At 34.7% G+C, this 72,089-nt stretch overlaps 1 protein-coding gene and 1 long non-coding RNA gene across 2 annotated transcripts; both read right to left on the bottom strand.

The window, feature by feature from the left end:
• Window positions 1-6,150: 6,150 nt before the first annotated feature.
• LOC142870601 (doublecortin domain-containing protein 1-like) lies at window positions 6,151-29,610 on the bottom strand. The gene is made up of 4 exons (XM_076002074.1): window positions 29,256-29,610; window positions 16,387-16,447; window positions 7,168-7,302; window positions 6,151-6,790 (listed from the first exon to the last, which is right to left on the bottom strand). The coding sequence occupies exons 1-4, from the start codon at window positions 29,366-29,368 to the stop codon at window positions 6,629-6,631; spliced, it is 471 nt and encodes a 156-aa protein (XP_075858189.1). The 5' UTR covers window positions 29,369-29,610; the 3' UTR covers window positions 6,151-6,628.
• An 11,534-nt stretch (window positions 29,611-41,144) lies between these two features.
• Window positions 41,145-48,163, bottom strand: LOC142870602 (uncharacterized). The gene is made up of 3 exons (XR_012918950.1): window positions 48,069-48,163; window positions 44,708-44,871; window positions 41,145-41,572 (listed from the first exon to the last, which is right to left on the bottom strand). It is a non-coding gene; the product is annotated as an uncharacterized LOC142870602 (long non-coding RNA).
• Between the last annotated feature and the right edge of the window lie 23,926 nt (window positions 48,164-72,089).

The following is a 72,089-nucleotide window of genomic DNA, read 5'->3' as shown; positions in this document are numbered from 1 at the left end:
CTTTATTCTAATGGCTTTTTAAATATCTCTCTCCCCTGTTAGATTCTGTGGGGACAGCTTTGTGAGAACAGAAAGTATACCTGTCTTGTCAATACTGTATCTCCAGTGTCTAGGATACCATAGGATGGTCTTTAGAACATAGGAAATGCTCAAAAATATTTGTGCATTATTAAAGGATGAAAGAAATAGGAGCTGTAGAAATTAGTTAGCAAGTCATTGGAATTGGAATAGTTGGGCTCAGTTCTGGATTGACATATAAGTAGGTCATAGGGTTATAGTTGTCCAGCAGAAAGGAGGGTCTTGAAATGTACATATGAATGCTCAAGCTAGCTGTCCTCTTCATTTTCTTATTTCCATTAATCATACTGCTTAATTAATTAGTTTGTTCATTCATTCGACAACTTTGTATTGAGTATCTAACATATACAAGGCATATTCTGGCCCTGGGTGTATAGATGTGAATAAAACAAAGTTCCTGCTGAAATGGAGCTTACATGCTAATTGGGCAATTCAGACAGTAAATAAATACATGTATGACAAGTAGCAATAAGTGCCTTGAAGGAAAATAAAATAGGAAAATAGAGTGACAGGGTATGAGCATATATGCCATGTTTGAGAAACTGCCATGAAGCCAAGATGACTGGAACAGAGGAAGGTAGGGGAAAATGGTGGTTAGAGATTCCATAGGCCTGATAAAGTAGAACCATGTAGTATAAACACTTCGGTTTCACTCCAGAGAAAATAAAAAGGCATTGGAGCATTTGGCTGAGGACTCCCATGATCTGACTTATGAATATTAAAGGATCACTCCTAGGCAAGGTGGAGTGGCTTACACCTGTAATTCCAGTGCTTTGGGAGGCCAAGGCAGGAGGATCAACTGAGGTCAGAAGTTCAAGACCAGCCTGGGCAACATAGTGAAACTCCATCTCTACAAAAAATAAGAAAAATTAACCAGGCATGGTGGTGTCCACCTGCTTTCCCAGCTACTCAGGAGGCTGAGGTAGGAGGATTGCTTGAGCCCAGGACTTGAAGGCTGCAATGAGCTATGATCATACCACTGCACCACGTCAGTCTGGGTGACAGAGTGAGACCCTGTCTCTAAAAAAAAGGATCACTCTGATCATCAAGTGGAGAATAAATTGTAAAAAGACAAGGGTAGAAAGAGACAGACAACTTAGGAATCTAACATATACGTCATTTTGACTGCTCGCACTCTGCTCTTATCCAAGTCCATGGACTGTAACTTAATAATATCTCTACCACCTGTCTTCTTTTCTAGCCACATTACCTAATCTAGAACCTCATTACCTACTGCTTTTACTATTATAATACTAGATACTCTAGTTTGAGGGCTACAAGTTTGAAGAAGGTAGGAGAAAAGATTCCCATTCACCCCTTAAATAGTTACATTACCAATATTGAATAGAATAAAAAGATAAATAGTACATTGTAAAAAATGGAAATTAAGTGGCATAGTTGAATGGGTACGTCATGGCACCAAATAAGAACCAAAATTAATCATAAAATGCTTACTTGAAAGTCTTTGATAATTTCTGAATTAATGCACATTTATAGGCATAAACCTAATCATTTGGAATGCTTAATTTTGACTTTGTTTGAAAGAAGCAGGTACAATTATATATATTATACTATTTGTTCACTTTTTGTCAATTCACAGACAACATAGCAGAATTAATTTTTTGAATATACCAAAACCCAAACAGACAATATCAGCCAATATCAGAATATCTGACTTTATATTAATAAATATATCTTTACATCTCTGGAATACACATTAACTTCCTATTCTTATATATAATGTTATATTCTCATATATAGGATAAAAGAGCCAAGGACAAATGCTTAAAGCTGAGCATCTTCAATAGCTAAGAAAAGTAATATAATCTAACATGTGATTTTATTCCTAGAAAGTATGATTAGATTTAGTGAATATCATAAGCAATTATATTAACATTTACCATTATTGGTAAGAATTCTAGAAATAAGAATTGGAGCTGTGGCAATTTAAACAATTTACTTTCTTTAAAAAGACAAAGTATGACTATTCCCAAAACTGACCTGTGCATTCACTTCTCTACGAAAATTGTGTTGATAATTACTGAACAAAATGAGGGGAAAGTTCAAAGCAAATAAGATGGTTACAGATTATCATCAATTAAATGCAAAACTATATAAATGATTTAGAATAATAAATAATATGCAACTGAATACTCAAATTCAGAATATTGCTCTCAATATTTAATTTTTTTTACAGTTTATCATTTTTTTTTTTTTTTTTGAGACAGAGTCTCACTTTTGTTGTCCAGGCTAGAGTCAGTGCCGTGGCGTCAGCCTAGCTCACAGCAACCTCAAACTCCTGGGCTCCAGTGATCCTTCTGCCTCAGCCTCCCGAGTAGCTGGGACTACAGGCATGCGCCACTATGCCCGGCTAATTTTTTTTTTTTTATATATATATCAGTTGGCCAATTAATTTCTTTCTGTTTATAGTAGAGACGGGGTCTCGCTCTTGCTCAGGCTGGTTTTGAACTCCTGACCTTGAGCAATCCGCCCGCCTCGGCCTCCCAAGAGCTAGGATTACAGGCGTGAGCCACAGCGCCCGGCCTACAGTTTATCATTATATAGACATTATCATCATTTATCTGCTTAAAGATTTTCTCATTACCATTAATTTACCTTTCTTTGCAAACCAGGAGACTATAGTTTCTTTAGCTAGCTAGTGCATCACAAATCTGTTCCTAAGAGAGAAAAACCTTGAATACAGAAAAATAAAGTCAGTTATTTCAAGCTTCATTTCTTCCATTTTATCAGGAGGCCTTATAAAAATTGACCAATGCAGTATAGTTTCAATTTATATTCTCTAAAAATGGCAAATATAATAAAGTGAAAACCAAATGCTCAGTGTTTATTCCATGCCAATTGTAGCCAGACATAATTAGAGTAGAAGAACTGATTTTACAGCAATTATAAAAATGTAAATAAGGCTTTAAAACTGACTCAGGGATTAAATTTTATAAATGAAGCTTTGATTTTAATTTAAACAATTCTCTTAGGGTATGATATGTATTATTCAAAATGTTCTGCTTTCATTACAACTGAAATAGTAGTTATACTTCAGGAAACCAGGGAACAGAAACACCTGTTTCTGATCAAATTACATCTCCTAATAATTATAAAATTTGTATTACTAGATTAACTTTAAATGTAAATACTGTAATATTTTTAAATTTAAATTATTTGAGGTTTATTTAAAAATTATCAGTGAAAAGTATGAAATAAAATGTAACATAGTCTTACCTATTTAAGTCCAAATATTCTTACTAGCAAAGTATGTATCAAGTGTCTACATTAAAAATGCTTTTTATAACATATTGATTTTTTCCTATTGCAAATATAATGTTTAATTATTAAAATTTAGAAAATAAGTTAGTTTTCCACCCCCTATTCAATTTAAGTAAGGGTAAAGGACTCCTTTGGATAAACTAACTTAAATACACACATTCTAGACACTTTGAAGGGATACTTAAAAGATCAGTAACAACTGTCACTATTTTGATATATTTCCTTCAAATCACCTGCCCATCTGGTTGGCTACCTATTTGTCTTTACCTTGATCTGTATAAAACTAGGGTAATACTAAATACTCAATATTTTATAACTTGCTTTTTTATTAGTGTTAAAACTCATGAGCCACTTTAATTGAAAAAAAAAATCAAAGGACTTTTAAATATATGTTCTCTTTGAAAAGAGTGAAGTACATGCCAAGTTGAGTCCTGAGGAGAAATGTCAGTGCGATCTGTGGCAGCTGCTCGCTTCCCTGGGAAGGAAGGGCTGGTTCGGAGTACAGTAGCTAGCAAACCCCTCAGCGCTCCACAAAGTCACTAGTGGGAAAAGAACAAAGGCCTTTCCAATGCAGCTAACACAGATGTGCCCAAAGGCAAACTGTCAGAAACAGTTAAGATGACAGCTACTCACAGTTCATTATTTCCTTCTCACAGGTCACTGGGTGACAAGCTGGGTCAGCATGCTTTGTTGGCTGTCCCAGTCCTTCCCCACCCCCTATTCAATTTAAATAAGGGTAAAGGACTCCTTTGGATAAACTAACTTAAACACGCACATTCTAGACACTTTAAAATACCAGAATATGGTATTTGTTTTACTTTGGACTAAACTTAGAATTCAATGTATACACAACTTACTTTATCCAAGCAGGGAGAGAAACACATTTCAATAAGTCATTGATAAAGGGAGCAAAAATATTTTGTTAAGTTGTGGCTAAAGAAACAAGAAAATATAACCTACCATGAACCAAAAATCTTATATTTAAGACCATATATAGTAAGAGAAATTTTTTATTCAATAAAAACAGGACATTTTTCCATGTCACAAAAAAGAAAGTATCAACAATCAGATTGCTTTGCACAGTGTTTGAAAAGCAAATTAAGTGAAATGATTCTGTAGGTGGAAGAGCCTTGTTTTGGCTGATTATTTTAGAGTGCGCGTGTGTGTGTGCATGTGTGCTCGCCCGTGTTTGTGTGCGTGCGCTCACACGCCTATGTTTTAAGACAGAAACTGAATCGCATCTACTGTGATAAATTGTAGGGGTGGAGAGGGGAGAATGTAGATAAATCCCTGTGACTCTAAGAGAAGAAAAGAAAAAAAAAAAGGCAGAAAGAATTGCTGGAACCTAAAACATAAACCCAGAGGAATGCTCACTGAGAAAAAGCCTATAGGCACTTTCTTATGAAATAAAATCCCAAATATATTTACCAGTCAATTCCTATTGACTAAAAAACACAAATCTAAATACAACCCCATTAAAAGTTATTTTCCATTTCTACTTGTTTTCAGAACATCTTCACGACTACCACTTATTGAGTGGTTACTATGGTCCTGGAAATTTAAAGATATCTCATTTAATTCTAATAATTCAAATAGATATTGTGGTATGTGGGCTGATATTAACCCATTAATCACCTTTTTTTTGGCGTCACTTTTCCTATACTATATACCCTTCTTCCAACATTCAGTCATCAGATTATATTGACTCAGTAAAGAAAAAAGAATGTCAAATCCGTAAATTATCCAATGCTCTCTCAACCCTCAGGAAAAAATATGTCTCAGCTGGGAAAGGAGGAAATCCCAGGGAAGTAGGTGAATCATCACTGGGGCCTAGGCAAACATAAAGATTTCATATAGGTTTAAGGAAGCTGACAGTCAAAGCAACTGGCACCTCTTTCTTGAGTAGAGCCCAGGATAAGAGCCCAGGATAATGACAAGCCCCAGAATTCTCTCAAAAAGGGTAGAATAGAAATGGAATGACTCTAGCGAGGCTGACAATAGCCCCATAGAGCTGTACTATGCGTTCCCAAGTACCTCAGTGTTCTTTGAGTTCCTACTTTAGAAGAAAACATCAGATAAAGACTGTTGCCAAGGGACTTCTGTTCTAGTGGAGTGATAATGGCATAGAGTGTATGTAGGTGCCTGGCTATATGGTTGTGTAGCCCTGTGGTCTTGCTATGGAGCATCAGATGGTTGAGAACCTTGTGTGTGATTACAATATAAGTAGCAGGGTAAAGAAGACTTGGAACCTAAGTTTTCATGCCACTCAGGACACCGCCATACTATGATACAGTAAGGTACTAAATTTGTTTCTTTGTCTGTGTTCTATCTTCAAAACAACAAATACAAAGGATTTCAGGTTTAAATAATAAGTTAAAGAGATAATAATAAAGAGTAATTTTTGCTATCATTTAAAAAAGTCATAATCCCAGGCAGGAATATATAATTTATGAATATAAAGTAGCTTTTCATCAAAATAATAAGTTGTCAATTTTTTTCTTTTTTATGCAAGTGATATTTCTATCGGCAGTTAGAATATTTAAATTGAGGAATTCCCTTAAACTTTAGTGAGTATGATAAGAATTTATTTACTCCTTTAAAAGCATTTCAGTCAACAATAATTTCAAACAGTTATAGATTAAAATTGCAGTTTATAAAGGTAATTTACAGATTTACAATGTCAAATGAAACAAAATAATAATAATAATAATAATAACAAACTTTAGTTTCCAACTAAATAAAGAAGATCAAAGAAATAGTTTATATTCTTCAACCCAGGATTATCTCCAGTTGGTTAGTAAAATCACTGATGTTGCTTATATTTCAGTAATAGAAAAGGTGTTTTGTTGTTAAGCTATCATTGCTTAAGATCATCTACTTTGGATTTACCTTTGGGTCCAAATATAATGTTCTCCTCATGGAAAATAAAAGGGATAGCTCATGGAGATGGCCTTCTTAAAGACCTCTTGGTATTTTCACAATAGGATATATGGTCAGTACTGCCTTAGCTTAATTGTGTTATTTCAGAGGATTTTAGTGAGATCCCTGGACAGCAGCCCATCATAAGTATACTTATAAACAACGTACATCTTTCATGAAATACACATAAATGTCACCTCTCTTCATCAAATGTGACCCGAAAACTACTATGCTTGAAAGCCAAAGGGCTTTTGAGATATTTCAATAATCTTCAAGAAATCAATCTTACATGAAACTGAAGGAAAACATCGAATGTCATTGAGCAATAAAGCTCAGTTTTGTCAGTACCTTACCTCTGAGCAGAAGCCTTAGGATGTTTCTCTTCCAGTTTCCTCACTAGTGCCACTGTCAGCTGTCCTGTCTCCTCAAAAGAACCTTCTGGCATTAAATGGGTGTCTGAGGGTTCTGGCAGTTGCTTCAGAACAGAGTTGCTGGCACTTTTTTGCAGAACCTAATAAATGAAATATGGGAATATTGTAGCTAATTTTCATCAAGTGGAAATATTTAAACTGTATATGCCAAAAATATAACATTACACTTTTCATGGTTGCCTCAGTCTTCATACAACACATAAATCATTTGTATGTAGCCAGAACAAAAGAAGGCAGTCCTAAGAAAAGCGAGTGCATCACCATCTATTTAATAAAATAATGTTTCTATAAATATAAATGTGCATATAGATATTATATTATGTGTATGATTTTAAATAATCAGTAACATTAAGGTGAATTCGTGCTTGCCTCCTGAAAGCAACTTGAACATTTTTTCTCTTTTCAAAATATGTTTTAGAGATCTATTTCTGTCTCGCCTCTGGCTCACTACACTGACCTCTTCTGCTAAGTTTCTGCCGCATTCCTGATGAGCTGTGGTCCAGGCACCATGGTGAATGTGATACTCTGTCTGGGTCACATCCACTTGTGCATTTAGCTCCTCTAAGTAGGTCAGAACAAACTGAGGATAAGCCTGCAGAAAAAGAAAAAATAAAAAGTAGTACCAGCTTTATAAACAATAGTAAAAAATCTATCCAACTGGAAAGAAGGAAGGATAAATTAGATTAATAGGAAAAAGGTCTGGCTAAGTGTCACACTTTTTATTATCAATTTGCAGTAAAAATTAAGGCAAATTACTTTAATATTAAAATTTCCAATTTGTTGTTTAATCTGATCAAGTTTAGCTAGTTAATCTTTATCCTTTAATAAGATTAAAATAGTAAAGTTATTCTATATATTAATAATGATAGCTAACATTTATTGAGTTATTTCTATGTACATAGAAATAGTATTGTAAACACAATACATGTATGTAATGCGTAGTTGCTGTATTGTTTGGGAGTATTCGATTCTGTTCTAGAGGATAAGAAAACAAATAGAATGGATGAAACAGCTGCATTAAGTATAGATAAGTTAGTATAGAAGTGTCAGACACAGAGTAGAGCATATGTCTATGAACATAGAAAGGGCTGGAAGGACAAAATAGACATTTAATATTTATGATTTACTAAATAACACAAAGGAACAAATATTTATGATACACCAAATATAAACAAAGCATGTGAGGCATACAATGATCATGAGGTCTTTAGTTAGCCACCAATTGCTGACTCTCATTTGGAATCTTCTGTTAGATAAAGTCGTTGGGATAAGCTGCTATAAGTGGAATTTCTGAGTAGGAATATGCATTTTTTGAGGATTTTGATAATGCCAAACTTACCTTCATTATTGTATCAGTTTCTTAGATGGCCCCCAATGTTCCCTGCCTCCTTGTATTCATACCCTTTGGTAGTCTCCTCACACATCATAGCAGGTTGGTATATGTGTGACCCAAAGAATTTGGCAGAAGTAGAATTTCGGAGATTAGGTTATAAGAGACACTTCCACTTCCATTTTGCTCTCTTGCTCCCTCTCACTCGTTTGGTTCACTAGCTTATGCTGAGAACAGCACAATGGAGACACCCACATGGTGAGGAACGAATCCTCTGGGTAACAACCTAAGTGTACTTAGAAGCAGATCTTCTAGTGGTAGTTAAGACTCAGATGTTTGCAACTCTGGTTTACACCTTGGCTACATTCTGAGTTAGAACTACCCAGGTAAGCCACTCCAGATTCCTGGTCCATAGAAACTGTGAGATAATAAATGTCTGCTGTTTTAAATTACTATGCTTTGAGATAATTTGTTACACAGCAATAGATAACTAATACTAACACTAATACTAAAATGAGTATGTTTATTTTCTCACATCATCATGAACATTGGATATTCCTAGTTTTATACCTTCCTATTTTTAATAGGGAAAAAATAGTATCTCATTGTTTTACAGTTATTCAATCTCTAGTGAGGCTAAATTTTTCATTTGATTTGGTTCTTTCAATTTTTCTTTTGTCATATATTTCCTTTTCATGCCCTTTGCCCATTTTTCTATTGAAATGTATATCTTTTTCTATTGCTATATCAGGCTTATTATATATTAAGATTATTATCCCACCCTCTAATGTTTATATTGCAAAGATTTCCCTATTTGTCATATTTCCCTGTTTATTTTTGCTTAAGCTATTTTAGACTTAGGAGTTCTTAAATTTTTATATATTCAAAATCATTAGTGTTTTCCTTAATGAATTTCATCTTTGTTTGCACACTTATAAAGATGTCCACTCACTACCACACTGGGTTAGATGCTTAAATCCATGCTTCTATTTTACGGTTCCATCTTTAAGTTTAAAATTTTAATTTAGCTAAAACAAGTGAATTGTATAAAGGAAGTGATGTAATGTTATTGTCTTTTTGCAAATGAGTAGAGGAATAATTAACTTTAAAAACAACAAAACAAAAGAAAAATTAATCCAAGTAAAAACAATAAATAAAATGCAATAAATGTATTTAAATTTGTTCATTATTATTATCATTATTAGCAACAAATTGGTCAGCTGTGATAGGCCAGGATCTGTGCCAAATACCCAAAATGCTAGTCTTAATATCTTCATTTTGCAGAGGAAGAATGTGAAGCTTATAAAAGGTAAAAGGACTTACTTAAGGCTACATAGCTAATAAGTGCTGGAGCCAAGATTAGTATTAATATCCTAAAGCAGTAATTCTGCCTTTTTAAAGTAAATAAATAAATAAATGACATGAGCTTCATTTTGATCTAGCTGGAAAAAAATTATTAAATTATCTTCCATTTATCCTTAACTAGATGGAAATAGTTTGGATATGACTAAATTTAGAGCTAATCAAAATTTCTAAACCTCTAGAATGAAATGCCTCATTAATAAACAGTTTTTCTCTGTGAATTTAGAATAACTGTTATAAAAATATCAATGATTTTGTTTGGGAATGAAGTTTTAGAATCAAAACCTTCTCTAAAATAACTTATGTTTGAAACATAAAAGCATGTATCATTTGAGAAGCAGCTATAGTATTGTTGGGAATAATCAGAAAATTATAAATTAAGAGAAAAGAAGTAAAAAGAACAACTGAGCAGAAGTAGATCTTCAAGCATCTAAATGTGGAGAGGAAAAAGAAGACAGTAGACTTAAACTTTGATTCTGCTCTTCCAACTGTTGGTAGAAGGAATGAGACTTGTATATGATGGAATTATGTTCTTGGGTAATAGGAATTGACTGAGTTTAGTATTTCTCAGAATTAAGTCATCATGTGAAGATATAGGCCAAACAGCTAGAGGGATATTTTGGTACAGTCTCAAAATTCTACTTTATATTTTTACCAAGATATACATGCTTCATTCTTTCTGTGACTACCTCTTCACCCACCTAGAGCCTTACTCTGGCTCAGGAATATGGTAAAGATCAAAAATGGAATGAGGGATGAATAAGGGGAAAATTGGGGTGAATCTTGAGTTAAGTTAGATAAAGGCAATTTTTTAAATGTTTTGACATTTCATGGCTGTGTCAAATTCCCTGCTTATGAGCAGAGCTAAGGATATATCATCTTGGTTGAATTAGTATGAACTAAAATAAAATCCTAAGCACCCTGACACCTGCATGGATCCCACCTTGGCCACAGGGACCCCCAAAAAACCTTAAACTGAGTTCCTGGCCCTGAAGGAAAGGGAAGTCAGACATTCCTTTTACCCTCTCCTGTTGGAGTTTAGATACAATTGACCAGCATTAATGTTAACAGAGATCATAAAATTGATAAATCATACTCTTGTGACAATAAGATACTAAATTATTAACAGAACCTAAGGCCATGCTGAGCAAAGATTAAATCACCTGCAGGCCATCAATTTGCTTAACAGATCACTTGAGTCAGTATATTGTGGCTTATCTCTTTGTTTCTAGTCAACACACTTCTTTATCTTAACTTAAAACATTCCAACCCTTTAGACAAAGCTTCATTATTGTTACTTCTCTTTTCCTTTTCTTTTTTTCTTCCTTTTTTTTTTTTTTTTTTTTTGAGACAGGGTCTTACTCTGTTGGCCAAGCTAGAGTACAGTAGCATCATCATAGCTCACTGTAACCTCAAATTTCCTGCCTCAGCCTCCTGAGTAGCTAGGGCTACAGGTGCAAGTCACCATGCCCAGCTAAATTTTTTTATTTTTTTTGTAGAGACAGGGTCTCACTATATTACCATGGCTGGTCTTGAACTCCTGGCCTCTAGCAATCCTCCTATCCTGGCTTCCCAAAGTACTAGGATTACAGGTATGAGCCACTGTGCCCGGCCTAGGCAAAGCTTCATTTCTTTAATGAATTACAAATCAGGGAATCTTTGAACTCATCTATAACCTGTAAGCTCCTACATGGAGATAGCCTGTCTTTTGGGGCTGGACTAACATACACCTTCCATGTATTGATTTATGATTTCACCTGTAATTCCTGTCTCTCTAAAATGTATAAAACCAAACTGTAACCCAACTAGCTTGGGATCACTTGCTCAACACTTGTTGGGCATAGCTCCCCAGGCCATGGTCATACACATTGTCTCAGCTTCCAGAAGTATGAAAAATAAGTTTCCATTGTTTATAAACGACCCAGTCTGTGGTATTTTGTTATAGCAGCACAAATGAAACTAAAGTGGGAATTGGTACCAAGAAGTGGGATGTTGCTATAACAAATATGTGAAAATGTGGAAGCAGCTTTGAAACTGGGTAACAGGCAGGTGGGCAGGGGGTGTGAGGCTTTGGGGGAGTAGGCTAGAAAAAGCCTATAGTGCCATGAGCAGACCATAAAGGGTGATGCTGGTGAGAACTCAGAAGAAAAGGGAAGCTGTAGACAGAGCCCAAGTCTTCTAAGATATTACTTAAGTGGTCATGATAAGAATGTTCATAGAAATATGGAAAGTAAAGGCTATTCTGATGAGGTCTTAGAGAAAAATAAGTAATATATTATTAAAACTGAAGGAAAGGGCATCCTTTTTATAAATGGGCAAATAACTTGTCTGCATGCTCACGGTCTAAGATTTTGAGGAAGGCAAAATTTAAGAGCAATGAACTATGATATTTGGAAGAAAAATTATCTAGCAAAGTGTTGAGGGTGCTACATGGCTTCTCTTGACACCTTATAGTAAAACTTGAGAAGAGATAAACAAATTGAAGATAGAATTTATAATTACAAGGAAAGCAAAACTTAAAGATTTGGGGAATTCTCAGCCTGGCCAGGTTGTAAAGGATAAAAAGTGTGTTCCGGAGAAAATACCAAAGATGTGGCCAAGTAAACATTTTTAAGGATGTTAGTATGGATAGAAGGAAGCCAAATATTATTCATCAGGACAATGGAAGAATAACCCTGAAGGCATTTCTGAGATCTTTGTGGCTACCCACCCGTCATAGGCCTAGAATCCCAAGGCCTCGAGGGCAGAACAGTTCCAAAGAAGTTGCCCAGGGTGCCCATGGGACTTCTGGACAAGCTACCCAGGGCTGCTTTAAGGTTCTGCTTCTTGCATTTGGGCACAGCAGTCCTTAGCCACCCCAGCTGTGGTTTCAGTGGGCCCAGGAGCAGTGTGAACTGCAATGGCTACCACTCTGGAAGGCACAGGTGGTAAATCCTGGGGTTATACACATTGTGCTTATTCTACAGGTACACAAGAGTGTATGAGCTGTATAGGCCTGGCTACCCTCACCTTGATTTCAAAGGATGTCTTGGAGAGCCTTGGGCCCAGGCAGAAAAATGTCATGGGGTGGGGCTGGTACAAATAGTCTCCACTAAGACAATAACTAGTGGAGCTGTGAGAGAAGAGCCACCCCCAAGACCCCAGAACTGTAGAGCCACCAGTGTGCAACTCCAGCCTGGGAAAAGTACAGACATGAGGCTCCGACCCATGAGATCTGCAGTATAGACTATACCCAGCAAATCCATGCAGATGCGGCCGCCTGGAACCTTGGAGATCCAACCTCTACCCCAGTGTGTCTAGAAGGTGGGACACAGAATCAAAGAAGATGGTTTTCAAGCCTCAAGATTTAATGTCATTTGCCTGGTTGGGTTTTGGACTTACTTGGAATCTGTTACCCCTTTCTTCTTTCCTATTTCCCCATTGTGGATTGAAAATGTCTATCCTATGCCTATCCCACTATTGTATTTTTGAAGCATATAACTTGTTTGATTTCATAGGTACAAAGCTGGACTGCAATTTGCCTCAGAATGAATCATACCTTTGAGTCATATCCATATCTCATTTAGATGATATTTGGATGAGACTTTGTACTTTAGACTTTTGAGTTAGTGTGGGGACAAGTTAAGACTTTTAGAGTTATTGGGAAGGAAAAAATGTATTTTGAATGTGAGAAGGACATAAATTTGGGGTGCCAGAGGTGAATGTTATTGTCTGAATATACACCCAAAATCACATGCTGAAACTTAACTGCCAATGTGGTAGTATAAAGAGGTGGGGCTTCTAAGTGTTGAGCCCTCATGAGTGGGATTAGGGTCCTTATTGAAGGCTTGAGAGGGCGTGTTCATTCCCTTCTTTCCCTTCTGCCATGTGAGGACACAGCATTTGTCTCCTCCAGGGGATGCAGAAATAAGACGCCATCTTGGAAGTAGAGAGCAGCCCTCACCAGACACCAAACCTGCTGGTGTCCTGATCTTAGACTTCCTAGCCTCCAGAACTATGAGAAATAAATGTCTATTATTTATAAATTAGCAAGTCTGTGGCATTTTTTTTTATAATAGCACAAGCAAAACTAAGATACAACCAAAAGGGATATGCTTGAGGAAAGCATTTACAAGGATGTGCCCCATTGGCAGCACTTTGCTTCAAAGCTGCCTGAGGCAGATGCCAGGCAATGAAGGAGATATTTGGAACTAAGTAGCAATAAATTGACAACTGGCACATTATATATTACAGGTTGAATTGTTGTAACAGAGTAGTCACCCCTCCTCCCATAGATAGGGGGGAATATGTAACAGAAGAAATAGCTTGAAAAAATGGCAAAAATGTTTTATATCTCTTCAAAACAAACCTCTCCCACTCCTTTTGGAGAGCTAGGACCTTTATCCCTGTCTCAGGCCAGTGGTCAGGGGAATGTCTTTTGTTCTTTGTGCCATAGGAGATGGCTCAAGGCAATTGTCTGGGCAGAGGACATGAAATCGTCTTAGCCCCAAGATGAGAATAATCCAGAGGAGGTCACAGTTTTGTCTTAGCTGAATGAAGATGGGATTGATCAGAACCTTTAAAAGCTCTACTTTTGCTCAGAAGCAGGATGTGGATACTCTGAGACAGGAGTTTGCCAGCCTCCCCATTTGCTGGCAAATGAATAAACTCCTCTTTCCTTCTCCTCAAACCACTTGTCCTTGTTCTTCTGATGCAGCCTCGGGGACAAGTGCTGAGTTTTCAGTAACATTGTGTCTCAAAAAATGGTATGTTGAAGTCCTAACTCCTGGTACCTGTGAATGCGACCATATTGGGAAATTAGGTCTTTGCAGATAATCAAGTTAATATTGGGTCATTAAGGTATGCCCTAATTCAATATGACTGATGTCCTTACAAAAAGAGGGAAATTTGGACACAGACATATACAGAGAAGAGAAAGCCATGTGAAGACACAGACATGATGGAAAAACAGACATGTGAAGATGATGGCAGAGATTAGATTTATGCTGCCACAAAACAAGGCATGTATAGGACCATGAGAAGGTGAGAGAAAAAAGAAAGAGTCCTTCCTCAGAGGATATGGAGAGAACACAGCATTACCCAAACCTCAATATCAAACTTCTAACTTCCAGAACTGTGACAGAATAAATTTATGTTGTTTTAAGCCACCTACTTCATGGTACTTTCTTTTGGCAGCCCTAGGAAACTAACATACCATGTATCTCCAGTCTCAATCATCTAAGTAACCTACCATATCTGAGGCCATGAGGGTGGGATTCTGAAGGCAAACACGAACAAATAATATGTGATTAATCTAATATTTTCCTTTTTTAAATATCAATGATTAATTAACATCATTTAGAATTGGAATCATAGAACAGGAAGGAAACCTTGAGGACCAAAGGCCAATGTCCTCATTTTATTAAAGTAAATTTTTTATATAAATATGATGTACATACAGAAGAGTATGAAAATCATAAGTGTATGATTTAATCCATTTTCACATAGTGAATTCCTGTTCAGTTGCCTACCCCATGTCAAGAAACAGAATATCAAGACACATCAAAAGTCCCTGCTGTGCCTCCATTTAGTTAGCAACCTACCTCAGGCCTAACTACTTTCCAACTTCTAACACAATAGATTTCTTTCTTTGCTTGGTATCAAACTGTTAAATAATTGAAATCATACAGTGTATATTCTTTGCATCTGGTTTCTTTTGTTTACCATTACGTTTATGAGATTAATATACATTGTTATGAATAGTTGTGGTTCATTCATTGGCACTGCTATACCACAGGATTTGGAAACTATGGCCCAGGAATCAAATCTGCCCGACCTGTTTCTGTTAATAAAGTTTTACTGAAACACAGACACACCCATTTGATTACATATTGTCTATGGTGGTTTTCATACTACAAAAGTAGGCTTGAGAAGCTGAGATAAAGATTGTATGGCCTTCAAAGCCCAAAATATTTAGTATCTGGCTCTTTACAAAAAGAAGTTTGCCAATCCTACCATATAATATTCCAGTGAATATACAGTATATATCACAATTTATTTATCCCTTCTAATGTAACAGAAGAAATGGCTTGGAAAAATGGCAAAAATGTTTTAAGTCTCTCTAACAACATCCTCTACTCCTTTTGGAGAACTAGGACCTGTATCCCTGCCTAAGGCCAGCATAAGTAGAGGCAAGGGGAGTGTCCTTTGTTCTTGGTGCCACAAGAGATGGGATTATTCCTGGTGGTAGTCAGGAGACTCTTTTAGCCAAAGATGAGATTAATCTGGGCAGGGTTCACAAGATTGTCTTACCCAAAGATGGGATTGATCAGAACCTTGAAAAACTCTGTATGTTGGTAATTTAAGATGGGAGTCTGCCAACCTTCTCATTTGCTGGCAAATTAATAAACTTCTCTTTCTTTCTCCTCAACCAATTGTTCACATCCTTCTGATGTGGCCTTGGGGACAAGTGCCAAACTTTCAGTAACACTAATGCTGACAAGTATTTGAGTAATCCCTACTCTGAGGCTACTACAATTAGTGCTGCTATTAACATTTTAGTAAATATCCTTTCTTTAAGATATGTAAGCATTTCTGTTAGTATATATAACTAGTAGGGGAATTGCTGGGCTGTATAGACAGCCCAGCTTTGGTAGTTCAGCTTTGGTAGATATTGCCAGTTTTCCAAATTGCAATCATCTCCTCATTTTAATGAATAAGGAAAGTGATGTCCTGAAATGCTGGGTCATATCAAAGTAATGAATCAGAAAAAAATTATTTTTGGCTTTGGAAAATTTGTATTTTAAAATCAAACACAACCTCAGAGGAAAGTATTGAGTTAAGTTAAATCCTAAACATCTAGGCACAGAGTGAAATGATTTGTTCACAAAAAGCATTTCTTGCTGTCAACAAAAGACAGTATATTTTTTAAAAGAATCTGAGAATTGAAAAACTTAGGATAGGTTTTTCTTAGAATAGAAAAGCTGTGGCTTATAAAGTCCTTACCTTAGAACAAATACAGCCATCAGTTCCAAACACCCACTTCTGAAATTCATCGCCTTTGTGTCTGTAATGAAAATGTCATTTAGAGATTGACACCTTTTCTCAACACAGAAACACTTGTAGAGTTTCAAACAAAATGATCATTTTCCATATTGCCTGGCAGGAGGACTGCCCACACTCTACCAAGAATTCATTCTGCCATGATCACTGCTATCTCAGCAGCTAATGCTTTACCTAAGATAACCAATTTCTCTGCTATGATGCCCTGGTACCCAAAGTGATGTGTGTGTGGGTGTGGGTGTGTGTATTATCAATAAAAACAGTAATTAAGAGTTGTATGGAATAAATACAATCAATAAAAATATTATAAAAATTTCTGCCCCCTGGAAAAGATCCTCTATGAAATAGAGAGAAATCTTTACATTTAATTAAACATAAGGAGTAAGAGAATAGTATAAAAAAAGATATCATGGAAAATTAGGAACCTCAAGTAGCTACTTCTAAAACAACTAACTAATTTTATTAGGGAATATATTTTCTGAGCTAAATCTGTGTAAGAACGAAAACTAAAATGTGATGAAGTTAATCATGCCTAAATTAACTAATCATGTATTCATTAATATTTAGAAATCTTAAAAAGGTAGGACAAATGAATTAAATTAAGTGTAACTGGATGTTAAGCAAGTCTTCTCCTACTGTCTCTGAATTTTGACAGAAACATCAAAGGTTAAGAATAAGAGATGTCAGATAATGCTTTATTCTAAAGCAAGCTGCTATATGATCTGAGCATAACATGTAAAGGCAGCAGTCCAAACTGGTTCAGTACACATTAGTCTTTTGTCCACATTCAGTCTATATAAGAGAGAATATGAAGAATTCTTGGGCATGTTGAAATGAGTGCTTGATAACAATGTAGGTTTCCAGATCCCTATCGTCAGAGATTTTGATTCTGAAGGTACAGACCCTCAGAAATCTACATTAATAGGTGTTGCAAATGATTCCAATTATAGGAATGTTGGGGAATTTGTATATATATGGTCTATGGACCAGACTTTAAAAACACTAAACTAGAATGATGAGAGCAGTAAGGAAAGGAAAGATGTTTAAAATTGTGAAATAATAAGAAACATATTGTCTCTGTGCTGGGTTCCTGACACAGAGCTTCTAACCCTCTTGAAATTTCTTGAGTGATGGAGCATCTTTTGTTCTAATGAAGTGACTCTTGGTGGGCTCCTGCATGGGAGCTGGTCACCAGAAAGACCAAGCCATGATTAGAAGCTTAGAACTTTCAGGCCCATCCCCATACTCTTGGGAAGGCAGAAGAGCCAGAGAAATGAGTTGATAATCAATCATAGTTCCATAAAAATCCCTAAAATACAGAATTTGGAGAGCTTCCAATTTTCTAAACACATCCATCTGCCAAGAGAGGGTGTACCCAACTCCACAGGGACAGAAGCTCCTGTGCTTGGGACCCTTCCAGACCTTGTCTTATGTACCTCTTCATTTGACTGTTCATCTGTATCCTTTATTATATCCTTTATAATAAACTGGTAAAAGTAAGTAAATGTTTTCCTAAGCTCTGTGAGCCTTTCTAGCAAGTTATCAAACCCAAAGAGGGGTCATAGAAAACCTGATTTATACCTGGTTGGTCAGAAGTACAGGTGACAACCTGGGACTTGTGATTGGAGTCTGAAGGGGAGGCAATCTTGTATTAATAGGACTGAGCCCTTAACTTGTGGGATCTAATGCTAACTCCAGGTAGGTAGTGTTCAATTCAGAACTGAATTGAATTATAGGACACACCATTGGTGTCCACAGAGAATTAAAGAATTGCTTGGTGTGAAAAAACACCCACACATATAGTGTCAGAAGTGAAGTATATAGAGCAGTTTGTTTTTCCTATACAAATAATATTCCTGTTCAAATAATATAATACAAAATAATGTTCCTATATAAATAATATAATATAAAATAATATTATAAAAGGAGAAATAATTTAGTGATTGAATAAATGAGGTGGAGTTAGAGAGAGTAGTCAAGGGTAAGTATCAGATATCAAATTTGGGTAAAGAAGAGGAAATTATTTAATAATTATTATTGAAAAAAATGAAATCAGAATGGAGGAGAGGAGAGCAGAGATGTGAGAAAATACAAAGAATTCTAATACTTATGTAAAAATTTTAAATGAAATGTCTTGTAAGGTATAAATGATCCCTAAGCTAAGAATCCCTTTCTCTGGCTTTGACAATATAATTGTTGCTCAAACAATTTCAGCATTAAGTGGGGTGATAGAGGTATTAGGGGAGGTAGTCTTTCTAAGGATCTTTTTATTTTGTAATTAATAAAGGAAAAGAGAAGCTTTTTTTATTTTGACTTGGGGTCCAGAACTAAAATTATGATTGTGACAATAGTTATTACCCCAAGAAACAACACATAGACTGTGAGGATTTCAGTGTAACTGAAGGCCTATTCTAATCCAGTCCCCATTTTATAAATGAATAAAGTGAGAAACAGAGAAGTGAGATGAGCTGGTCAAAATCACAGCACTCCATAGTATCCAATAGGAACTAGAATCTGGAATGTCTGACTTTCAGCTCAGCACCTTCTCAATTAGATTGGAAAAGTATAACACAAGTTATTTTGTGTGACTTGAAGATTGTAAATTAAGTCAATATTTTAGTCTCGCTGATTACAACCTGACATAATCACAGCGACTTAATATACTTTGATATAATCATAAATGTTTTTTATACAACTAATTGTATTAAAATAATCACTGTGTAGTTTCATACTATAACCAAACTTTTCCTAAGGTACTAAGACAGTTAATATTTCAAGCACTATTCATGCATCGCAGCATGATGGAAAAAAAAATGTTTTAAGCACTGAAAGAAGAAATAACAAAAATAATATTGCTGATCATTAAGGCTGTCAATCTCAAGCTTAGAATCACATTTCTTTTTAAAAAAAATTAAAAAGAGTGATTGCTATAATGCCTTGATGGAAATGTGTTTGGTTGTGATAAAATTTAGATCATTTTAATGTGTATGGGTTCTAACTCAGTGCAACTTTATTGCTCATAAGCAATCACTCTTGCTGTGAGCATATTTCTTCATGATAAATAAAATGGAAATGATGATTTTTCAAAGTATAAGACATCTGCAATTGGTAATTAATAGACTGATGCTAACCATTAAAATCCATAAAATTTAGAATTTTGCCTTTAATTGGATTATAGTATTGGCTTGAGGATGAATTGTTGATTTCAGTTTTGACTTTCTGAATTTATATCCTCTTTTCTCAGGAATAACTTGACAGAAAAGTTGCCCACTGGACTGACAACTATATGAGGTCAGGGACCATGCATGTCCTCAGAGCTAATCATAGTACCTGGCAAATAATAGGAGACTAAAGATATCTTTGAATAAATAAATATGTGAATAAAATGTCAGAATGTTAGTACTCTAAAAATTAATAATAAGGCCATCATGAAAAATGTTTTAAATTTAATTTATGGCTGCATAGAGGATTTAAAAGATCTCCTTGGCAGGTGGCTAAATAACATAAATTATACCTTTGCTAAGAAAATAAGAAATAATTCTGAAAGAAATACAAATTTACTAGCATTTATCAAGTTTTATCACAGCTTCAATTCTGTCCAAGTATATATTTGCCTAGGAAATTTTACTAAAAACGTAGTTTTATATCATCTGTAAGCCCTGGGAGTTTGCTGGTAGTATTCCTATTTGGAGTCTATTTATATCTACAAATGTTACCTTTACATTTTACAAAAGTTATATTAAAAAAAAATCTCTTATAGTACTATGTTAGGCTGCATAAGAAGGTATCATTCTAATTTATAATAACTTTTTCAAGAAATAAAATTTCTACACACAAAAGTGCATCTGTTTATTTTTCAAGACATTTTATGTGTAAAATCAAATTTAGATCTAATATGCAATGTTCATATGAGACCAATTTAGAGAATTATGTCATACTTTCCTCTTCTTGATCAACAAGCACCAAGATAAAATATTTTTAAAAAGTTTAAAAATAACTATAGTAACATCAGCAACGAGAAAAGGAGGGGATAAATAAAGGAACTGTATTTCCTCCAAGAATCAAGCATAAATTTCATGACATATGCTGAATTAAGGCTGAGAGATCTGAGTTCTAGTCCTGGATATTATATTAATTAGATAACCTTTAGTAGATCAGTCAGTCTCTGGTAGCCTTGGGATTTCTTATAATAATAATAATGGCATTAGTATTATCCAAACCACTGCTACCACCAGCACCACTACCACTATTAAAGAGGGGTTTGAAGTAGATGCTCTTTAGAATCCTTACTTCTCTGCAACTAAGTTGCACTGAGTTATAACTCATATACAATAAAATGATCTAAATTTTATCACAACCAAACATATTTCCAACAAGGCATTATAGCAATCACTCTTTTCAATTTTGCTTAAAAAAGGAATACAGTTCTAAGTTTGGGATTGACAGCCTTAAAGATCAGCAATATTGTTTTTGTTATTTCTTCATTCAGTGCTTGAAATATTAACTTAGTACCTCAGGAGAATTTGTTATAGTATGAAACTATATAGTGATTATTTTAATACAATTAATTATATAAAAACATTTATGATTATATCAAAGTATATTAAGTCACTGTGATTATGTCAGGTTGTAATCAGTGAGACTAAAATATTGACTTCATTTACAATCTTCAAGTCACACAAAATAACTTGTGTTATACTTTTCCAATCTAATTGAGAAGGTGCTGAGCTGAAAGTCACACATTCCAGGTTCTAGTTCCTATTTGGATAGTATGTAGTGTTGTGATTTGGAAAGCATATGACTTTTAAGACTATTCAGTTTTATGCTCATTTTACAAGTGAGGGAACTATCTATCTGTCCTGGGAAGCTTGCTAATTGTAACCCCATTGAGCCATTGAGCCTGCATACATATGCATGTCTCTACAGATGATATAAATATAGACATCAATAGGATAGATATAGATCCTGGTACATATATATCAGTGTATATGTATATGTGTGTATATATGTGTGCATGTCTATACATTGATACATATATATGTATGTATTCTCTTAAATATTCCATTTGTCAGACAGTAGAGGCAAGAAGGCAGCCCATGTTCACAGTTCTTTTGGGGGGAAATTTCATCATTTCCTAGTAGACTAAGGAGGATGACCATCATGCTTCATGATCACAAATTTATTTTCCCAGGCAGCCTCAAATGACTCTGGCTTCTACCAAAACTACCTGGGCCAAAAGTAGAATCTACATAGAGGATGGAGGGAAAAGGGATTTCCCCTCCACAATTCTTAACCTAGTAAGAACAGCAACAAATTTCACTTAGCAATCCACATACTGTAAATTACACATGGACAATTTTCTTTTTGATGCTGACATTTCTAATGGTATTATCTATATGTGTGAATATTACATCTGTCTGCTCCTGTTATCTCGTATTACAGAGCTACACTTGGCTGTATTTAAAAGTGTCCTTAAAGCAGTGTGTGTTTTTAACCTAGTCTGGTAAAAGTTGACCAGCTGTCACCCGATTTCCAGCAAGACAATCGGCAAAAAAACAAAAAAGTGGATGCAAAAAACCATAACTGAAAGATTAAGATTAAAATAAAGAAGATAGTAAAGATTATTTAAAACTGGAAAAGTTTCCCTGAAAGTCTGAAACCTCTTTTATGGATCATGATTAAGAGAGAAAATTCAGCCCATATTTAGGAAGTCTACAGACCTTTGGTGGGTCCATTAGTCCACTGATTCTAAATGTAGGAGTTGCAAATTGAAAAGTCTTCATAGGCCAGACAGGTAATAAAACTGCACAAAGCAGCTAGAGCCAGCGTGAGGGCTGCCATAGTGAACGGTAGAGATATGGCAAACTAGAGAATATATGTTCTATCTAAAGGTGACACTCATCACTCAGTTCTTGCCTAATTGGTGTTATGAGAGAATGCAGGTCCCATGCTGCCCATTTTTGTGATTTTTTTCAAGAAAAGTCAGCAGTCTACAACTTTTTGTGTTAAATATCCCTATTTCTATAGGCTCATAACTAATTAAAAAAATTGTAATAATATTCAGGCCAAACAAAATCTATGGGTCACTAGTTTTTAGCCTTTATAACTTCTATGTGTGTATGCTACTTTAATAATTTTTTTAGTTTAACACAATGTCAGATCCTACATATCCACATTCCTTTAAAATAAAGTAATATCAAGATTAAATGGTGGCCTGCAGAATAACTTTGATTTGACTGGTTTATCTATAAGATGTCCAAAATATCTTTTGGAAAGAAACATTTTTTTAATGATTTGCAATAGCTAAGGCCACTTTATAATGACATTGTTGGTTTGCCTTTCATCCACTGATGGTCAGATACACACAACAGAAAAAAATATTAAAAGGAAAAATATGTGCAAGCACTTGCTCTTTTGAATAAGAATAAGATGATTAACACCAAATGAGACATAACTGAGCTAATGAGGCATGATATGTTTACAATATTCTTTGTGAGTTGTCAGGTTGCCACTTTAAGTGCTAGTTGTATTATTTTTAGCATATAAAAGGCTATGTCTTGATTTATAGCTTTTGTTAAAATCATATTATACTACTTAGGAGAAGAAAAATTTTGTCTCTAGAAGTTGCCGTCACATGAGGATATTTATTGTTTTTATAATGAAATATGGTTATCCTGAAAAAATAAGTCACACAGTTTCTTTAAATGCTCTGGAAAAGATGTATTTAAAAATGCATACCTAGATGTGAGGTAAGCTCTAACAGTTTTGGTCCTTACTGCTTTCTAAAAATGAAGTATAGCTTCACAGTTAGCAAGAACCTCTAGTTTTCCAAATTTTCTGCTATTTTGCCTCCATCTTAGATTTTGTTTCTCAGATAAAGGCAAGTTGCATTAATACAAATGCAAATAATCCTCATTTGCATAGAGTTCCTCCCTTCCTCCCACCTATCCTACTCCTTTCCCACATTCTATTCCTCATTTCTTCCTTCTTTTGTAGATTAAACAAAATCCTTTCTTGTAAATAGAGATTTTTAAAGTTAAACTTACTACAGTTCTTCTTTTTTTTTATTATCATCTCTTTCTTGCCCATACTCCCTCTTCTATAGTCAATAAGAACATTGAGTCTTGAGCTTCAGCCCCACTCAATTCCATGACAATCCTGGCCAAAGTAGGAAGTACACCTCAATGGACTAAGACCAGATCAGCTGATGAGATGCATCACTACTTTCAGTATCCAGTGTCCTGGGCATGATGAGTATGCCCATAACTGACATAAAATATTGTACAATATGGTAAAATTGATAGGCACATATTTAAAGTGTAAAATTTGATAAGTTTTGAAATACCTACATAGCTGTACAAGCATCACAATGTCAGGTCCAGCCTGGCGGACTGTTGTCTTGGTTCTTTGACTCCTTGCTTGGAAAATTCACAAGCAGGCCTGTGTGAGGGAGTGACCACAGACAGGAAGCAATTCCACACAAACAGCTTTTACTGCAGAAAAGGAATGGTGTTAGGCAGGGACCAAATCTGCAAGTGGCAGATACAGGCCAGGAGGGTGGTTCCTAAAGGTGTAAAAGCTGGTGGGGATAAGGGGAAGACTGCAGGAAAATGCAGGAAACAACTTCAAAGAGCAAGAACTTGAGGTTTTGAGTCATACACACCTGTGAAGCTGCAACTTTGTTGTAGGTACACCTGTCAGTCATGTATATCAATCATCTGGCAACATCCTACACCTCCCATATGTCCTCCCCTGGACTAGGCCAATAAAAGGGAACCACCTGGGAGTCTGCAATGTCTTTCTCCACTTGTGGAGACTAACTCATTCCTCTCTGGAACACACTCTCACTTTGTATAGCTTCTTTTCTGCAATAAAACTACGTGAAATTGCTTCCTGTCTGTGGTCATTTTGTCACACAGGACCTGCTTGTAAATTTTCCAAGCAAGGAGCCAAAGAACCAGGACAACAGTCCACCAAGAGGCTGGACCTGACAACAACAATCAGGATAATGAACATATCGACATCCATCACCCAAAATAAATCACTCCCAAATCTCCTTGTGTCCCTTTGTAATCCCTCTTTCCTGTCTCTCCCCATCTTCCTATCTTCAGGCAACTACTGATCTGCTTTCTATTACTCTAGATTAGTTAGCACTTTCTAAAATTATATATAAATAGAATCAAACAATACATACTTTTTGTTTCTTTCTCTTTTCCTTCAGCATAATCACTTTGAGCTTCATCCATATTGTTGCATGTATCAAGAGTTTATTCCCATTTATTTTTGGGTAATATTCTATTACATAGATTGTTTATTCATCTATGGATGGACATTGGGTTGTTTCTAGTTTTTTCTTTTGGCTTTTAGAAATAAAACTGCTATGAACATTTATATACAAGTCTTTGTATAAACATACACTTTAATTTTCTTTGTATAAATTTCTAGGAGTAGAATGGCTGAGTCTTAAGGTAGATAAAAGTTTAATAATTTAGGAAAGTACCAATTGTTTTCCAAAGTAACTAAATCATTTTATATTTCCACCAATATAGATGAGTGTTCTAGTTGTTCTGTATGCTCACCAATACTTGGTATGGTCAGTCTTTTAATATCAGACATTCAAACAGATATGTAGTGATACTTCATTATAGGCTTATTTTGCATTTCCCTGATTAATGATATAAGCGTCTTTTCATATGCCAACTGTATATCTGCTTTGTTAAAGTACCTATTCAAACCATTTATCTGCCCACGTTTTCTTAAGCTGTGTGTGTGTGTGTGTGTGTGTGTGTGTGTGTATTTTGCAAATACACATGATTTGGAAATATTTTCACCTTGTCTGTGGCTTGTCTTTTCATTCTCTTAACACTGTCTTTCAAAGAACAGAAATTCTTAATTTTAATGAAGTCTAACTTATCAATTTATATTTTTGCAGATCATGCTCTAGGTGTCAGACATAAGAAAGTTTTGCCTAATACAAGGTCATGAACATTTTGTCTTATGTTTTCATGTAAAATTTACAGAGTTACGGTTATTTACAGAGTTACAGTTTTAGGTTTTACATTAAGGTCTATGATCCATTTTGAGTTAATTATTGTTAAATCAATCTTGCATTCCTGGGATAAACCCCACTTGGTCATGATATATCTTTTTATATGTTGTTGTATTCAATTTGCTAAAATTTTGTAAAGAAATTTTGTACTTACATTCATGAGAAATAATGGTCTATAATTTTCTTGTCCTATAATGTCTTTGTCTAGTTTTCATTATCAGAGTAATGCTAACTTCTAGAATCAATTAGAAAGTACTCCCTCTTTTTCTATTTTCCAGATGAGATTGTATAGAATTGGTAATATTTTTCCTCAAATGTTTAGTAGAATTTCCAAGTGAAGCTAGTGAAGTCATCTGGGCCTGAAGTTTTCTTTATGGGAAGGATTTGAATTCTTTAAGAGATGTTGGGCTATTCAGGTTACCTATTTTTTTTTTTTTATTCAAGTAGGCATTGGTCGTTTGTAGCCTTTAAAGGAATTGGTCCTTATTATCTAAGTTGACAAATACAATGATAAAACTAATCCCCCAAAAGTTTTTATATTTAAAGTGGGCTTCTCATAGGTAGCATATTGAGGGATCTTGCTTTTTATCTATCTATTATCAATGACTGACTTTTAAATGGGTTGTTTATTTATATTTAATGTGATCATTGATACAGGTGACTTTAAATATACCATCTTATTATTTGTTTTCTATTTCTGTTCTGTGTTCTCCTTTCCCTTGTCACCTGTCTTCTTTTGGATTAATTACTATTATTATCTCACTTTATCTACTTTTTTGGCTTGCTAGCCATAACTTTTTGTCATATTATTTTAGTGGTTGCTGCAGTTGTTATATATCTTTAGCTTATCTACTTTCAGTTGATATTATAACATTGAAAAACAGTATAAAAATCTTTTTTCTTCTCTTCTTTTGGCATTTGTGCTATTTCCAGCACATATTTACTTCTACATATTATCTCCATAATATAGTATTAATATTGCTTTAGGCCGGGCGTGGTGGCTCACGCCTGTAATCCTAGCTCTTGGGAGGCCGAGGCGGGCGGATTGCTCAAGGTCAGGAGTTCAAAACCAGCCTGAGCAAGAGCGAGACCCTGTCTCTACTATAAATAGAAAGAAATTAATTGGCCAACTGATATATATATATAAAAAATTAGCCGGGCATGGTGGCGCATGCCTGTAGTCCCAGCTACTCAGGAGGCTGAGGCAGAAGGATCGCTCGAGCCCAGGAGTTTGAGGTTGCTGTGAGCTAGGCTAACGCCACGGCACTCACTCTAGCCTGGACAACAAACCGAGACTCTGTCTCAAAAAAAAAAAAACAAAAAACAAAAATATTGCTTTAAACAATCATCTGATAGAGAGATTTAAATAATAATTAATAACATTTTTATATTACCTATGTAGTTACCATTTCTAGTGCTTTGTACTTCTGACTGGTATCATTTTTCTTTTGCTGGAAGGACTTATTTAAACATTGCTTATTGTAAAGATCTGTTGGTGATGAATTCTTTCAGCTTCTGAATATCTAAAGCCTTTGTTTTTCCTTAATATTTTAAAGATATTTTCATTGGAAAAAGATTTCTATATTGATAGGGTTCACCCCCTTTTAGTATTTTAAAGATGTTCTTCCACTGTCTTTTCACTTTCATTGTTGCAAACAAGAAATCTGCTGTCAGCCTTATTTTTGTTCATCATGTATATAATATCTTTTCTCTGTGTGTTTTTAAGATTTTCTCTTTATCACAAATTTTAAGCAATTTTATTATCATGTGCATTGATTTTGTTTATTCATGTTTCTTGTGCTTGGAATTTGTTAAGCATCTTGGTTCTGTGGGTTATGGTTCTTATAAAATTTGGAAATTGTTCAGATACTATTTGTTCCAATATTCAGGTCTGTTCCCTGCTTCAGACCTTCAGAGACTCTAAATGCTCATAAATTAGACCAAATGAAGTTTGCTCACATCTCACTGACACTCTGATCTTCTCCCCTACTCCCAGTATCTTTTTTCTTTGGTTATTATTGTGAATAGTTTTATTATCTTTTGAAATTTACTAAATTTTTCTTCTATAATTTCAAATCTGCCATTAGCCATGTTCAGTATATTTTTCATCTCATACATTGTAGTTTTCATATAGAGAAATTTGATTTGTGTCTTTTTATATTTTTCATGTTTTACTTAACATATTCAAACTTTCCTCTAGCTTCTTGAATATACAGAACACAGTTAACTGTTTTAATGTCCTATCTAGTAATTCTATCATTTATGTCATTTCTGGGTCACTTACAATTGATTTATTTTTTTGTTTATTATTATATCTGTAGAATAAATGAGCTGAAGCATCTCTAGTTCCATGTTACACAGTTTGGCATCAACATTGGCATTGTAAGTTCTTGCTTGATATGACTCTAGTTTACAGCATTGATTCTGATCCAGAAATCCTGTTACCCATGCCACATACAGCCCCACATCAAACTGTAACTTGCTTTAGGGTTGTCTGTCCCTCCTTAGTAACTATGTATTTAGGACCCTACTAGCCCTGGCCAATTTTCATGATGCCAAGCTACTGTCTTTCTTTCCTGTCTGCCTTGGTTTCTCAATTGATTCTACTCCACTCATCCACTGAAGTATCTGCTATCACACTTGACAGTCTCAGGTTTGACTCAACTTCAACTTATAGGCAGTGTAGTATTATGGCTAAGAGTCTAATTTCAGGTTATAGAGTCTGACTGCTTGGATTTGCATTCCTTCCCAAACACTTAGTAGTATGGCCTAAAGCAAGTGATTCATTTCTCTGTACCTCAATTTCCTCACCTGTAAAGATAATAATGACACCTACCTTATCATGTTGTTGTGAGGATTAAATTTGACAATGCAATATAAAGAAATTAGAATAGTGTCTGGGTCACAAGTTTTTTGTTGTTGTTAGAGAAAGAGGGAATCTGAATCTGTAAATCATACTCTAAATAATTATGCAATAGTCTTATATCTGTTTGACAGTGTGCTTTGCATGTTAGGGAAAATTTTCCTTCTGTATTTATGGCTGGATTAGCTTCTCTGATGCTTAAGTACCCTAGTTCTGGTTTCATCCCTAAGCACATCTTAATTTTCTATCCAGCCAGAATTAGTTGGGCATTGGCTTTCTAAATCCTAAAGTACAATAGAAGTTGTTTTTGTCAACACTAGGTGAAAACAAAAGATCAATAATGAAAAAGAAGAAAGTATCTACGAAACAATATTTCCAAACCATTGGAGATATATTAACTTTCTTCCTCATTGTTAATTTTTTAAATCTATTTTCTATTTTTAACTGTATTTTCCCATGTTAGAAAAAACTAACATGGAGGACACTTATGGACATTTACAAGCCATTAATTTTTTTGTCTTTGTGATTTTTCTTTCATAATTCAATATTACATATTCAGAAGATAGAAGATTTTAATACTTTAAATTAGCAATCAAAATGGATATAAAGAAAAGAATTCTCATAATTATAGAATAAAGCAGCACCTTGTCTACAACATAGGTACTCACAGAAGTCCAACATTTCACTTTTTAAAACATTTTAAAGATACTACCAAACTAAGAAGCATATATTCTCAAGCTTATTTAAGATTTAAAAATTAATATTGATATTATGAACACAAATTTAAACATCTAATGAATATCCCATCCAAACAGTGAGCCATCATAATTTGATTATTTAGAATTCTTGAAATTAATATTTATTAGCTTCAGTTAAATATTAATAGCCCACAAGATTTACCTTTTCTGTAGTATTAATTTATATCCTTCTAGTGATGTTCCCTCAGCAGTCTTGACTCTGATTGGATGACCAATGGCTAGGCAGCCCTGAGTTATTGCTCTGCTCAGGATCATTCCAGTCTTCCAATGAATAGAGAAGGGGGAGAAAGGTCTAAATAAGTTAAAAGAACCAGAAAATTCAACAATGTGTCACAAATAGTGAGGTCATTATGCCTGGATAACCCTGGATATTAACAGTTGCCGAAAGTGAAACACTACCCACAACTTAGCAGTCAGCGAGCCCTGCTCAGAATCAGTAATCTTCTGTCCAACAAGGGTGGCATTTTACAGTTCAGCGCAAAATAAAACAGACCTTGATATCTTCATTTGTCCTTTTTTTTCTGTGCATATTTCACAGTGCAGCGATTTGGGGTCCATCACGTGTCACTTGCTATAGTTATAACTACAGAGCTTACTTGAAATATGTATGCACAGAAAAAAAAAGTGCAGTGAACTGAAAAGATTGAAACAAATCCTTAACCTTTGTACCAATTTAAAGTTTTACTCTGGGTCTAAATACCATGGGTTAAACATTTTAAGGTGGTTTGTGAACTTCTTTTGTTGTAAATGTTAGGATTCTCTGCCAAGGAAATTAATTGGACATATTGCTTGATGGTCATTTAACCATTTTCTAACTTAGTGAATCAATACAAAATTTTAAATAAGTAACAACCACTGAGAAATTTATCTATATATGGCATGCAAAATTCTCTATCTTAGCAGGTAGAATTTATTTTTAAAAGAGGAAGAGGGAGTTCAATCTTAAAGGATTTTCACAATTGTTTCCTTTTTTAATTTTTTTATTTTCTTTCACAGAAGAATATCAAGCAAAAAATTACTTCCTTTTTAGCATGTAACTTTTATTTCTCATGGGCTTGCTGTATAGAAAAGAAACTTACAAAGACTTAGGAAAAATCTTTCTAAAAAATTTTGGTTTCAACAAGCACTGAATGAAACTTTTATTTGAACATGCTTGTCTATATAGAAAAAAGAACTGCTTGGGATAAGGAAGGACAGCCACCATTTAATAAGCACTTTCTGTATACCAGATACTCTGCTTGAAATTCACACATGTTTTCTCATTTCATCTTCACAGAAATTTTGTAAGGCAGGGATCTTCATTTTATAGATAAGAAAACAGTGGTTCAGTGCAGCCAAGGAACTTTCACAAGGTCACATGAGAGATTCTGATTAACTCTAAAACTGTACTCTTTTGGTATGCGTTTCAATTATTTTGGAAGAAATTTTAGACAAGCACCAGTTTTCTGATACCATGAAATTGCAGAATATGAGATCTAAGAAAGGACTAACTGGCCCAACTCTTTACAGATGAGAAGACTAAGGCCCAGATACCACGTGGGACTTGTCTGTCGTCATACAGCTATGCAGTGGCAATGCTAAGACTAAAACACTTCCATCATGTTCATAGATGGGTCAAATATAAAGGAGTGCTTTATATTATAGCTAAAAGGCTTGAGTTTTGAAGTCAGACACACCAATAATCTTTCTTCTGCTACCCACTAACCTCAGTTTCTTCAGCTGTATGACAAATCCTGCCAAGTTCTTTTAAGATTAAATGATATAAAAAACATGAATTAGGTGCCTAACATAATGCCTGACATAGTAGATATTTAACAAAATGGAGTTATTATTAGTAATTCAGAAACAAAATACAACGGAGAAAGGGCTAATAGTTTAATAGAGTCTTTAGGTTGGAAACAGATTTCAGGAATATCTCATCTAAATTCAATCTGCTTTGGTGTATGAAATGAATACCTCTTAACTACCTTTAGGTCTTAATTATTTTATATGTGTGTTTTTAAATTTCAGAAAATCAAAGAACAACAGTTAAGAGTAATTCAAAATTTCATTTAAGAAAATAGTTTCAATCTCGGGGCTGACTTGACTGGGTGACTTCATATGCACAGAAGTGTTAAGAAGCAGCAAAGTAGTCTATCAAGAGAGGGCAAAGGGACGTGCAAGAAGGGTGGATATGAACTGCACCAATTCTTTCCAGACATAAAGACATATTAACAAAACATTACAAAATACATTTCAATAGTACAAGGGAAGGGAAGGGCAATTCTATGTTCTCATTTAAATCAGATCCAATAATATAATTACAAAGTTTTAAAAAATAAATATTGCCAATATACAATTGTATTATAGAATGTGGTAGGCATTGTTCACATTTTACATACAGGGGTTTCTTTTAAAACTACATCCTTTCTAAAATCAGATGCAAAGTCACTATATGGTGGTAATCCACCAGGTTCAGTGAAGCCAAGATGGTAAAGGCCAACAATGAAGACTAAGAAGTGGAAGTAAATTACATTCAGACAAATATCATGAAAATGATGAGTCTGTGGATTATAAATAAGCCCTATGCTTGGTTTAAATACATTCTGAGATATGAACAATCACGATGTCTAAAAGTGAATTGAATGCTCACTTGGGGATCTACAGAAGTCCTGTGGGCTAGCTAGCCAATACCAGCAGCAGAGAAAGTGTTTATAACAGCCAACAATTTATAACTATTTCACGTGTATGCTCATGTGCATGCTCTCATGCACATGAAGCAGCTAACAGTGGGAAGTCACTCAGCAAGAGCAAACACTCTTAGGTACCTTCGTGATCAGCCACACACTGGTTGCAGGCCATGGGACCGACAGCGCTACCTGAGTCCCACTGCTTGTTCCACTATTTGAGAAATTCCGCTTTCCAATAGAAACAGAGGCAGAAAGGACAATATTGGGATCCACCTACATCATGAGAAGAAGTAAGCATTTTTAATTCATAGTCTGAAAGTTAACCTTCCTCAACACACTTGTCCAAAATAAGTTATGTTAGAACATTACATATTCTGATTGAGGTCTATTTTCAAAAGGAGTGCTCAAACCCCTTTAATTCAATTCAATCAATATTTGTTGAGCACCAACTCTAATATGCAAGATCCTAGATTGTGTGGTATGGGATATTATAAAATATTTTTCCTACCCTAAAGAAATATACAATAGAGTAGAGGCAATAGCATGCTTGCATTCTTTCTCTCTCTTTCTGGTCAAGCTCCAGATGAATGATTAAATAGTGTTATATTATAGGCAGGCAAAAAATGGTAGGCTCATTTCTGCTGAAGCAAACAAAAAGCGGAGCATCTTAAAAGTTGTAACATGTGAACTAGGCATTGAAGGATGGAAACAGTTTGACAGGAATAATGAAGAATAAAAAGGTACCTCAAGTAAAGGCAAGGAAGTTAAATCAACATGTCTTAGGATTTGTTGGTAGACTCAAAAAGTAAACTTGGCCAAACTGTAGAGAGTGTCAAGTGTAAGCCTATGAAGTTAGGTAGGCAGCAGAGAGCCAGTGAAAACTTTCAAGCAAGAGGGACTAGCTTATAGCAAATTTGAGTAAGGTTGATCTGGCAAAGCTAGAGATAATGGATTGTAGAATGGAGGCATCAAAGGTAGGGAAAACAGTTGGGAATCTATAAAATCTCATAAGAATAAAGATTATCTCATAATAATAAAGGATATGAGCTGAGAGTAGAGATAATTGTGGGCAGGAGGGACTGAAGGGGGAGACATGGGCATCCACGTCTCTCCTGCATTCCTTATCAGATTACACAATACATGCTCTTTATCAGATGACATACATCAAAGTTACTGTGCACCTTCTGGTATTTCTCATTTAGGCTTGATTGTCAAATTATCAGGCACTCACCTCACTTGTAGAAATTATATTACTTCATACTTAATAAACTTTATCTCCTAAATTATATGATCACTTTCCCTGAATAATCACTCTAAGTGATTACTTAAGTACCAGTATTTATTTATATATGATTACAGGAATATGCCAATTTATGCTTTAAACCCAAAATGTTGTTGCTTCAATAACAAATTATTTTCTAAAACCAAAATGTCCATTCTGTATCTTTGCTAATAGTAGATAGTTGTTGAGTAGCAAATTATTTTTATAAATACATAAATTAAATGATGATTTAAAAGGCAATATATCACAAGTGTGGTCAGGCAATAACGTAAGGGTACAACTAACACATTTGGTAATTATTCTATAATGTAATATAGTTATTTCTCAAGAGAAGAAAATGTTATATGACTCCAGTATGTGAAAATGAAAATTTTAAAAATATAGCAACCCCACCACATAAACAGAGTTGACTTATAGTGCTTTGATTGTATACTTCACCCATTAGCCAGTAGTGACTGAATTCTGGAGGGGAATCCCCCACAGTTTCAGAACAATGATAAACTATATTCTGTTAATCCATCCACCACAGGACTCAGCATTTAAAGTAACACTCTTACTCAACCTCCTAACTCCAAGTTGCCATCACACTCAAAACTCCCCTCTGCAACTGGGCAGAAGATTGTTTTGACTGAAATTAGTCAGACAGAAGAAGCATATTGCCAACTGCTTCTTTGTACAGCACCTGCTGCCAGCGCCTAAATTCTTGTTATCTCCACAACATGGTTTAATCTTTTAACAGTTGGCTTATTGGTGAAGAGTGAAGGGGTCCTTTGTCTCTGACTTGGGCTGGCACCCAGTATTAACACCATGCTGTTCTTCAAGAGATATTTTGCTGGACAGTTCCCAAGTGATTCTACATAGAGCAGACACAGCCAGGCCCACTAACTAAGCTTCATTTTGTGTTATTAAAAAAAAATTTTCTGCCAAGTCTGGTGTTCTTATATGCTTAAAACTGACAATGGCCATTAAATTTTTCTTCTGTGACTTCACTTTTTTAATTTAATCTGATAGCTTAGCATTAGCTCAAACATTTATGAAAGTAGGAAGTTAAAATCTGTGAAAGGTGGACTTAAGAAAAAAGTTATCTGACAATCTGTAACATAATATATCATATATATGTATGTGTGCATATGTGTTGTGTACATGTACAGGTGTGCACAGGCACATGCATATAAAAGCATTTAGGCTGAGACTGGTATCTAAATACATACTATCATATATGTCATTAGAAAACCTTTTTAAGTCCTGTTGAGAATCAAAACAGAAATTCTCTTTTATTCATTTGAATCTTATATACATGGCTCCCTTAAGTGACCATTATAATTTTGCTTGTCTGAATAAACTGTGCTGTCAGAGACAAAGGACCCCTTTGCTCTTCACCAAATGTTAAAAATGATGCACACACATGCTGGGCCAGTTAAAACTTCTTGTTTAATTTTTTTTCTCAAATGACAAACGAAGGTGGAGTAGCTGTCAATATTTGTGTGCAAATTCAGAATAAGAAGAAAACCACTAATGGTCTTCTCTTGCAGATCTACTAAGGAACAGAACAACAGACAGTGAAATTTTTCTTAAAAGAAGCAGCTCATAGATCACAATCTTCATTCTGAATAAATTGTTTACTACATATAATATTTATAAGATTTTCATTTTTGATAATGCATTTAGGGCCAAGTTTAATAATTTTATATATAAATTAAAGTCACACTATAGGAAATGTTATGTAAATCTCTTTCCTCATGTCTTTGTTCTTCCCTCTCATTGTTTCCACTCTCTAACTTTATAGTAAATCAGTCCACCCACCACTAAGGCCAAGAAATGGAAAAGTTTGAAAGCAGAAAATATCAGCAAAGACATAATTATGTAACCAAACAAGGCAAAATATCTAAGATCTAAGTGTGCAGTCCTCAAATAGCTCTTAGTTATTGGTCTGAAAACAAGAAACAGATTTTATTTCAAGTCCTGTATCATATGCTAATGGAAATCACTTCAAAATTTAAACTAAAATTTTGTATTTACCCCGGCATATAACTGATTAATAGACAATACTAGTTCTCAATGACTTGCTCTGTCAAGAAATAGGAAAGTATTTGTTTGACTTTTCCTAGCCTCTTTTGTGATGAAAATATAATAATATCAGAATAAAACAGTACTTCAGCAGTTATGCATTCATTCTGCTAGCATTCATACCTGTGAATTTACAAGTTAACTTGTTACTAGTATGCAGTAATTCTAAAATTGTAACTTGGTATTTTTCTTGCTGTTTCTATACAGAAAGTTGTCATTAATGTCCTGCTTATGTCTGTGATGCCAAGGATCAAAATAAGTTTCCTTTTCATTTTGGCAGAATACATGACCTGCCAAACACTGGAGTCCATTTATCTGCTATATTTTCCCATAACCAGGCATTCCTCAAGCTATTCTTCTCATGAAATGTTTTCTTTTAGATTAACTACCATGAAGTTTAAATCTCATCTATTTCATGGAGACATGTAATTTTACTGCCCTTAAACTAAGTCAATCTAAAAATGTTGCCAATTTAAGTAACAATAGAGAGCTGTTGAAAGATGCCAAATAGTAGATTCTAAGTCTGTTTTTGAAATGGATAAAAGAGCAACAGGTTGTAATTGTCAGGGTTATATCTGACTCCCACATTACCAATGAGGATTATATGTTCCAAATTTTTCTCTGTAGGAAAGGTTTTACTTGTCAATAAGAGATTTAAAAGAACAGTCAGGGGTTGGGCACTGATATCTCTACCTCAAGCCAATTTTAAAACGTATGCATCAAGAATATCGGCTTTTGCCTCCCTTTTCTCAACCCTGTTGTAATCCTCTTAGTGTCTTCTTTACCTCAATGAGCAGCAAGATTCTACAATAAAATGCCCTATAGATATCTGTCACCTCTGCCTGAATCCATTTTTAAAAGTACTCCTTTTCAGATTATTAAATTACTATTCCCAAAGTACTGATCACCTCTCTGTAAATAATTGGAGACATTTTTCTGAAAGGATTTTAAAGGTTTCATAGCTAAGGGAAAGCCATTTGTCTTTGAAAGCTTCTCTTTATTAGCCAATTTATCAAATTTTAGCTTTCTTATACTACTATTTTAGTTAGACTAAAATTTTATTCAAAACCAATTTCTTCTTCCAAAAATATAACAGTGTGCCAACATTTTTTAAAGATGAGTGTTTTCTCATTTTCATTAAATCATTAAAACCAATTAATAGTGATAAAACAACTGTGGAAAGTTATTCTTTCATTTTTCAACATTTGAAAATATAGTTACATTGTAAAGTCCCTGTTTGATATAAAAGCAAAGAGAAAAGCCTCCTTTGGGTTCCTTTTCCCTGATATCTCTTTGATATCCAATTATTTTTTCAGATTTTAGCTGGTCTCTGTTGAATGAGTTCATTAACTAGTAAACTCAATTCTGTTTAGCTAACTCTGAATATCTAGATGTTGTGGCATAGAAAAGGATTATCAGGATATACTTTGCCCTTGAGGAATTTTTAGTCTAGCAGGAAATATAAGACAAGGATCTCCAGAGTTCTCTTCCTAATATAAAGATCAGATCAGATCTTGCCTCTGCTCAAATATTTCCAATGGCTCCTTGTTTTCTACAGAACAATAATCAGAATCTCTAACATTGAATTAAGGCCCTTCATGATCTGATTTCACCATCCATGGTAGAATCTACCATTCTCCCACATCTACCCAATATAACCCCCAGCTTGGTTGTCCAAACTTTGAGCCTGGTTGACTTTGGACTGCGCAAAAAAAGTTGTAGAGGGACAGCATCTAGTTCAATGTCATTGTAAATGGCATAGAAGGGATGCAATGGGGGGTATCAAGGCCAGAAATATCACATCTGGTTTGAGGATGGAGTTTGGGGAAAGAAAGATTTCATGAAGCAGTCCTAGTCCTAGTCAGATAGAACTAGAATCATGGGCAGGATTTCAACAGCATTTACTGACTGACAACTATATATCAGACTCTGTGTTAGGGTATGGCACTAGGGTGACAGAGAAGGCTGGGGTGGTGACAAAGAAAGAAAGGTTGAATTCCAGGCAGAGGAATCCTCGTGGGCATAATAACATAAAGCATGGAAACAACAAATGAATGATCTGGCTTGGCTAACACACAAAGAACATACTACAGAATAGTCAGCCTTGAAAGACAGGTTATGGCTAAACAAACAAACAAACAAAAAATCCATTCATCAAAAACATATCGTGCTCTTGCCCTACATTCAAGACTTTGTGCTAGCACTTAAGAATACAAAGATGAGTAAGACATAATATCTGTGCCCAAAGAATTCCAGGTTAGTGGAAGAGTAAGACACTAAAGCAAATGCTATACCAAAACACAAACTCTAAGAACAATTTTCAAAGGGAAAAAGGAGTTCTGAGAACACAAAATAATTTGAGATTAATTGTCTCTGGAGGATCTGAGAAGGCTTCCTCAAAAAACAGGAAGTTGAATAAAGCCTTAAGAGGCAAGGAATGGTAATGGTTGGGGGTATATCCCAGGCAAACAGCAACACAAGCCATGGCACAATTATACCAAAGTGAAAAGCATGTTTTGGCACATAATTTATTAACTCTGACTATAATACAGGGTACAGAGAGGATCAAGAAGAGAAGAAGATTTGAAGGGTAAATTGAGAGTGGGGTAGGTTGGAGGAGAATCATGGAGATCAATGAAGGCCAGATGAGAATTTGGAACTTCAGTAGGTAATAGCTAGGCATACAAATTTTTTAAGCAGGATAATAACACCACCACAAAAACCTAACAACAGGATCAGACCTATGGTAAATAAATTTTAATGCCATATAAATGTAAAATATAAAAGGCATTAATTAGTGTACCATTCCACTTACTTATATTTTCCAAATTTACACAAAAATGGACAGGATTAGAAATATTTATTTGATTCTATTTTTATAATTACAGTATTATATTTGTATATTCCTTAAAACAACCAATATTTTCAGAATATTTTCAATATTTCATAAATTTTGATTAATAAAGTCACTGAATGGGTAGCATTGAGAAATTTAAAAAGAGAAAGTTGGGGCAATGTGTCTTTTGCATTGTATCTTGGAAATAAAGGGGTTGGTTGATAGAAAGTCTTACTTTCTGTGGGCATATCTAACTCTGTAGATGCCTTTTGGTTTTGATTTAATTTGCTCAAAAACTAAAGCTTATGCAGCTGAAATGAACAACCTTACACAGAGTTTGCCAGCTAAGAAAAACAAAAGAATTATTTCTTCTTTGGCAACATGTTTAAAATGCCTTTAACAGTTCAGCTGGAGGGAAAAAAAGACTATTCACTGGAAGGATAAATTTCTAAGTATAAACTGATAAATAAACTTCCTGGATTGGGTTACCATGAGTTGGATTTTCTAAAGAACTCATGTTCCTTCGATACATTGACCTTAGAGCAAACAGATCAGATGCTAAACTACAGAGAGAAAACAGCCATCTTAAAGACTTTCTTAAACAACTCCAACTTGTTAATATAGTTGATACAAAGAAAATATGCCAAACAATAGAACTTAAGTTACATAATTCAGGTAGAAATTTTTCAAGTAGGAATGTTATATATTGCTTCAGTTTTGAAGTGCTTAATTAACAGGAAGTAAAGAATAATTCTTGCCCCAACACTTGTAAAAGTAATTTATAGTTTTAAAAAAAGCTTTCAAAAATACCTACTCAGTCACCATATATTGACTGAGTGTCCAATAAATAAAATGCACCTTATTAAATATAACAAATAAAATCTGACCTTGTTCTGTAAAAAATGATTCTCCAAGTCCACCTTTTCAAACTGCTCAGGTATCTGTTGACTGGTGTAGTTAAAATTAATTGGAAATCCTTCACAAATTTCCCAACTAAGAAAAGTAAAACATTTAATTATTTTTCTAAGAATAATATGCATTTAATTATAGTGCCCTTTACTAGTATAACAATTTATACATCTTATACTCTATTAGTGAGAGAAAAAAACCAATGTATAGTTCACAATCTTTTTAAATAGAAATTTGTAAAGTGCCTTGGTATGTATAAGGAAAATGAAAGGCTTTAAAATTTTACCCTGCAATTATTTATGATATTGGGGAATTCCATGCCTAATTATTAATAGAACAAAAAAACAATGCTTTTCAATCTTACAGAATCACTTGTAGTGGATACCACCTTGGTTGTTAAATTTGTATTTTAAATATACTAGACTATGAATAATAGAGGATGTTTTTATACTTATAATGGTTGTGTTAAAAATGCTAGTCTGATTTTTAAGAGAGCCTTAGGAGGCATCACAGTCCCACTGGTACATGGACAAACTGGAGAGGCTGGGTTTCATTCTTAATTCAGCCAATTCATTTATTTTAAAAGGGACCCAACCCTCATCTTAAAAACATTACCTGGCTTAACATGGATAAGTTAGGACATACCATACAGCATGCTATTCAACAGAAACCAATCCTGGGACTGGTAATAGCGATTTTTATCAATACTCTGAGAAATACAAATAAGAGATATATTAAGATTTCAGTTATGATTTGTTTGGCTGGGCGTAGTGGCTGACACCTGTAATCCTAACACTCTGGGATGCTGAGAAAGGAGGATTAAGCTCAGAAGACCAGCCTGAGCAAGGGTGAGACCCCATCTCTAATAAAAAGAAAAATTAGCCAGGCGTGATGGTATGGCCTGTAGTCCCAACTACACAGGAGGCTGAGACAGGAGGATTGCTTGAGTCCAGGAGTTTGAGGTTACAGTGAGCTATGATGATGCCACTGCACTCTACCTAGGGTGATAGAGGGAGACTCTTTCTCAAAAAAAATAAATAAAAAAATATTTCAAATGATCCACTTCAGAGCATCGGAAGAAAATTCAAAGAGAGTGCAAAAATTAAGTAAATTATTTAATAAAATTAGTTTGCATTCAATAAGGACAGCTTCACATTGTTATACTTACAGAAAACAGTATTTATTGCACCTGGTGAAATAAAATTAAGGACTACCTGAACTCAATACACCTCATCATAGAAAGTTTTATTGGATAGTGCTAGATACTAGTTAAGCACTCAGATCCTTAAAACAGATAATCTAAGTTAGAATCCTGGCTCTATCACATACCAGCTGTTGACTTTGGGCAAATTACTTCACCGTTTTATGCCTTGGTTTCTGTCTTTGAAAAATTTGATCCAGCAATCCCACTACTGGGTATTTACCCAAAGGAAAATAAGTCATTTTACCAAAATGATTTCAAATGTTTATTGCAGCACAATTCATAATTTCAAAGATGTGGAATCAACCCAAGTGCCCATCAATTCATGAACGGATTAGTAAAATGTGGTATATGTATACCATGAAGTACTAGCCATGAAGAAGGATTACTTAATGCCTTTTGCAACAATTTGGATGGAACTGGAGACCATTATCTTAAGTGAAGTATCTAAAGAATCAAAAACAAACACCACATGTACTCGCTATTAAATTGGAACTAACCAATGTGCATACAGAGAAGTAAAACTCAACAGAAATCAAACAAGGGGAAGAGGAGAGAAGGGAATGGGCGATAATCAACTTAACAGGTACAATGAACACTATCTGGGGGATGGGCACACTTATAATCATCACTCAAGCATTATAAAAGTGATTCATGAAACCATAAATATTTGTACCCCTGTAATATTAATACTTTGAATTTTTAAAAAAGGAATAATAATAGAGTAATAGGGAATAATGGGATTAAAATAATTGTTTTGAGGATTAAATCAATTCTTACACAGTTCATTATAACTGTGCCTGACCTATGGTCAACACTCAGTAAATACCAGTTTTTATTATTTACAGACAAGAAATCTGCTCTTGGACAATCATGAGCAGAGATGAGGTGATGATGAGAGATGAGAGATGCCTTGCAAGATCTTCTAATTCCTGGTCTAGTCTTCTTTTCAGCATCCCACCAAGCCTCCAGCACATTGCTTGTTTTAACTTTATCATCATCACATAAAATGTTTAAATATGAATAATCATACAGAGAACATATTATTTTATATTTTAATGGCTTTATTTAAAATGATTAATTTAGAAATAACCACTAAAAAAAGCTTTGAAATTTCAAACAAAATTTTTAGTTCTACAAAGCTAAAATTATATTCTGTTCATTGTCCCATACACTTTTTTTTAAAACTAAAGAAAGTTAATGGTAAGTCTTTTAGGCAGTATCTCATTATATCATGAAATAAGTCAAAATAAATAATTGCTTATTTAAGACTATTCAAATAATGCTGTTCAGTGTTTCAAATCTCTCACTCTGAGAAATACTGAATTAGGTGATTCGGATTACTTTAACTGAAAACTTGTTAATTTACTTGTCACATCCAGGTAGCAGAACAGCATTAGGATCCAAAAAGGTCTTATATGCAACTATGATGCCACCTCTGGCAAATGCAGTCACTTGGTCAAAGGTCAACCCCAAAACAGGGTTTAGTGGAGACCTGAAAAATAGAAAAAAAATCAAAGCTATTTGCAAAAATTACACATATACTGAAATTTGAACACAAATAATAAAATATACAATATCAGTGTCTAATAAAATCCAGAAATAAGTGAAATTCATATTATATAATGCTATTGTTGATATCCTATATTAACACCTGAAATGTACATTTCAGTTTATTTAGCTGATCTATTATATGCCAAGAATAGTTGCCAACACGTGATTTTTCTTAAATAATTACAATAATAAAAGCAAATTATTTCATTGAGAAAAACAATAATTCATATAATATTCATTTTTTTCACGTATAACTGCAATTTGATACATCCATAATAATCTTGGGAAATGATAATTAAATGAATCTTTAATATTTGGCTATAAATACCTATTTTTTATGAGTTCACTACATGCTATGCTGATTTGATTTTCATAGTACATATTGTTAGGCACATTGTTTTAGGTGAATTTGGGAATGAAAACCAAATTCAAAACAGATCTTAAATAAAAAGAATGGTCACTATTTCAACTATGAACCATTTTTCTCTAAATTGGTAACAAAGACTTATTATTTAGCTACAGAATTAAAGGACTCAACCACATCACTGTATTGTCTTGTTGCCAAAAATATTTAAACTGAATCTAATCATGAGAAAACTCTCAGACAAACCCAACATGTGGGACATTCTATAAGAACTGCCTGGACTCCTAAAAAACAAAACAAAAGATGGACGAAATATTCTAGATTAAAAAGAACTAAAAAAAATAACTAAATGCAATGCAGAAAGCTTACTTGGGTACTGGATCACAAAAAGCTCTAAAACACATTTTTGGTAGCTTGAATATAGATTATATATTAAATGATATGTTATTGTTGACTGTGTATGATATTATTATGTGGTGATATGGAAGAATGTCTTGTTCTTCAGTTATGTGATCTGACGCATTTAGAAGTGAAATTTTAATGATTTTCTGGAATTACTTTCAAACCGAGAGAGAGAGAAAGAGAGAGAGAGAGAGAGAGAAGAGAAAGAGATGGGAAATATGAGATGTAAAACAAATGTGGCAAACTCTTTAAATTGGTGAACCTAGGTAAGTAAAGAATATACAGAGGCTCATTGTACTATTCTGTCAATTTTCTGTAGATTTGAAATTTTTCAAAATAAAAATTTTGGGGAAAAATAATTAAAAGACTCAAAATAGAAGCAGATACAGGTAAAGTCATTTTTTGCAAATGAGTAGCCTAATCCCTCATAGCAACACAAATTAGGCACATTAGACTTACTTCCTGAAAATGAATACCATTTACTTAATACATATTACACATTTATATTTTAAACTAGATGGCAATAACTTATTAGACATAAGCATTTTTTTAAGTCCCAATGGTAGCAAAATGCTATAAGGATTTCCTGATGCTTTATATTGGATTCAAAACCAAAAAAAATACATTATCCTGTTAAAATAACAATGAAATACAAAACAATGTGTGCACTTGTAAATTTCTCCAATTACAATCCTTAACTGATTTTAGAATATCCAGATTCTTGGCCTTTTACCAATTATTCCACAAATATGATCCAATTAGTTACAAATGAGTGTTTGATCTTATTAAAATGCTGTATTATTGAAAACATCATTAAAAATATCAAAATTAGCCATTACTTTCATTGTGACAATGGTATCAAGAATATTTAATGACACATTTTATTAAAGCCTTGTAACTAAAAAGATAAATTTTTCTTGTAACTAAAAAGATAAATTATTAGCTTTGCTAATAATTTAATATTTATCCTTGCTAAATTATTAAGAATTTTTGCCACTTTAAAATTCATTACTGTTCTTATCATCATAAAAACAATTCTACTCACAATATAATTGAACTATATTTTTAAATTTTCCTATGGAAAAAAATCATTCCTTATAGATATTTTTAATTCTATAAATGACACAGCATAAAAAATCATTAAGTATTTTAATTTTACTCTACTGGGACAAATGAAATAAAATTTTGTAACCTGGATCCCACGATTTACTCTACTAACTTCTTCCAATTCCTTTATAAATGTCTGAGTAGATTTGTTTCAGCATTTGAAATTTTGACTATTTGAATATATAGTAAATCTAATCAGCCCTTACTTTGCTAAGACTTAGGTTTGTTTATGCTATTTCTCATTATAATTAGTATATGATCAATTATACTCTATATGAAAAATTATTTTCCCTTATTCTGTTCTGCAGATAAGTATGAGATAAAAAAAAAAAAAGAAAAAAAATTTTAAATAGGCAGAAAAGTGTGTTTAAGTTTCCTGACAAGCAGTTTCAGAGTTCAACTGGATGTGTTCTGTCAAAATATGCATAAATTTCTGAGATATTCAACACAACGGCCCAGCTCCTCAGTGTCTGCTCTCCACAGCCTTTTTCTTTCTTCAGAAATGAAGATAATTTTATGCAGGAATTTACCAATCTACAAAAATTTACACAATGCTCAGCAATAACCAGTAATTATTGTGGGATAATGTAAGGCGCTTTTGAGAAACATAACTTTGATAGGATAGGGCTTACAAGCTTTACCAATTTATCTTTAGCTGTCCTGTCATTGGTGCTTAAAAGGTTAAGACTTTATTTGTGAAAACATAGAGAGATAGTGGGGAATCATGTTGTCTACAGCTTCATAAATCTTGCTTAAGATCCTTTTCAATTACCATCCATTTCTCCTTTAAAAAGGGACCAAAAAAATAGAGGAGTGGAAGCAGGTCAGGGCAGTGTGCGACAATGACAGTGTGATGGGCTTGAGCCCCCCGTGGCGTTTCCATCTGCTATCATTAAGGTGACTACTCAGACATGAACAAATCCCTCTTGCTGTGCTGACAGGCAGACTTCAAGAACTATGACAAGGCATTAAGACAGAAAGTCAGAGAGAGAGAGAGAGAGAGGGAGACTCAGAGAGAAAAAGAGAGATGTCATATTCCATAAACAATACTGCCTCACAAAAACACCCCTGACATTTTATTGGAATTCAAACTTAAAAAAAACAAAAAAATTCATAAAGGGTGCTACTTGGCTTCTCAACCCTCCTTTTAAATTAGCTCACCCCGGAAAGATTGAGGACAGATAATAAACACCTCATTCCTACCTGTATGCTTGACCATAAGAAACCCAAATTTTTTGCTCATTCTTCAGCAAAAGTGGATTCTTAATTTGTTGACCATTCTCATCAAAAAGCTGGATTGAAGAAAAATTGAGGCCTAGTGGGTTGATGGAAGAACCTTGAAGCCTTTGATGAATCCTCAGAAGTAACTGGTGGGAGTAAGGGAAGGGATGAAGAAAAAGAAATAACCTAAAATGTGAACATCTGTAATAAACTGTCTCCACTCTGTAACAAATGAAGTCCAAACAAATGATAATTAAATTCATATAGAATGTTAAAAGAAGTGTGAAATGACAGCAATGTTTAGCTCAGTAAGTAACGAAATGAGCATGGGCTTTTAACCAGCAGGGGGTGCCACAGGCTTGTGATTGAGCTCTGACCCTTTGGCAAGGGGACTGAAAGCAGATGTGACAGTCTTATAGAAAGAGCATTTAGCTTCTACACACGGTAACAGTCCTCTTTGATAAGGGTTATGCTTTTCTTGTCTGAGCTACACATTTTGCTAGGGGCCTTTCAGACCCTGTTCAAGTTTTACAATCGCCAATCTCCCTGTCCCTAACTAACCTCAGGTAACTAATGGTAGAGCAACTCACCATTTATAGGATTGCAAAAATAAATATGACTTTCAGCCTGAGTTGGCTCACATAGAACTCTTCCTGGATGCATTTTAATTATGAGCCCTGCATAAAAGCTGTGAGCATCGTCAATAATAGATGTTTTCAAGTTGTGAATAAGACAGCATTGAAGTGTAAAGTACAAAAAGCTGTCATTTAATATTTTAAATAATAACATTGTCAGTGTTTGCTTCTATCTTACATTTAGAGTCTCTAAATTATCAAGATATTTCTAATTTAGGGCATATTTCAAATCTAAAGTAAATGTAACAGAACTGTGCTGCATATGCTATTTTAAGAGGCATTTTTCATTATCCTCCATCACCTTTGTTTCAGTGTTTCGGCCTCTGCTCTTTCCTGCTCTGTACCCCACCCATCCGTCACTCTGTTCTTCCCCCAGCCTTCTGTCACGAGCTTCCTTTTCATCTCTCCCTTGTCAGTTCATGTGTCTCTCAATTTCTTGTTACTCTGTAATCCCTGCAGGGATGTGGATATAGTTGTGGTATTTTCTTGCCTAGCTGTGGTTCAGGGTCCTTTTTTTTCTTTTCTTTTTTCTTTTTTTTTTTGCTGCTATATTAATTCCCATTGAAGGTATATTGAGAAGTGCTAACTGACAAGGCTCAGAGGAAAGGAGGAAAAGTTCCAGGCCTACCACATATCTTAGGTGTCTCACTGATTGGCTATAGACTCTTGACTGAGTAAAATATTTCCTTTGACCAGCAATTATATTTATAGAATGCCTAGCAATCAGGCTTTGTCCTAATTAGACATAAATAATAGTATCTCCAACATCAGTGTTTTCATCAGCTCATTGAACAGATTTTTGGTCTTAAACATCAGAAAGGCTGAAAATGTTGACATGTGTTTTCATTTCGTTAAGTTAATACTTCTCATCCAGCATAGCTGAATCCTTTGAATTAAAAATTATGATTATTATCCTTTTGGGGTGTATAATAGGCAAAGATGCTAGAATAGTAAAAGTTTGTGTTGTTTTGTTTCTATTTTTTCATTGAAACTACAAACATGTTTTGAAATCTGTGGATTATATTTCTAAAGCCCTATATTTATTTCTGTGTATCTCAGCCCTGAGCTTATTTTTGTTGTTTTGCTATTCTTTCAGAAAACATATAATGCTGATGATTTTTTAAATCACAGGGATTTTGCTTTACAGGCATCACTTTTTTGTAAAGGGGAAAGACACAAAAGATTTAAGGTCTGATCTGGGTCAAGAAATGTGTGCACTAAGGACAGGGATGTGAGGTAGACATAGAATGTGAGCACCTGACCACTTAACCAAATTCATTTTCACAGGAGTTGCATTGCAATCTCTATTTTCTCAACTTCGTGACAGACTGCATTTTAGGTGTTCAAATATGAGCATTCAACAGCCTACAGGAGGTAAGGGCCCAAACCTTTCATCTTTAGGTCATTGGTTAGGGCTTTGCTGTGGCAACCAAAAATTGTGATAATCTTCACCCATTTATCTGTAAAGCTATCATCACTGAGCCTTTATAGGATAAGAATTTGTTCAGGGACTTGAGAAGAGTGTGAAACATCTCAGGCTAGTGATTGAAACAAGTGTCCATACAAGGGAGCAGTTGTCTTTAAGTGTCACAAGAGCTCTCCCCAAAATGTTTTATAATGCTCCTAATCAAAGCTTTCCCTGGAGATTTACTTGCATATAGAAGCAAAGCATAGTTCAATTCCAGTCTACTATAAGTCAATATAAAAAGTTTCTATAAAATAGCATCTTCTTGTATAACATATTATAAACATCATCTTCAATTTTAACATGAACCAAAGAGTAAAATATTCTGATATAAAAAAGAGGGAAGACAGGTGAAGAATTCTAGGAAGGTTTTTGTATTATGGTGATTTGTATTATATAATCAGGGATGTGTTGTTAAAACGAAATCAGCCAAGGCTATGGATCCTTCTCTATAATCAAAGTAGCATTTCCTCATCTCTTCTGGGTATAGCTAATTGATCCAATGAGAGCCTCCCAATTCATACACAACTTTTTTGATTGGCTATAAAAGCCAGGTAATGGATACCACGAGGAGAGGTAAGTCTATGGGTGCTGAACTGAAGGGGGGAAAAAGGAGCCAGTTTCTGAACAAAGACAAAGCAGCAGAGCCCAAAACATTGGTGTGCGCTCGGGCGCATAACCCCAATTTGTAAACAACAGGGTGTTCAGTGTCCTTTTATGCAAGACAAAGACCCCAAATAAAGACCCTGAACATGTTGGTTCTGCCTGAGAAACATCCCAATTGTCTGGAAAATAGGAAAAGGTAAAAGTGCCTAAGATAAGCCAGCTGGATTTGCTCACAGTGAGCGTGGGAGAAGACCAAGGCTACATGTCAGTCACTGAGGGTCTACAGCTTACAAATACCCTAGATCCAGAGCATACCCTCATTGAATATCATATCACTTCTTTTTAAAGTGAAAACAAGAGAGAAATCCTAATGTATCAAAACCAGGACCCAGTGTAGACAAATTTCCAAATATAAGCATAATGAAGGTTAAGATAGTGTAAGGTAGGGGTCCAGGAGTTAATATTATATTAAAGCTGAGAGCCTAAAAAATTCAGAAGTCAATCTTTGGACTATTAGCCTTTACAGATCAGCAAATGACTGATCTTTTGTAAACAACTTTAAGGTGTAACTGTCTAAATTAACTACCAGTAACGTGATAGACATTTATAACTATAAGCAAATTATCAGTAAACTCACTCTTTCCATCATATCGTCAGTTTGAGCTGGGCTATTAGACCTCAAATCTTTTTTACTGATATGAACAGAGATCTCTCCAGTGTTTGTACCATTTTCAAACACCTAAAAAATAGACACATTCAAACATAAAAATAAATACATGCTCACAGATATACAAATATTCAAACATACACAAATTTATGCAGTCCTTGCTTTGCATGGTACCGTGTCAACTGAAAGCTGTGCATATGGGAACTATGCACAGCAAAGACCAACTGTATGAGCATGTGCAAGTAACTGGCAATGGAAATCAACAGTACTAACAGAATAGCATAAAGAAAGGCTCCTGTTTCTCCTTTTGGTTTCAGTGTCTAATTTGACTGGCAACACCCTACAATCTTAAACTGGAAGAAAATGTGGACATTAAAGGAAGAATCACTGACCACAGCAGATGCTTAAATGAGCAAGTATCAAAAAAAAAAAAAGTCAAGAAGCCACTAATTAGCTAGCTCATTTCATTCTTCTTGAAAAACTAAAAACCTATAAATAATATGAGGAATATTTGGTGTATATTTAAAATATAACAGTGTTCAGCTCAGCTTTTGGCTCACCAAAAGGAAATTCAACCTGACAGGTTTATTGCATAACAGTGAGATGAAAGTCATCCATTTTAAGTGCACATATCCAACAAGTGGTTGAGAACAGAGATAAAATTCATAACACTGCATTATGCAACACTCACTGGGGAAAAAAAATGCTGGCAAACGTTCTGGTCAAAAGGATCCGAATAAACCAGTCCCGACAGGACGGCTTCACTAGAGTGAACACCACCCCTCCAACCACATTGAGGATCCATGTGGGGTGTGTCATTCACCAGGCAAGAAAGAAGCAGGCTGAAACAGAGGCCTGATGAATAATTTAAACGCTTGCTTTTTATTTTTTTCCTCAAAAGTTCTTTTCTTCCCTTTCTGATATGCCCATCACATCAGCATAGCCATTTTATTTACTTCTAATGCTATTTGCAGAGATTATTTGAGAGAATAACTTATTTAAAAATAAAGAAAACTATCTCTTTTATTTTTGAGACAGTTTGAAATTTATTTAATTATTCTTAACCTGGTTTTATAAGTAATGTGTTTTAATAACACTTCCTTAGCCTTTAGGCAAAAAAGATTTTTTTAAAGAGAATAATAATATTAAGAATTGTAGCTTTCATCCCACTCAGTGATTTTCATTGAGCTACTGATAGTCCAGTGGAGACACTATAGCTCTCAGCTTTAGTGCATTAATTTTCCACATCCTCTGGTATCTTATCCAAATTGAGATTATTTTTTAACCACTTTTCTTAGTAAAGATACAGAATTCTGAGTAAGAAATCTCACTACTTTTGTAAGAAACCTTGTACACTCAACTTTTGCCTGCAAATTTATGGGAAATAATGAGGGAGGGAAAATCTTACTGTCCCGATAATTTCTTGGGTGTCTTAATCTTGAACAATACAACAGAGAAATTTAGTAATGAAGGTCACAATCCTAGGTAGCCTGTATTCTGCAAGGTTAGTGTTGACAAAAGCTCAGTTTGGAGAACTTATTGATGTTCCTTTGTCGAGACTTGCTAGACATGAAGTCAGAGTGCAGCAAATTATATTCTAGAAAATAGCAGTGCAAGTGCTAACTGCCAAACTGAAAAAGCAGAGAGGTCTTGGTCAACACCTAACACCTTCATTAGCTCACTGCTGTCTTCACTACTGATAATAAGATTTTCCTTCTATGTCCAGAAAAGTGTTCTCAAAAATAAATAAATAAATAAAAATTGTCTGTGACCTCCAAAAATCCCACAAGAGCATAAAAAGAGATATTTTAGTGGACAAGTAGAATTTTAGCTGTTTAAGTAAAAGGAGGCTTGCCCTCCACTAGTCATTCATATAATATGTTTTTGCTGTGTGTCCACAAAAATAAAAATTCTCCAAATGAAAATCCTATGAAATTCTGTTTTTCTTAAGGCCCAGCTCTAATTTTTTGTTTGTTTGTTTGTTTGTTTGTTTTCCAGCTCTAATTTTTAATCTCCCTATTAATATGTCTATTTTTTTAAAAAATGCAATTGCTATATATATTTCTTCCTCCTTTGCATGATGAGTTTTTAAATTTCTAATGTCCAATGTTTAAACAATGATAGCTCTCTAAACATAGAATTTCTATGATTGACTAGGCACAAGAAAATAAAAAATAGTCTACCTTTATTTTCCTACTGCCTGATCCTTGGCTTAAGAAAATTTGGCTGCTGTATTGGTTTCCCAGTGGCTCTCTGTATGGCCTTACCTCCCCACAGCTCTAAAATTAAATTCTCAGCCTTGGAGTGGGATGATACAAAAAGCCAGCAGAGGTTAGCCTTGGGTCCCAAGGAGTCATGTAAAAGAACCTAAAAAATAACGATACAGATCCTCCTGAAAAACATGGCAGCTAATGACCACTGAAGAAAGAGTTAGGAATAAGAATTTACTTCAGTGCCCTTAGTTACACAAAGTACAAAATTTCAAGGGGCAGTGTTTTCCATGTACTACAGTCTTTTCACTTTTCTTCTTTTCAATATTGACTTTTATAAAACTAAATTAAATTAGATTGATACCAAAGCTTCATTGTATTGTTGGTAATTAATAAATTCAATCACTCAGAAAATTTTTATTTAGTGCCTGCCATATGCCAAGCACCATTCAGGTGTTTAAAATGCATAAGCTCTTAAGGTGCTTACCCTCTGCTGGATTAGAGAGAGGGGCAGATAATAAATAATAAACAGAACAGAACAAGTGAGTAAATCACGTAGTATGTTCAGGTACACTAGATCTTGTGAAACCTGAAGTGTATACAATTTGGTGAGCCTTCTTTAACAAAAAGAGTGTAACACTACAAATATAAAATAGATATGAAATGCTCATTTAGAATAAGAAAAAGAAATCACAACTTATACGTTTTAAAAAGCTGGCCGGGCGCGGTGGCTCACGCCTGTAATCCTAGCACTCTGGGAGGCCGAGGCGGGTGGATTGCTCGAGGTCAGGAGTTCGAAACCAGCCTGAGCAAGAGCGAGACTCTGTCTCTACTACACATAGAAACAAATTAATTGGCCAACTAATATATATAGAAAAAAAATTAGCCGGGCATGGTGGCGCATGCCTGGAGTCCCAGCTACTTGGGAGGCTGAGGCAGAAGGATGGCTTGAGTCCAGGAGTTTGAGGTTGCTGTGAGCTAGGCTAACGCCACGGCACTCACTCTAGCCTGGGCAACAAAGCGAGACTCTGTCTCAAAAAAAAAAAAAAAATAAAATAAAAATAAAATAAAAAGCTCACATATAGCAAAAATATTAAAAATTCAGAAAAAGTCAGAAAATATTTTCATTAACTATCCAAGGTATAATTTTTTATTAAAAGCACATTGTTTTTACTGCATTGTCTTTCATCACCTCTTCATATGGTAATTCTGTAACATTTCCTATAAAGAGAAAACATTTTCTATAAAGAGAAAAGAAAGATAATTCGATCTTCCTCTTGCATGGTTAATCAAAAAAAAAATTATTATTGATTAGAAAAGTTTCTTTTGACTTTACAACTTTATTGGTCATTTCATAAAAAATTTTAGGATTGATTCCAAATTTGGAAATCCTCAATCAGGTTTCTTTAAAATATGAGCTGTAAAATGTAGAAGAATTTTCTACAAATTAGTTGACTCCGTTCATTTCACTCCATGTTTCTCTTCCACCACCCACTCACATACTTTTGGTGTCAGGCAATCTAGTACACAGAAAGCAATATACTATATGGCCAGCAGACAGTAACTGTCTTCCTGGAAGCTCTTCCTATACCAAAATGGCTAGCACTAACTGAACTATATAGAGAAGTGACTGCAAAACATGAATTACATTCCACTATGCCCAAACTAAACATATCCCTAATTTTACAATAGCAGAAACAAAGCAGGGAAGGGTTCCTGAAGCTTAAGTTTCATTAGCTTCATGGTAAATGCACCTGTGAATAGGTTAGAAGGTGAAAAGTGCAAAAAGGAGAAAAAAATAGGCAGGGCAGGGGACATAGGCCTGGGAGCAGAGAGTAGGATGAGAATGATGGTCAGCATATGAAATGAGTGATCAGGATAAGCCTCAAAAAAGGGAAAGATTTGAGCAAAAATTCAGAGGATTAGAGAGTTAGCTGGGAAAAGAGCATTGCAAGCAGAGGGAGCTGCTAGAGCAAAGAAGCTAAACAGAAATGTGTCCCATATGTTCCAGGAACTGTAAGGAAGCTAGTGTGACTGGGGCAGAGTGACGAGAGTAAATAATATGAAATCAGAGGGATAAGGGGTGGACAGTGAAATGGGGAATCAGTGCAGTGTTTGAAACAGAGTAGTAAAAGGATCTGACTTTTTTTTTTTAAGAGAGAGGGTCTCACTATATTGCCCAGGCTGGTCTCAAACTCTTGTGCTCAAGCAATCCTCCCAGCTCAGCCTCTCAAAGTGCTGGGATTATAGGCATGGGCCACCATACCCCACCCTGACTTACATTTTTAAAAGGATCACTATGGCTGCTATCTTGAGAGTAGACTGTAGGGGACAAAAGCAATCCAAAGGGGGGATGACCATGGCTCAAACCAGAGTATTAACAATGGACATGGAGAGAAATGGTCAGTTTCTGTTGTCTATTCAGAGTAATGTTTCTTTGTTTATTAATAGAGCTGTGAAATAAAATTTGTAGCTAGGCTAATATTTCTGAAACATGATGTCTGCATTTATGGTTATAAATAAATGTAAATATAACTGTTAATATGGAGTATTTGTGAAGGCATAAAACTGTCAACAATTTACTAAGAGAATTTTATTTATTGCAAAGATTTTTATAGAGACAGAGATCAAAACTTAAATTATACAGGGAAAGTTGACCTTCATAGGTAGTTATGTGCCAATATGGCTCTTGGATGAATTTTCCTGGCATCACTCATGACATTTAAGGACTTGTGTAATACCTAGTTCAGTACCATTATCTGGCCTTTAATGCTATAAGTCTAGAGCTAGTTGGTTAAGAGCTAGTTGTGGGGGAATAGCAGGTTCCCAAACTCTCCATAACCACTGGGCAGACCACCCAGGAAGCTCTTCTGTGCGTGAGCAGAAGGCCAAACACCTAAGCTTCAAAATGCCTCAGGATGCAATGCTGTCAAGAGGCAATAATAGAAAAATGACACCGCAGTGTGTTGCCAAAAGTTGGTTGTCCATACAGTAACAGGATTTACTACTAGAGGTCTGGTGAAGAAAAGGAATATAAAACAGCCACCCTAAATTATATGGCATATCAGGTGAATGTAATTAAATATACTGAAATAAGGTTAATTTGCATGTTGTCTTGGATTGGGGTCCCCTGGAAGCAGACTCAGAGATCAAGATTTGCCTGCAGGAAGTTTACGGGGAGTGCTCTCAGGAGCAGCACTGGTGAGGGAGGAAGGGAAGCAGAATGGGCAGGGGGAAGTGAACTGAGATGCAGTTGGAACAGAGATCTCTGGTGGGAACTCTAGGGCTGGGAAGGTCCTTCAGCCTTTTCCAGAATTGAGGCAAGGGAGCCGTGTCTTCCCACCTATGTCCCAGCCAAATGTCTGATGCAGAATGCTCCCAGAGTGAGGGCCTTATCTTGGGAGAAGCAGCTCCTTTACACTGAGGGCAACTGTCCAAGAAAGATGTCACTATGGCAGCTGGAGGGTAGATAGTCCTGAGAGGGGCTCTAGGCAGTGTGGCACAGCATCTACTGCACACATGCATGGTAATTCAGAGTCTAGGATGCACTGTCACATGCATGAACTCATTCAATACATTCAGAGTCTAGGATGCACTGTCACATGCATGAACTCATTCAATACTCAGAGCAACTGGATTTACAGATGATGCTTAGAAAGGTTAAGTGACTTCCCCAAGGCAGATCTACTTATAAGGGGCAGGGAAATCTTTAGAAATCAAGTCCTATCATGTTTTTAATCACAGATATCAAAGTTTACTCATATCTAATATTAGAGGCTTTAATATGTGAAACTTAATATTATAAAAAATTTTAAGGGCATAGAAAAGTATTTTACAGAATTGTTTATCTTAATCAAAGAAGACTAAAATTAAAGTGAACTATTATATTTCCTTATTTAAGAAGCTAATAAACCATGAAAAAAATCTTTATCCAATCAAAATTCAAAGTTACCTTTAAAGATAGAAAATCAACCATAACTGAATTAACATTATATATACATTAAATCAAATAAATGTACTGCTATTTTTTCCATTTTTATAGATTTTCAAGATGATTTTTAGAATATCCACAATTTCTATATTTTCTCAAATGTATAATATAGTATAAACCAAATGGTAAACATGTCTAGCCCTAATATTCAGTTAAAGTGATAATCACAAAGCAAATATTAAAACTATGGGATTCTGGCAACACAAATTTCATAATGAATTTGTATTAATATATTTATACTACCTACTATTATAATAAAAAGTGTTTAAATATCTTGAAACAGTATTTAATAAGTAAGGAGCCACTAAACTTTGTCCCAAGAAATGAAAATGCTCTTAAATTATAACAAATTGTATAACTGTTAAATTTCATCAATCTAAATGGTACCTGGACAAAAAAAATCATAAAATAAATTTTTTTAATCCCAGAAAATGTGTACTTAACAAAATAACTTTTTAAGGAGACATTTTAAATTTCCACTGTAAGTTAACAGCAGAACTCACCATTTCTAAGTATTTAAATACATAAAGTATAACAGGTGGGTGCCTATGGGGTAGGATTTTAGGAGTGGGCCAGAAGACTCTTCTCAAAATATCTCTCCCACTAATTTTCCAATACTTGAAATTTCAGTTAGAGATTCACTCCTCTGTCACAATTAAAATACTACAGCTATATGAGAAGTAAGGATATTCAGCCCTATTGATTATTGATCCTTAGTGCTGTGATTTTCAATCTCAGCTCTCTGGCATCCCTCAGCGGGCCTGGGGGAGTCCTGGGGAATGGGCTGTCACAGTGGTTCCAAGTGGGAGATCAAATCTGATGAGTGAGTCTGTGGGAACAGCCACCATCCTGCCTTCAAACAGGGTATATTCTATTTGTATCTATTGTACATAGTGGACTCCAAAAAAGAACTTTGATCAAAGAAAAAATTTTTTTGAAAACTACTATCTTAGCTTGAAAGGAAGTATGGCATGCCTTTTCCCTAAGAGCAAGTTTTGAAGAAAGGGTGGTAATAAGATCCTGGGTACCTGACAGCCTGAATTGGAGATTAGAAGTGGAGGAAGTACCAAGGGAGACCTGGGATGAAGAGGTGTGCAAGATAGTCCTCATTGACTTCATGGTGCCCCTGGGAATGGACTTACATTCCTTCCCTTTAAGCATTTAAAAATCTAAAGTCACATTTCATTGTTTTGTTATAGTATTCATTTTAAAAGGAGCTTTTCTTCTACCCATTTTTCTGTATCTATTGACAAAGTAAAATTTCCAAAATAAAGCATATGATTCTGCAAAAATGTTTTTTGTATCCAATTACAATTCTAAATTTGACATACAAAAATGTTCAAAATTATCTACAAGACAGTGGCAAGGTAAATTTGCTTGCCTGTCATGTCCTAAGCCAAGTAATTTATCCCTTTATAAATGAGAATGTCTCAAGGAAAAATGGAACAAGGATTTCACTTTGTGCAAATTGACTTAGTGTCTAAAATTATATTTAATTGGGATTAAAATATCAGGTATGTAGGTCCTGTCAAAAACTGAGTATAATCTGACATACAAGAGCCTGGTAAATAAAGGTTTTTGGAGGCTCCTGGGCTCAATATATTTATTTTCGTAGAAATTCAGGGGTTTTATAATGAGAAAAACATAGCCACATGCCCCCTGAATTCTATTTTACTAACAGAAATGAACATTATAGGATTAAATATGAAGAAAATCATCAGATTTCCACAAATTTTCAGACTTAGAGATCATATTCTCACCTTTGGATAGAATATATGTCTTTAATGCGATTCAATTTCTTTTTATATCAAATATGCCTATAAACATAATTCCCCCCAAATAGGAATATTCTGAGTAACTAAAACCTATATAAAAGCTTACTGTCTATAGCAATACATTTTTGAAAAATAATCCATTTTTAATCACAAAACATTATTAAAACTGTAGGTAGAATCTTAAGTGGGTGTGAATGCAACACTTTATTTGTGCTGACTAGAAAATATGCATTCATTTATCTTCAAATTAAGAATTTATGCTTGATATATTCATGGTGAGTCAGGCTAACATAGATGTCAGTGGGTAATCCAGGGGACGGGAACATATGTAGGAAGGGAATCTCAGCAACTTGAGCATATCAAACACTCTGTGAAAAAGCTAATTGAGAGGTAAAAACAAATTAACTGCTATGGAGAAGGACAGTCTCCCTGAGAGAGTGTGTGTGCCTGAAACAGTAAGGTTCAGTGGTTGCATTTAGTTGGAATAACTGCTGGGACAGTAATAAAGCTCTGGCCTGTGGACTTTCCCCGCTGACTGCCCACCTGGCAATTCTCCGGGCACCTTCTAGGATGTCAGGACTACACAGGGAATGCCTGTCTCATTACAACAGGCACTGCATGGGAGCTAATGCCCAGACCAATTGCTCTTCCCTGATTTTGATACAGACACAGTTTTTCTCTTCAGCACATCTAGGAAGGGAAGATTGTATCTTCCTGCACATAGAGATTTACACCTGGCTGCAGATGCCTGTCAGAAAATAGGCTGGTGTGAACACACTGGCTTTTTATTTTCCCCAAAAGCCACAAGAAGGAAGAGGATGTAGAGAAGGTGGAGGAGAAGGTGGTGGCAAGATGGAAAAAAGCACTGGAAAGCAGAGTAGGTGAGAGGTTTCAGTACCTGCTGCTAATTAGCTATCCCATGAGATGGTGGAAGGCATTCATAGGGTCTCAGTTTCTTTATCTTTAAAATGGGCATTCCAACACTTGCCTACTATGGTAAAATCTACATGTGAGAATTGATTATCTCCATTACATTTACCCAATCTTCAGTGAATGTTCTTGAAATCACTAAAATTCTTGGATATTCTAATTTTGCTATTATAGTCACAATTCCTTTTCAAATGAATGTCAAGTTGGTATGTTTTACTACTTGTGTTTAGGGCATATCTCAACTTTGCTTTCCCACTGTTTACTCAAATAACAATTGAAATAACAGAGCAGCCCAGGGATTATAAATACATATTTGGGAAAAGTAGTTAAATAGGAAAGATAGGCATCAAAATACGTACATTGGAAATAAGAACATAACGTGAATAGTAAAGAGGCCACCAGAAAAAAAAAATCTTGCTACAATTTTATGGATAACTTACTTTAGTTATCTCCTTTTAGTCACTTAATTGTTCCATAGATTCCTGTATTTTCTTTATTTGTTTGTTTGTTTTGAGAAAAGATCTCTCTGTCTCCCAGGCTAGAGTACAGTGGCATGATCATAGCTCACTGCAACCTTGAATTCCTGGGCACAAGTATTTCTTCTGCCTCAAACCCCCAGGTAGCTGGGATTACAGGCATGCATCACCATGCTAGCTAATTTTTAAAATTTTTTGTAGAATCAGGGTATGTTGCCCAAGCTGGTCTCAAACTCCTAGCCTCAAGTGATCTTCCCAACTCTACCTCCTAAAGTGCTGGGATTACAGGTGTGAGCCACTGTGCCTGGCATGATTCTTAATTATTTAAATAAACTTTCTATTAATAGAAATGAATGATGGGGGAACTTTAAATTCTGTTTAAATGACCAGAAAATAGAATGGGCAAATCTCACCTGGTTTCATGGTGCTCTTGTGCTATTGCTAAAGCAAATTTAAGTATTCAGAGCATAGGAAAGGCCAGGAGGTATTATGGATAAAAGCATCTTTTCTGTTATCAACCAAGTTAGATCATTTTCTAAATATAAATAGGCATGTACACTTAAAATAATGAAATTGTAGTAAAAAGCAAGAAGATGGTCTCATTAATGTTGCTGACTTCAAAAGGTGTCATATTGTTCTAATTTTATGAAAATAATCATGGGTTTGGCCCAAAAAGGTGTTCTATGCTTCCCTTCATCTTCCCACAGTACCTAGCACAATGCCTTATAGACAATACATACGTATTTGATAATATGTGGATTTTCTGGACTATTCACTTATAATCGTTATTTCTGTCATTGGCAAAATAAAAATTGTTAGATCACAAGACCCAGAGGATGAACTAGATGCTGGACAAAGACTTTCTTTAAAAAATAAATCTCTGAATTATCCCTTTAACAAAGCTTAAATTTCTTTATGCTATAAGAGAGTATTATAACCAAACAACATAAAAATAGAAAGACTAAAAAAAAATCTCTAAATCGCATTCCTCTGAATCTTATTTTTATCCAGGTTACTAAACTACACCATATTTCCCTTGCTCACAGCCAGAGTGAATTTATGTAAAGTTAATTGAAATTAAGCTTCTGACCCCTTATTTGCATCAGGTCCTGTGAGTTCTGGAAGTTGCCACAGGTGGGGAGGGGAAGCTAGTTACTAATTAGGAAGTATTTCTATGGAAGCATTTCTGATAAGCTGCCTAAAAATGATCTCAGAAGAAAGCACCTGAATATCCAAGCCTCCATTAATTTGTTGTGATTTACTTTCTTGTTCTAAATAAATATTTCAGACCTAATTTTAAAGAAAGCTATCCCCAACGCCCAACTGTCTCCCCAAATTTTACTAACTCTAGACCCCACAGAAACCAGATCTGCCTCTCTACTGGCAGCAAATGAAAGACAACCTTCAGAGCATCATTGACCAATTGTGTGTGAAAAACACTAATTCCAGCGAAAAGACTTCCCTGTACTCATCTTTCTCTTGTTCCCCCATGCTTTCTTCCACCCACTCACACATCACACACTCTTGCTCATCAATTTGCTGTCACAATCACCCACCTTCCTACTAGTTTTTTTCACTTCCATCCCCTACAGATTTGTGAATACACTTTCCTATCAATCCTTTCTGCCCTGCTCTCCCAGGGAAATACTGACATTTCTGATAGCATCTCCATGGGGATGCAGAGGAGGGGGTGTTTCAGAGAAAGAACAGGACAAGGAAGGCAGAAGTCACTGAGCCATGGCTATAGCAGATGTTCTCATAGTGACTGGGGATGGTGGCAGTGACAGGGAATATATGGTAAAAGAAGGTCTGGAATAGTAAGAAATTGCTCTAAAAAACTTGTTGCCTGAAGGGCTTCATAGATTATGGTGCACATGTAAGTGTAACTGTTGAAAGTGAATATAATAAGAAATTTCATCAATCTGAAAGGTGCTATGATGTGATGGCATAGAAGTACCAGAATACAAAAAGGTACACGATGTACCTTGTACCTGTGACTACATAGGGCTAATAAGTATATATGAAATGATGTGCAAGAATGAGTACTGTCACATACTAACAGTGCAATTAGAGATGATATCACTTTTTCTTGAAATTCCTCAAATGTTGTTATGTTGTGTTTCAATTATTTTTTTAAACCAAGAATTTTACCGTGACAGGAATGAGCATCCACACTTAGGCTATTTTTAGACATTTATCTGGTATGTCCATTTAATCTTGGCATTATATTATACCATGTAATTAAGAAATGAGACTGAGACAATATGGAACACAGAAATAATGTGTTCTTTTAAGAGGTGACCTTCTAATGTTAAGACCCAAGCAAAAGCTGATATTTTAAAATGACCAGTGAAAGACGTGGTGAGGAAGAAAAGTTCAGTGGCAAGGTGAAGAACACCATATACAATATGAAAAAGCACCAAAGGGAATTTTGAATCACACCCTGCCTCCAGCCCCTAGTTGAGAACCACTACTTTAGAAGATGATGATGGTTACAATATATTATTTTGGTTCTTGAAGTTGAGTTGATAAAATCATAAAATATAGAAGATCAGAAATATGATCATCCCCATTCATTTTTTATCATCCACTTTTCTAAGATCAAAATGAATTAAAAAAAGAAAAAAAGAAGTTTTACTAGAGACCATGACTTTCAGTTATAAATGGAAATGGGTTTTCTTTATTGATAAGCACTGGCCACAGGGAGTTGAATTTGTGTACCTAGTCAAGATTAGAGTGACCCAAATAGTTTCTTTCTTTAAATTATTTGAACCAAGAGACACAAAGAGTCTAATTGAAGAATGATGGCTATTTAAACCTAAAGGTCAGGGCTAGGGGCCATAATTTTCCTACATGTACATATAAAGAAGTAAAAAGAGAAAGCTAGTTTGAAGGAAGAAAGAAGAAATGAAGGGATCTCACAGAGAGATGCAGAGTTGTGAGATCATGGGGTCTTAAGAAAGATGTTCTCTCTGAAGAAAGTCTCTCTGAAGTGACTTTCATGTGACACTGCCATATTTCCTGGTGTTCATTTCTGTAAGAGTCCCTTATATGTTTTTAGCAAATCTTCTTTTTATCTCATATAGCTTGAGAAAATTTATGCTGCAGGTAATAAGAGAATTTGTATGTAAACATGGGATTAATATCATTAGAACTGATGGGAAAAAGGAAGCAATGAGAGGGGAGAGGTAAATTGAAAATTTCCCTTACCCTGTGCCTAGCACAGCTCTGACAGAGGAAGCAAAAGGTGGTGCTCTGACACAAAAACAGTGCTGTTTGCAGGAAACTTTGGATTGGACCTCTGAAAATGCCAAGGACCTCTTTATATGCCTGAGATTTATTACTGTAATTTCGGATAGTCACCACAGGAGGGTGATGTTGAACAGCAAGGAGTGCAAACCAGTGATTAAGGCTTCTTTTATTTAATAATTTTCTGATATAAAAAACTAGTCATAAGGCAGAAAGCTTTCTTTTTAAAAACAAAACATATTACCAATTATTATGTAATTTTCTAATAAGCAATAGAATTATTATAAGGAGTAAAATCTTTTTAATTTAAAAAAATTGAAATTCAGATACAGACATAGGTATTCCTGTACCTCACAAATGCATTCCTTTGCATTGCCCTCAACTTGGATATATTTCATGCCTACTTTATCTTCAGATGATATTGTCTCAAGTGTCTGAAGTTAGCAATCATTTAAAATTAGCTCCCATATTTCAGCCCGCACAGTGTAATATAGGTAGATATCTAATTAACAGAAAGAATTAAAACTAGGTGTAGATTTAAACACAGTAGACCTGGCTGACTTTATTTGTTACACCTCTTCAAGTCTGGTCATTCCAGCCACAGAAGTCTTTATATTTCTTTGCTCTCTATATTTCTCTCTGAAAATATATCTAGAAAAGCAAAAAAATCAAAATTCAAAATAAAAAATACAAAATTGATCATTTTGCAGTTATTGCTTGAAGGAGAAAATTCTTACTTTCCATAATTTTGGTACAAATGATTTTACTGCAAATCTTTCCATGTAGAGAAAAGTTTCCAATGTAGAGAAAAGTTTTAGCTGATTAGCAACCTGGATTGAAAATTTCTTTGTTGAGTGTTTTGGATTATGTTTAAAAAGCTGCTTTGATTTTTAAAAAAACTGCTTTGATAATTTTGCTAGATTCTCAATCCTGCCTGTAGAATAACATCTTTTGGGAAATTTTTAAGAAGTATGGATACCTATACCACACCTGAATATGTGCTGTTAAATGTGTAACAACTTGCTTGGGGATAGAAGTAGTTATTATAAATTCTCCTGATATAAAGACTATATAGCTACTCTGGTTACTAGTATTATAAAAAAATAAGAGAGATTATGTAGCATGTAATATAGATTATATAGCAAATAATAACAAAATATATAATATTTTTTTATTGTAAATTCCACATAGCCAATTGATTCTCACAGAATATGTTCATTGATTTTTGCCAAGTCTTGTATCCACCTCCAATATATGGCTGCAATTGAGAAATGAATGCAGTTCTGACCTGAATGTTGATTGATATTTTTATCCATGTTAATAAGACAAAAGTGAAATAAAGAAGATGCATGTGGGACTGTTCTTGTTAATCAATGACATGAGCAATTTCTTTGCTGAATCAAATAATAGTTTCCATGCACTGGAAGAATATTCAATTTTTTGTGTTATTCACAATATAGCATATGTAGAAATATGGCCATTTTAAATTTACTCTGCATTAGGAATACTTTTTCTGTCATGTACTTAAGTCTAGACCAGCAAACTAGGAGTCAGAAAACTTTTCTGTAAAGGACATTTAGTAAACATTTTAGGCTTTTCAAGTCATACGGTCTCTACTCAGCTCTGCCATTATAATGTGAAAGTAGCCATAGAGAATACACAAATAGGTATCTTTATGTTCCAGTAAAACTTTATTTACAAATAACAGGCAGATTTGGCCCATGGCCTGTGGTTGGCCAACCCTCTGGTCTACACAATCAATAAAACATTAAATCAAGTTCTCATTTATAGCATTTGCCAATTTTTGTTGTATGAATACTATATGGCCAATTTTGAGTTACAACAAGCCATCACTGAAAATAAATTTAGGAAGAAATGCACAGTAGCACACCTTTATATAGCATTTGTACTCAACAAGCACAATAATCATAGATAATTTCAAGAGAATAGGGAATAGTAAAATGTAATAAAACAATTGGGAAGTGAAGGTCATTTATTACTTTGTTTTTAATATGACCTATTTAATTTTAAGTTTACATACATTTTTGATAATGACTATATTTAACAACTGGCTCAAAAAATTCCTGAAAATTTAATAATCAGTGCTCACGAGCTGGTAGAAGCTAGTCTTAGCACACCAGACCAATTAAATAAAAATCTCTGGAGACGGGGACATTGTTTTTTTTTTTTTTTTTTATGTCTCCAGAGGATTCTAATATGCATCCAGGATTGAAAAATCATTGTCCTAAGGCTTGAGGACAGGGCTGATGTCCAGGTATCTTGGGATGTAGAAGAGGGATTTATTCTCTGAGAGAAAATGAATATTCCAAAGGAGATAACCGAGGAGAGAGGAGGTAGAAACAAATGGAACTGAGTTTGATGAGAACATTATCATGTAAAAATTGACTTTTTGGGAAATGTAATTCCATGTTAAACATGATAATTTATTTCTCATGGTCTGTACTAGTCAACTAAGGGTTTAGGAAGTGATGTTCAAGACATTAACATTAAGGGTTCCCATAATCATACCTAACTGGTACAATGTATACTATCTGGGTGATGGGCATACTTATAAATTTGAGAAAGTTAACATTGGAAAAGAATAAAGAAGGAGATGCTTGAAACAAGGGGAAAGGAATTCTGGGGACAGGACTAGGATGACCAACCATCCTAGTTTGCTGGGTATGGGATTTTCAGTGCTAAAACCAAGAAGGTCCCTGGAAAACCACTGAAGACATTGGATTTTTTAGTTTAATTAATTTTAACTTAAATTTAAGTAGCCACATGTGGCTAGTGGCTACTGTACTATACTGGACAGCACAATGAGTATAAGCAAATACAATGACACAGCTACTTTGCATATATAGATTTCTTCTTTTGTTTGCAGGTGTGGAAAGAACTTTGAAGCATATTAAAAGGGAGATATATGAGAGTAATAAGTCAGATACTAAAGTTAAGTTTTAACTATCAAGCCCATATGCTAATGTGAATAAGTGATAGAAATTCTTCAGAAATAAGCAGTGAAATTGTGAGAAAAAACAACCACCACAACAACATTTTTCCCTCCCAGGTCACACTATAGTTCATAGGATAGTTGCTGATATAAATGAGTGGGGATGCATGCATTAAGGCAACTGCACTTCTTCACCTGGTTTTTCTCTTAATCAATAGCAAGTGCACTTTGCAACATTGCAGAATTAATCTATAATCAAATAAAAAAAACCCGGAAAAGAACAATGTTACTGAACTCTGGGAACCCCTTTTCCTCATTTTTTTAAAAACCTTCAGAATATTACTGAGGTACAAATGTTTTGTCTACATGGATTGCTTTTGTACTGCTCGAGACAAAGTTAAGTATGCCCATCACCCAGATAGTATACATTGTACAGTGAGGTATGATTATGAGAACTCTTGATGTTAAATGTCTTGAACATCACTTCCTAAACCCTTAGTTGACTAGCAGAGATCATGAGAAATAAATTATCATGTTTAACATGGAATTACATTTCCCCAAAAGTCAATTTTTACATGGTAATATTCTCATTCAAAATATATGTTTGGGAACATCATTTAAAGAAACAAGTTATATATATAAAATATAATGTTTATATTGTTATTTAGAGAATGAAACTGAATATTAAGAAAGAGGAATTGTAGGGATGAAGGCTGATCAAAATACAATTAACTTTGAATGTTATCACATCCCTATAAAAATAATCAAAAGGAAACTAGGAGTTGTATTAACAGTAGTTCCTTATATGGAAAAAGGCCATATTTTCACTGAGTCATTTAAATTTTGCTAATTATAGTCCCTTGAAATGTAGGATATGAAATTATAGAACAAAATTAACTTCAAAGACTTAACAAGTATATTCCGTTATAAAAAACAAAATGTTTAAGTTCCTTAAGCTTTTGGTACTAAAATCACTTTAGCCAAGTATGAGTTATTCTTTTTCTTTTCCAAAGATGCAATAGCAGAGTAGTCTAGGACATTTAGCCATCTTGTCCTGACAAATAACCAATTCACCTTTTTTCCCAGTGTATTCTTAAGTATTGATTTTACCAAGTGAACTCAGACATGTGTCACACTTATCCAATACAGATCCTTTTCCTTAGAAATGTAGTTTGAACATCAATCAGTCACCTGGCCTTTCACCTCCAATTTCTATTGCCACTGTCTGTCAACTATTAAAGTTTGCCCATTTCTCTAAATTTTATTTTTAAAAACTGAAATATACAGTGAAAAATATATGTTTCTTGCAAAATATGCAAACTGTTTACATAATTACATTTCTTCATTAAAATTACTTTTCTGGGTTGAAAACTAGGTAAAGTGTAAAAATCCACATTTCAAAGGTCTCTAGGAATTTTCTTTCAAAATCTATTTCCCAAATAGTAATATTACCACTTGTAAGCCAAACTCTACTTTGAGGAAGATAATATAGAAAGAAATTCAGGCTGAATGGCACTGTCATAAGGGTCTTCAAATGGAGCAGAGCATTTTCGACTCTGTCTGAATCCAATGAGAGTAACAGAATGACACCCACCTTGAGCTGCAGGTCTCCTGGGATAAGAGTGTTTGCTGGAAGGCTTTTAATGTGTTGGTAGACATAAGAGGAGAATTGCTCCTGCTCAGCCTGTAATTGGGGGCCAAGTTTAGAGAGATGACCTTTGTTGCTTTTGATAGCTGTCTGCAATTCATCAATCAGCCTGCTCACCTGAAGGGGTTAAATTACAAGAGTTGTTAGCAAGAAGTAATTGTTGATGTCACACCTATTAGATTTTTGAGTACCTAGCTTGATGGGGGAAAAATGACTTCAATACAAGAATGTGAGTACAGATCAATCCTCAAGTAAAGAGAATAGAAGAGATATACATTCCTTCACCTATAAATTTTATTTATGGAAAAGTGTCTAACCTTTTCACTTTTATAATATGTAATAGGTAGCCATTTACAATTGCTGAATGAAAAATATCTCTGGGAATAAAAAGAAATATAAACATCTGGCAAGTTTGCAAATGAGCTTTAAGCTGCTTAACAAAATAAAACCTTCCTAGGACTTTAAATAACCCAATATCTGTTACTTACCACCATATTTCATTTTACTGTATGTACCTTCCTTTTTAGAATATTTTATTTTACTATCTATGTGTGACACTTAAAATTTTTTCCAATATTTCATATTAATTAAATTAATTATCACATTTTTGGCCTTGAAAATAAACCTATTACGGTCCTCCCAAATATTCTAAAATATAATTTTTCTAAATCTCATTAATACTATTTTCCAAAATATCCATACTCCAAAGACAATGCTCTGTTCTAGACAATATTTTAAATATATATCAATGTCAAAATAAAGCATAGGATTTTTCCAGAAACAGCAAAGGGTTATGCACCCTTGATTTTAAAATTTCCAGACTTCTACTCAGTATATTTAAGATAGACATATGAACTTTACTTATGGATTATTAATAGACATGCTGAGGACTCAGAAACAGTAAATGTTTTAATCCATAGAGTTTACAAATTAAAAATCATTACCATTCTTTGACACTTCACTGTTTTACATAAATTTATATTCTCTGTACTAGACTGGATTCTTACATAAACATTGGCTGACACATGGTAGTGACCAAAAGAGATGAAGAGCAGAAATCCACTTTATCTGTGCTTCTTTAAAGTAATCAAATTAGACTCATTTAGAATTACAAATGACTCTGAAGACAGCATGTACTTTGGAATCTTGGGTTAAAATCCTGGCTCTCTCGCTTATTCACTGGGAGTTTGCACAGGTAATAAAACTCTCATCCATAAATAATAAATTAAATGAGATTAAAGAATGGACAGTATAAAGTCTAAACTATAGTAGGTACCCAAAGCACTGGTATATTATTATAATGTTTTCTTTTTAATATCTAGGTGCTTTTTGCATATCAAGTTTCAATTGTTTTTTCTTGTTCTATCTTTCCTACTCCTACGCCTATTTTACATGCGACACATAGAAATTCTAAACTATTTGCAGTATAGATCCTCCAGCTCACTTCAATGTCCACAGGTAAAATAGGGAATCCTTCTCCAAGAGTTTTCTATGTACTGACACTTCATCCTCTTTCTCTCTCTCAGCTGAAAATGGTGTTTGCCCCAGTCTATATTCCAACTCAAACTCTGATGTTAAATCTATTATTTCTATCCCTTCTGGTATAGAGGGTTCAGGGAAACCAATGAAAACAAGTATTATTATCCATATGACTTGAATATTTATTTTTCTACTCTATCTAGTTTAGTTCAAGTTTGTGTGTGTATGTGCGTATGTGTAGTGTACATATGTATCTATGTATGTACATACAGGTATGTGTATATGTGTATGCACATATGTATTTTTCAATTACGTTTCATTTTTACCAAGAACTTGATAAGCATTATAAGTATATAAACAAGCTAATTTAAAATGATTTCTATTTTTCTTTGGTCTTGCATATATCTTTCATTTGCCCCTATGTGATCAATTTTCTATCCCCTCTAAATAATCCTTTGTTCTAAATTAAGGGTTGGCAAACTTTTTCAATAAAGGGCCATATAGTAAATATTTTTGGTTTTGTTAGCCATAATTAGTCAAAACTATTTAACTCTAGAGTTGAATTTGGAAGGCAGCCACAGACAATATGTAAGTGAATGGGCCTGGCTGTGTTCAAATAAAACTTTATTTACAAAAATAAACAGTGGGCTAGATTTGTCCCCAGAGCTATAGTTTTCCCACCACTCTTCTAAATACGTATATTTCCTATCCTACTTTTCATTTTTTATAATACTTTGATCCAAGTGATCATATCATCATCCCTTCCCCCAACTTAGATTAACAAAATATACCCACTGAGTGTTCTTGCCATTCCCAAGCTCTTCCCCTCTAATGCATCCTGCCACCTCCACCCACATAATTTACCTTAAACAGCATATTAAACCATCTAGTTGCTCTCCCAGATTCTTGAGGTTGGTATTCAAGATTTAAGACCTTTTATAATCTGATCCCCACACCTGCCCTTATGGTTCAGATTCCCACCAGACTCCTCCTCTCTAACAAGATGTCTCTTCTCACTGTCCCCTTCCCCTCATCACACATACATACACACATCCCTTCCATTTTTAGAGTATCATAATAAATTAGACAATATTTAACCTAACACTCTGATCTCACAAACAAGGAAATTCAGGTCCAGAAAAGTTGATTTGCCCATGACACACAGATGGTTAGTATTGGCACAAAAACTAGAGTCTGGGTCCCCTGATGATTAGGCCACAGTTTCACAATTCATTCTTCTCTTTGATCTAAATCTACCCATCACTTAAGTCTCACTTCCTCTACCAGGCCTTCCAGCACTTACTACCTGGGTCTAGCCATTTGGCACTTTGTATCAAAGTAAGCTGTGTACTGTTTTATACTTGGTTTATACATCAATGCCATGTTCCTCCAATGAAATTACAAGCTTTTCCCAAATGTCCTCCCTGCTTTATATAACAATCCCTTGAGTCCTGGAAATGGCCTCTATGAGGCTAGACAGGTATGTTCAGGGGAGGAAGGAAAAGTGGGCAATAGCAGAGCAGAAATCAAGGAGAGAGAGAAGTAGCAGATGAGCCTCTCTGGCAGGCATGCATATGATATCAGAATTCCTGTGTGATTTGCTTTGGCAGATGAAATGTGAGCAGAGCTAACATATGCCACTTCTTAGCAGAAGCTTTGAGAGCCATTACATAGTTCTGCCATCACTCTCCTCTCCTTCTCATGAAAACAACAATGTCCCAATAGAGGGTGCTGCTTCAACCTGTGTCCCAGACTGAGAAAGATGTACTGGACAGAGTCACAGACAACCTGTAACTAATATGTAAGGTGAATAAGAAGTAATTTTGTTTAAAGAGATTTTGGGCTTATTGAGTTATGCAGAAGAACCTAGTAAAATCTGATTACTATACTGCTTTCTATTAAATCTTTACAACCCTATATAATTCATCTGTAGGTTACTAAGAGGCAGCCCTTAACCGTATATTGAAATGAAAGTGTATGGAAATTTCTATTATCTATTCATAAGGAAGCCTCTAATAGTCCACCAATGGAACTTGGATAAACCTTCAGAAATCATGGGCATAGGAAGCAGAGACAATACAGGGAGGTCAGGAGGATTCCTAAGAGAGACAGAAAGAGAAAAAATGAAATAAAACAAAAGAATGAAAAGAAAAGATGAAGGAAGAAATTAAAAGGAGATGATTAGGGGAAAATAAGCAGGGAAGAAAGAGGAGGAACAAAAATGTGAAAAGAAAGAGAATATTATCTATAAGCTATAAAATCTAGTGACAAATTTCTCCTATGATCCTTCTTTTCTTACTTTCTGGAATGAATTTCTATGCTTTTCATAGTTCTGTTAATCCTATAAGAAAGTTGTAACATTTAAAATATGAAAATGACAGATGATCCAGTCTTAGTCAATGTTTTCAGCCTCATTTTAACCATCATATCATACTATCCTCCAGCAGTATATTCCTCCAAATTACGGCTGATAGTATATAACATACTGAAGTTAAAGACCAAAACAGGCCAGTTGGCTTGCTCTTATGGTTATCTGATAAAATTAAAATCGAAGAATCAAAGTCCCCAAATGGAAGGAATCCATTTTTGGAAAGCACTGGTCCTCTCTGAACCTATCCCTAGCCTCATGTGATTCAGGATTCTTTAAAGTCTAGTAAGTATCAGCAATGTATTTTGCTAGTAAATAATACTGTTCTCATTAATTTTGCGTACTGCACCTTATGCTATAGCAAGCCACCAAAAAAAAAGGGGGGAGGAATTTCAGACTTTGATTTGAGAGCATTTTTGTACATGACTGGTTTTACTGTCACAATCCATAGCCTTTCACTGATAAAAGATTCCATGTGACATCAGAAATCAACCAACCATACAATTGATGATGTCATTTGCACTCTAAAGGGCTATTGGTTAAATTCTTAAAAGTTTCATCTGGGATAAATTCTTAGTTGCTTCAAAAATTTTCTCTATCATATTAGCTATTTTCATTGCTCCCAGGATTATCTGTTAATGTATGTAAAACATAATTACACCAATTATGGCCTTTTAAGAATAACTTAAAACTATCAAATAAGATGTCTAGCAAAGATTAACTTATATCTTAAACATAGGAGAAAATATATCAAGAATCCTTCCACTGACATTTTGAAAATGTTTCTATTCAGTTTTGCTCAAACTTTGTTATTTTACATATTCATAAGGTCTTTTATCCTCAAAGTGCTACATTTGTTCTCAGTTATTATGATAACATGTCATCCTTTAAGACAACCCTACACATGAAATAACTCATATACTGAAATCAGGTAGGTAATACAACACTTCTGAGTTATTTTACATAATATGATTTTTTCCCCAAATCACAGATGTTGCTAAAAGGGGGAAATGTTCTTTAAAATTCTTCATCATGAATCTTTTTTTTCCCTGCAAATCCTTTTTTTTCTCTACAAAGGCAACATGAATAGGGGTAAAAGAAGACAAAACTTGACCTTTTGTGATCCCAGCATTAATGGGTCTGTTCATAATTCAATCTATGTGTGTGTGGGAGCATCCATGTGGAAACATAGAGGCCTGAGAGACATAATGCCTTTCCCTTTAAACATTATCTGACCCTATCAGTCCCATTCACAAAAGAAGGCTTACGTATGCATATGTTGAAAAAAATGCACCATCTCATTGTGCAGCAGAAAGCCTACACATTCTACTCTTCATTCTCCGTGGAAATGCATCACGGAAGTGACACTTGTACAGAATTTGGGAGAGTGACAAATGAGCAGAAGGTAGCAAAAAATATTGAATATTATGGTGAGGAAACAAACCAAACTGCTGAAAGAATGCAAATGTGTACATGTATATAAACATATATGTAAGTTTTTGCATAACATATAGCGTAGTTTGGTCATGTTTGTATGATGTACGCATGCAACCCTTGAATTCAATTGAATTCTCAAAATGATTTATAGTCAGCACACAAAATATTATTCTGTTTATAATCATTCTAAACAAGTATACATACTGAAATTGTACATTTCTGAGCCATACATTTCATATACTGTACATTGACTATTATTAATGACTCTTTGAGGAGCTTCTGGTAGTACAGGGTGGTCTCAAAGCCAGGTCAGCTCTTCAATTTAAGATTAAGAAACGTTCTAATTAACAATGTATGTAAGATAAACAAGAAAGGTGGTAGGGAGATGAAAATGGTTATTTTAAACTCCTAAAATCTCTTCTTTGTTTCAGACCCAAGGGAACAGCATTTTTCAGGTTAAGAAGTGAACATAACTCTGACTTAACAGATGAAGACTGGAAAAGACATGGGATCCTGTAAACAAACTTTTCTCTTGATTTGGAAGATGAGCTACAGGGCTCATCTGAAGTTTGTGTGTCACTTCTTATTCCAGCCCCTCAACTACTACTAAATTTTAAATTAGCTTCCTTAGAACCCTTCCAATATGGGGAATATTTTGGAGGTAGATCTATCCTATTTCCAGCCAGACACCCCTTATATGCTGCCTTTAGGCTTATTCAATACTCTAACATCTCCATCCACTCATGGGGGAAGGATAATTGAAAATAGAGATATTGTAAATGTCTTTATAACTCACCTGGCAATAGGGCTATGTTGATGGCAACAAAGATAACGTTAACTATACCTTTTGAGACAGCTGTGAGACTATGCCTCATAGACCTCTAACTACAGGAGTATAATTGACCAAGTACTGTCCTGTGAAATCCATCCCAGTTGACACCAATGGCTGAGGGCACTAAGGCAGGTCCATCTCTGAGAGTCACAGGATGCCTCTGATGGCCAAGTTTGGCTCAAGTACACCAACAAACCTTGCCAAACCTTCCTTAGACTACAGTGTGGTCTAGAATGCTTCCCCTCAGTCTTCCTTTCCTCTCTCCCTCAACTGGGATCAGGCCTACCTTTCAGTCTGACAGATCTCTCAACTTTTCCCAGTGCTCTCTGCATTTTCTCTCAGAGGCATTTTCTCTGATAAAATCCATACACATTTAATCTCATCTCGGTGTCTACTTTTCAGAGAACCTGGAATAACATACTTTTAAACTGATAATAATAAATTATATGCAGATTTCCAAATAGCTTCTAACATATCAAAGTGATCACATCACATGACCAAAGTGATCATATGATCCACACATTATTATTACTTCTAGTTTTCATGTAGAAAAATGTGAAATAAAACAAAAATTTAAGATAAAACTATAGGCAGAAGAGGAGCCAAGTATCAGATTTTATAATGTTTTAGTTTTAAGATATGT

This window comes from Microcebus murinus, chromosome 4 (genome assembly GCF_040939455.1).
Source record: "Microcebus murinus isolate Inina chromosome 4, M.murinus_Inina_mat1.0, whole genome shotgun sequence".
NCBI classification, from domain to species: domain Eukaryota; kingdom Metazoa; phylum Chordata; class Mammalia; order Primates; family Cheirogaleidae; genus Microcebus; species Microcebus murinus.
This window is presented reverse-complemented; position numbering and strand designations above follow the sequence as displayed.

Excerpts from the sequence above, each read along its gene's own strand:
- LOC142870601 (XM_076002074.1), bottom strand. The coding sequence starts at position 29,368 with ATGATCCTGAGCAGAGCAATAACTCAGGGCTGCCTAGCCATTGGTCAT. Across the intron at positions 7,303-16,386 it reads ATGGCTGTATTTGTTCTAAG|GCTTATCCTCAGTTTGTTCT; the intron begins GTAAGGACTTTA and ends CTTTTTCTGCAG. Across the intron at positions 6,791-7,167 it reads GCAGAAACTTAGCAGAAGAG|GTTCTGCAAAAAAGTGCCAG; the intron begins GTCAGTGTAGTG and ends TTCATTTATTAG.